Source organism: Medicago sativa, chromosome 2, assembly GCF_051527215.1.
Source record: "Medicago sativa cultivar Bolivia chromosome 2, Bolivia_mono, whole genome shotgun sequence".
In the NCBI taxonomy this organism is placed as follows: Eukaryota; Viridiplantae; Streptophyta; class Magnoliopsida; order Fabales; family Fabaceae; genus Medicago; species Medicago sativa.
In genome coordinates this window covers 67,422,218-67,490,860 of record NC_140750.1, presented here as the reverse complement: position 1 = coordinate 67,490,860, position 68,643 = coordinate 67,422,218, and the positions used below count along the sequence as shown (strand labels likewise).

Here is a 68,643-nt window from a genome sequence, read left to right as displayed (position 1 = left end):
ACTTCAGAAGCTGTCTCACTTAGCTTCTGATCAGTGTGTTCAGTTTTTAGGAGAAACGAAGAATTTTTCTAAAACACAATTCAACCCCCCTTCTTGTGTTTTTCTCACCTTCATATTTGCCACAATTCAAGGAGGTGTGGCTGGAAAATAGGAAGTGGACAAATAAATCATCCAATTAAAATTTGCCAACTGTGTCTTGAAAAATTCTTGAAGCTATTTTTCTTGAGAAGTAGCATTTTCCTTCAAATACTAGTTGTATATAGAAAAGAGCAGTGGCCAACAAAAACCAACTTAAATTTTTTTTTTTTAAGGAAAAAAATATATTTTTTAGATAGAAAGTTTATAAATATAAATTACTTAATTATTTACAAATTTAGTGGAAAATATGGCTAGTTTAAACTTGTTACTATTTGAAATGAATAAAAATCATACAATTATTATAATAGTACGAGCCTAAAAAGACCGAACGTGCAACAACCAAGGTTTTTCAAATTGAAATTCTATGAAAATATACTTTACACGATGGAATTAACTTGAATCCATTAAAGGTCTTAAAAAGGAAAAGGAAAAGGAACTTAAAATGATCGACATCCTTCATCTCTTATGTTAAGATAAGTTTTACAAATAAGTAAATCCAAATACATTTGGAGCTCCTTTTTATAAAACATAGAAGGTTTAACCCTTCATTAAGATACTTAAAATGAAAGTAAAATAAGTTTTACAAATAAGTAAATCCAAATATATTTGGAGGTCCTTTTTATAAAACATAGCATCATATTAATAGAAATATGAAGTAAAAAAAGAATTTAAGATATGTATAATCAATAAAATGGCTACCTTTGGATCAACCTTGCAATATGAACTACAAGTCAACAACTCTTCATTTAACTAACAACTGAGATAAGTGCAAAAATGTTACTACTCGCTTAACAGTAAAATATAATACTAATGGTCACTTACCGGTAATAAAATAACTACTACAACTCTCTAGCACTTAGTAAAATAACAACTCTCACTAAGCACTAAAAATAATCCTCAACGAAATTACTATATTACCCCTACTCTCAAAATGACCAAAATACCCCTAAGTCCAAAATGACTAAAATACCCTTCTAACACCGAATTCTACAATTCCCGACCAAAATACACACAGAGGCAAATAATCACATATGAGCACATACAAATGCACATAAAAGCAATTAAATAAATAATAAAATAAATCTAGCGAAAAATCGGGCTGTTACACATGATCCAACAGTTTCTTTTTAAATTAACGGGAAGGGACTAAATTGACTAACAGAAGCACATTTAAGGGACCAAAATGAAACCTGAAAATTAATTAAGGGACCAAATGTGTAATTAAGCCTAATAATAATAAATTAGGTCACAAATTTTAATCTCTCATGTGCCAACAATTGTTGTGTTAGGTTAGTCATAGATAACTTTGGTTTGACTTTAATTGATGCGCGCAAGTGAGCAGCGAGATTGATCCTTTGAATCAGTCGTCATTTGGTCGGATATCGAGTTTAAAAAAAAATACATTATTATAGTTACATATTTTGGTTGATCAATTATACTATATATTATTCCTTGTAAAAAAACAATAATACATACTATTCCTACAAAAAAAGAATATTATATACTTTTCCTTTAAGATAAACATTACTAGATACTACATTTATATTGTTTTTGTTTTTGTGGTGTTATTGCAGTAGTAAAAAAGAGTAAATATTCAAGAATAAAGAGTAGCCAATCACAATGCACTATTTTGTTGGAACAAAATGTGTTTAACAATAAACCTTAAAGAGTTTTGATGATAACAAGGTATTAAAAATTGTAAATTGGATTAGCTAATATTTGTTCAAGTGTACAGGACCATAATTATAAAGTTACATCATCATTGGTTCTGAATGAGCAAATAAAGAGCTATGGAAACAACAAAAATTTGAAGCTTGGACGCTCCTGAAGGCAACTTGCTCCTGAAGAAAAAGCGCTCCTGAAGTCAAGCTGCTCCTGAAGAAATAGCGCTCCTGAAGTAAGCTGCTCTTGAAGAATAGTGCTCCTGAAGACAAGAGGTCCAGAAGTCACATCATCAGAAGCTGCATCATCAGAAGCTGCAGAAGTCATCTCATCAGAAGCTGCATCATCAGAAGCTGCCTCATCAGAAGCCATTTCACCAGAAGCTGAATATCAACTGGATTTGCAAAGAATCAAGAATTGAAGAATTATCAATGCAAAAGCTGTCTATTGGATTCGAAAACACAAACAAAGGATTAGTGGAGTTTGCAACGGTCATTTCAAAGGTGTTTGAAGGCATGTGTTTGCAATTTGGACAAAAGCGTTGACATTGTACTTTGTACGAATTGTACAACCACGTTCTCCACTACTCTGTTTTGTGTCTGCACTTCAAGACAAGAAAACAGCTCCAGAATACGGTCTCGCCTGCATAGATGTTCCTTTGGATAAGGAATGGATTTCAAATTTGTTCTTCATAGGACAACAACCAAATCAGGCAAAAGATCATTGGTGAAAGATCAAGCTTCAACAACGACTCTTTGGTGTGCTGGCAATTTCACAACGTCTCTTTCACACCTCTATATAAAGGAGTGAAGACCTAGAGATTTGGCAATGCAAGAACGCTGAACGAAAGACTCACAAAGATTTTCACAAGTACCAAACCTCTGCTGAAATTGTTCTGCATTCACTTAGAATTTCTGTGTCTCAAAGTCATATCTTAGAAATTCTTAAGTCCATTGAGTCTGTATCTGATTTGTATTGTGAGCACCTCTGATTGTATATCAAGTGTTCAACCTTAAACAATTTTCTGTGTAATTTTGTTTAGTTAGGAAGTCTCTTGCAGTTGTGCTTGAGCAGGAAGTCTCTTGATTGTGTTCTTGAGCAAAGGAAGTCTCTTGCTTGTGTGCTTGAGCATTGGAAGTCTCTTGCTTGTGTGCTTGAGCATTTGTAATCAGATATTACTCATAGTGAAATCTCCTTGGAAGTGCAAGGGGGACTGGACTACTTCCGGATTGTGGAAGGAACCAGTATAATTGCTTTGTGTCGTTCTTCTTCTCTCTCTCTGTTTTATTCCGCTGCATTTAGATTCTGATTATCACTTCAGAAGCTGTCTCACTTAGCTTCTGATCAGTGTGTTCAGTTTTTAGGAGAAACGAAGAATTTTTCTAAAACACAATTCAACCCCCCTTCTTGTGTTTTTCTCACCTTCATATTTGCCACAATTCAAGGAGGTGTGGCTGGAAAATAGGAAGTGGACAAATAAATCATCCAATTAAAATTTGCCAACTGTGTCTTGAAAAATTCTTGAAGCTATTTTTCTTGAGAAGTAGCATTTTCCTTCAAATACTAGTTGTATATAGAAAAGAGCAGTGGCCAACAAAAACCAACTTAAATTTTTTTTTTTTAAGGAAAAAAATATATTTTTTAGATAGAAAGTTTATAAATATAAATTACTTAATTATTTACAAATTTAGTGGAAAATATGGCTAGTTTAAACTTGTTACTATTTGAAATGAATAAAAATCATACAATTATTATAATAGTACGAGCCTAAAAAGACCGAACGTGCAACAACCAAGGTTTTTCAAATTGAAATTCTATGAAAATATACTTTACACGATGGAATTAACTTGAATCCATTAAAGGTCTTAAAAAGGAAAAGGAAAAGGAACTTAAAATGATCGACATCCTTCATCTCTTATGTTAAGATAAGTTTTACAAATAAGTAAATCCAAATACATTTGGAGCTCCTTTTTATAAAACATAGAAGGTTTAACCCTTCATTAAGATACTTAAAATGAAAGTAAAATAAGTTTTACAAATAAGTAAATCCAAATATATTTGGAGGTCCTTTTTATAAAACATAGCATCATATTAATAGAAATATGAAGTAAAAAAAGAATTTAAGATATGTATAATCAATAAAATGGCTACCTTTGGATCAACCTTGCAATATGAACTACAAGTCAACAACTCTTCATTTAACTAACAACTGAGATAAGTGCAAAAATGTTACTACTCGCTTAACAGTAAAATATAATACTAATGGTCACTTACCGGTAATAAAATAACTACTACAACTCTCTAGCACTTAGTAAAATAACAACTCTCACTAAGCACTAAAAATAATCCTCAACGAAATTACTATATTACCCCTACTCTCAAAATGACCAAAATACCCCTAAGTCCAAAATGACTAAAATACCCTTCTAACACCGAATTCTACAATTCCCGACCAAAATACACACAGAGGCAAATAATCACATATGAGCACATACAAATGCACATAAAAGCAATTAAATAAATAATAAAATAAATCTAGCGAAAAATCGGGCTGTTACACATGATCCAACGGTTTCTTTTTAAATTAACGGGAAGGGACTAAATTGACTAACAGAAGCACATTTAAGGGACCAAAATGAAACCTGAAAATTAATTAAGGGACCAAATGTGTAATTAAGCCTAATAATAATAAATTAGGTCACAAATTTTAATCTCTCATGTGCCAACAATTGTTGTGTTAGGTTAGTCATAGATAACTTTGGTTTGACTTTAATTGATGCGCGCGAGTGAACAACGTGATTGATCCCTTGAATCAGTCGTCATTTGGTCAGATATTGAGTTTTAAAAAAAAAATACATTATTATAGTTACATATTTTGGTTGATCAATTATACTATATACTATTCCTTGTAAAAAAACAATAATACATACTATTCCTACAAAAAAAAGAATATTATATACTTTTCCTTTAAGATAAACATTACTAGATACTACATTTATATTATTTTTGTTTTTATGGTGTTATTGCATTAGTAAAAAAGAGTAAATACTAGTTGTATATAGAAAAGAGCAGTGGCCAACTTAAAAAAAAAAATTAAGGAAAAAATCTATTTTTTAGATAAAAATTTTATAAATATAAATCACATAATTATTTACAAATTTAGTGGAAAATATGGCTAGTTTAAACTTGTTACTATTTGAAATGAATAAAAATCATATAATGTTATTATAATAGTACGAGCCTAAAAAGACCGAACCTGCAACAACCAAGCTTTTTCAAAGTGAAATTCTACGAAAATATACTTTACACGATGGAATTAACTTGAATCCATTAAAGGTCTTAAAAAGGTAAAGGAAAAGGAACTTAAAATGATCGACATCCTTCATCAAGATAGTTAAAATGAAAGTAAAATAAGTTTTACAAATAACTAAATCCAAATATATTTGGAAGTCCTTTTTATAAAACATAGCATCATATTAATAGAAATATGAAGTAAAAAAAGAATTTAAGATATGTATAACCAATAAAATGGCTACCTTTGGATCAACCTTGCAATATGAACTACAAGTCGACAACTCCCCATTTAACTACCAACTGAGATAAGTGCAAAAATATTTAAAGAATTGGACCGACGAAAATATATTTAAAGTGAAAAAGATTTAGGGTCTGATATATGGCCTGAATATATGAGGGGCCTAAAGCCCTTGCTTTAGTACACCCCTCTGGAGCGACCCTAAAATAATTTTCGTTTACTTGTAACCAAGAACAGAACACGACAACAGGACTTAAATTACCCGTTGTAGGCTATTTTATTTAGAGTATAGAAATTGAGACATAGCATATCCACTATAACATAATTATGATCTAGTAACACTTGAAAATTGTAACTAAATCAAGAAAAATGTTACTAATTAAATTTAGTAACATTTGAACAATTGTTAGGTAAAGCCCCTGTTACTAAAGAGTTTTAGTTACATTTTATAGTATTATCTCTAACAATAAAAAAGGGTCACAAAATGTTACATTATTGTAACACTTTTTGTATCACCAGTAACAATAAAAAATGTTACATTTATAATTTTTGAGAAGTTGTAAAAAGTGTCGTAAAAGTGTGTAAACTAAAAAATTGTGAATCTACCAAATATCTTTTTGCTTCCATCATATTTGAATTAACCATTATTAAATCAAACTTTATTCAGATTTGCATCTCCAAATATGTTCTCATATAAACATTTGAAATTCGGTTTCATAATGAAAATAAACTATGCAACACAATTTGAATTACATACCAAAACGATTACAAGTTTTCATCAAATATAACATGTACTCTATAATGAAAATAAACTCGCATCCTCTTATAGTATTCAACTTTTTGTTCTTCCAATATAAACAACATATAACATGCTTAAGCAACAGTCGCATATAAACTATATCATAGTCACACAATTTTGTGTACACATGGGATGTAGCCATGATTAGGTTCTAGAAGACTTGAACTTAACAATGATAACATACAATGTAAGAACGGATACAAATGGGATCAGGGATATCATACTATACACATGCATTGTCTAACCGTGCCATATACAAGGATAATGTATTCTTTACTTCTGCATTAATTTAAAGTTTTACCATAATTGAATCCTCGTCAAATTTGACTTCCTAAATAAAAAACTAGAAATCCTCTTAAGGTTTTGTTTGCGAGTTTGGAGGGAAAGGGAGAGGAGGGTGTTGGAAAAAAGGAAGGAGTAAGTAGAAGAAATAGAGGATATTGGGAGGAGGGGTTTTGGGGAGCTTATTTTTCTTTAAAATAAACCCTCCTCATTTGATAAGATCTAACGCCTCATACATCAAAACACCCAAAAAAAAAACACCATCCAACTGATGTCTATCACCAAACACAATAGAAACTAACCACCAAAACCAACTCCACAAAATCAACGACAAACCTCATTCAACTGTATAACTCAAGTTGAGTCGAAAACTCGACCTCCAACGTGACTGCCCACCAAAACTAGTTCCAAACACCTGATGCCCGCTACTTGCATGACAACCTCCAAAAAAACTATCAAACATCTTTTCTTCCTACAGCTGAGCCCAAATAAACAACCTGAAAAAAAAATCCTTCGCTAATACAAATTTCACTACCAATCAACCATGATCTGCCAAAGAGGACACCATACACAGTCCAAATAACAAATTTCTAGAAATTGACTTTCGATTGCGAAGCAAAAGCAATCGGCCCCACCATAATCCAAATGACAAATTCTTAAGATTGTCAATAGATGGAACAATAGTGCAAAACATAATTAGGTTGGACAACACCCAAAATCAAGAACAACCCAAAATTGGCAAGAGCCAACGACCACAAAGATGGACCCAAATAAGATAATCACCATGAATATACAACAGAAAACTCACCACCACCTAAAACTTACCACCACGCAAGAAAACACGATAATTTCAACTCCAACTTAACACCAACAACCACCACCTTGTGATACCCATCACCAACAACCAATGAAATCATCATCAACCCAATAAAACATGATGCCACCTAACTTAATAACCCCAACTCTCCATAAAAAAGACAGATTTTTGCGCCGACACCGACAACCAAAACGAAATCCATGCCCACACATCTCTTCCATCACCACCAAACCACACTCTTCGCAAACTTATCTGAAAACTCTTTTGATTTGGGTTCCTGTACTTCCTGCTACTTTTCATCATCACCACATAAAATACCTCTACCACACCAATCCCAACTATCACACATTCACCAAAATATCCTTGTATGTCATGAAAAAAACATAAGGTCACCAATCTTTGAGAAAGGTAACGTGAACAGAACCTTACATCAGCAACGTGAACATACCCAAAATAGCTCTTTTGCGTTAGAAAGCATGAACAATCCCATAATAGAGCCCAAACCCGTGATCAAGAACCCCGATCCAACGAGCAATCACATGGAAAACTGAGGATTGGTGAAGAGGTAATCTGGTAGATTGAGGAGATGAATAGAAGGATTGTAAATCCAGCGACGGACAACCAAAACAACCCAAAACAACACTCAGAACCACCAGAAAAGAGCTCCACTAGCAGATCTGGCATTTAGAGGTGATGCGGAGGACATGTGTCACTCGTCGCACCACCACTTTGAACATCTACATCGTGATGGTGAATATGTTGGACATGGAGGGAAGCGGTTGTGAAGGGAGGTTAGAGAGAGGTCATCGAAAATAGTCTTTTAGAGAGAGAAAGTTTTTTAAGTATGGTTATTTAAAAATGAATTTTGTACTCTAAATTATAAAATTAATAACAAAATATTTAAATTTAATTATCATTGGCATTTAAATCTAAAAAAATGAATATATTTTTCTTAATTGGTGGTTCAAAATTAGTATATATCATAAAATAATTATTTATATTAAAATAAATTAAAGTGTAGTGCATATTTAATTATTATGGAAGGTGGTTTTAATTCAAGCATCTCATAGAAGAGAGGAATATAAATTTTACTTTTCAAAGAAGAGGGTGTATATTTCACCATATGAGGGAAGAAGAGTGTAATTTAAGATTCTATTGAGGGAGGGAAGTGTAATTTACTCAAAATAAAAAAGACAAGTCTACTTACAAAAGAAACACAAATCACCTCTAAAGAAACACAAATCACCTCTAAAAAAAAAAATCAGCCACGTTGGCAATCCTCAATACCACAAAACAACCAATAAGAAACATGCACATGGATCACAATTAATATTTCTAATTAAAAAATCATCATCACCGTTGAAGCATGAACGTCCAAGATCTCTCTAATTATCATATTCCACTCCTATATAAACACTTCCTTTCATTCACAATATTCATTAGAATTTCTTGGTTCAAAACCATTTGAACAACGAAAGTTTTCTTCTTCTATTTTTCAATTCAATGGCACGTACAAAGCAAACTGCTCGCAGATCCACCGGCGGTAAGATACCAAGGAAGCAACTTGCCACAAAGATGGCTAGAAAATCTGTTCCAGCAATCGGCGGAGTCAAAAAGCCTCATCGTTATCGTCCTGGAACAGTTGCTCTTCGTGAGATACGTAAGTATCAGAAGAGTACCGAACTTTTGATCCGTAAACTTCCATTCCAGCGTCTTGTTCGTGAAATTGCTCAGGATTTCAAGACAGATTTGAGATTCCAGAGCCATGCTGTTCTAGCACTTCAGGAAGCAGTGGAAGCTTATTTGGTTGGTTTGTTTGAGGATACCAATTTGTGTGCAATTCATGCTAAAAGGATCACCGTTATGGTTAAGGATATTCAACTTGCTCGCCGTATCCGTGGTGAACGTGCTTAGGGTTATAGACTCAGATAGTATTCTGGTATTGGAATGATTTCATGGTTTTGATTTAGGTTTTGTTTTATCAGTTTGTCTTTCTTTTATGCTTCCGTAACCGTGGTGAACATGTTTAGGGTTTTGGATTCTTACATCTGTTAATTCTTCCACTTCAATTTCTTACTGTGTTTTTCTTTCTCTGCAAATTATTTACTTATTTTTCTCTTCTTCTCTTTAAGAACCTTTTCTCTTCTAGCATTTTTAGTTTCTGTTTTTAGGCTCTTGTGCTCTCTCGTCAAAGCCATCATCTTTTTTTATATGCAACCTTCTTTATGCATCAAAGTAAAGAAGTCATTTGAAAATTAAACAGAGAAAAAGCTATTACATCGCTAATAATTATAACGTTTGAGAAAACTACACTCAAGAAGAGACAGTAGAGAATTAAATCCGACTTGCAATTCAATCACTAGATGGATAAGCTTCACCCATAAAAACATATACCTTTCTCACGAGATGAATAAAACTCATCATTTTCTTTCTATTCAATATTTTCATGTCAAAAAAATAACTGCTAACAAAAGAGGAAATCAATGAAAAACAAATATGAGAATCCTAAATTGATTTCATTTAATATATGAAACATCGTCGCAATTTAAGAGTACTCCAGACAATGCCTTTGCAAAATAGCAAGAATCAAAATTATTGTTTTTGCTTAACTTGACTCAAAGTTACACCATTTTGGACACATGATTGGGATTTTTTATATCTCTGGTATAGGGGAAAATCTGTATCATCACCATTCATTCATTCTTCAAAGCTATTACTACTGTCTTAATTCATCTTGAATATCAGAACTTGGTGCCTTTCAACACGTCAATTTTGAGAATGAGGCAAAATTTTCAAATTTTCATTATCTTGTTTTAGTATATTTACAGTAAATTTCTAGATCCGCAACTTCCACCAGGAATACACGACAAAAAAATATAAATCAAGCTTGAAAGCTCAATTTTTAAGCATAGAAAGAGATCTGTAAATGTCCATTTACTTTTAGCAGATGTTCTATTTTCATTTAATGTTTTCAATTTTTAATCACAAAATTGTCACCTTAATTTTCAATTTGTTTCCTATTTAAAAAGAGTTGTTCAGGAAACACTTTAAACTTCTAGCACATGTACATTTCATGCAGTTTACTTTCAACACTTTATATTTTGTTGCACGTTAATTAAGGATGACAATGAACGGAATCATATCGAAAATAGTTCGAGACTCGAATTGGTAATAATTTTTTTTAACTTGATTAATGAACCAAATGAATAGAACTTGACTTTAAAATTAAACACTCGTTAAATAAATGAATTGGACTTGAGTTGTATAGTTCAACTCATTTAGTTCATCCCAGTCACTGTGCAGTATGAGAAGCAGCCTATGTATTGTGCTCATTGCAAGAGGATAGGCCATAACCTCCAAAACTGCATGAGAATAAGCTCCCAAAATCTGAAAGAACCCACAATCAAGAGTGCTAGAAAGCAACAATCTGAGACACATGATTCAGGACACATTTCAATTGCTAAGGTAACAAATAAAAATTTCAAGCCAACACAAAAAACTCATCACACTGAAGAGTTTATTGCCGGGTCACTACATAACCCACAACTCAGCACTAGAAAGCATACACATTTGACTGAAGAGACACTGAATCAAGGAAAGCAAGTTGAAAAGGAAGGAGCTAAGGCTGATAAGACTGTTGTACCAGTAATCAGGGAGGATCCATCTCAGGATCGCAACTTGGTTCTTCAGAATTTTTTTACTTTATTGCAATCTGGCTGCGAACTCCCTATGGGGGAGACCTTACTAGCTGATAAGGAACCTCTGGTCCATGCATCTGACTTAGAGGCTTCCAAAGAGAATGTTTGTTTAGAGACAAGTTCTGAGACAGAGGAACCCTCTTCTTCGGATAAAAGGCCCTCCTTGAATCAGTCCTGTAGCAAGGTTTTGGATCCTAATATTTCTAATAGAGCTAGCTCATCTGTTTTACCTATTGTGACAATGGCTAGCCCCATTACCTCTATTGATGAAAATTTGAGTCTAGATAAGAGGCTAGTAGCAGGAAAGCATGCAACTAATGTACACTCTGAAGCTAGTCCTAAAAGTGTTCAAGTTAAGAAGAAATTCTGGGGGGATGATGATGTGGATGACCCTGCATCTTCTGGTTTGGACAGCACACTCATGCCTTGTGTTATGCCTCAACCTATCACCACTTACCACGCCTCTCTTTCAGCAGACAAGCTTCCTGTTTTGGAGCCTGTGCATACTGCGGTTGTTTGTTCTGCTGCAGCTCAAAGAAGTGTGGACATTTTACAAAAGTTTTGGGGGGATTTTACCAATGATGAGCATGAGTCTAGCCTTGTCTATCCATCAGCAGCTAGAAATAAAAAGCAAAAGAAGCAAACAAATAGACAAGTTTCGCCAAAAAGCACAAGTAGTGAGCACATACAAACTCGTTCCAAAAAGGGTGTAATAAAAAACAATCCCAAATGTTGTGATTAGAGGATTAGACAGGTTTGATACTGCATAATTGCTGCTATGTCTGATTAGACACCTTGTTTTCTGTTGCTAAAGGAATGCCTTAGGCTTCCTTTCTTTCTGATGTGTAAACAGGTTCAGGCCTTAATCCTGGTTTGCAATTTATTTTCATTGCTTTGATCAAAAAAAAAAAAACAGTCTTGAGAAAAAAGGATGAAGGCAAAAAATACACTAGTCAGTCACTTTAGCAATCCCCAACTCATAAAAGAACCAATAGGAAACAAGCACACGGATCACTGTTAATATTTCTAATTGAAAATTCATCATCACCGTTGAAACAATCTAATCCCAATTAAACCAACCTCATCATTATTCCAGTCCTATATAAAACGCTCCCTTTCATTCACAACCATCATTTGGAATTTCTTCTGTCTTTCAAAACACTTTGAAAACCTAATCATCGTTATTCGACTCCTAAATTTCGATTAAATGGCACGCACAAATCAAACCGCTCAAAGCTCCACAGACCCCAAGGCACCAACGAAACAACTCGCCACAAAGGCGGCAAGAATTTCAAAAATGTTAGGCCGGATGCCGTGATCCAAATTTGAACCCTATCAACTTTACTTGTGTGTATGAATTTTCAATGACTATTTTGGCTTCATCTATCTACAAAAACAAATATTAGGTCTCATTGTCAAATTAAATAATAATAATAATAATAATAATAATAATAATAATAATAATAATAATAATAATAATAATAATAATAATAATAATAATAATAATAATAATAAATTAGGTCACAAATTTTAATCTCTCATGTGCCAACAATTGTTGTGTTAGGTTAGTCATAGATAACTTTGGTCTGACTTTAATTGATGCGCGCGAGTGAACAACGTGATTGATCCCTTGAATCAGTCGCCATTTGGTCTGATATCGAGTTTAAAAAAATACACATTATTATAGTTACATATTTTGGTTGATCAATTATACTATATACTATTCCTTGTAAAAAAAAAATAATACATACTATTCCTACAAAAAAAGAATATTATATACTTTTCCTTTAAGATAAACATTACTAGATACTACATTTATATTATTTTTGTTTTTGTGGTGTTATTGCATTAGTAAAAAGAGTAAATACTAGTTGTATATAGAGAAGAGCAGTGGCCAACTAAAAGCAACTTAAAAAAAAATTAAGGAAAAAATATATTTTTTAGATAGAAATTTTATAAATATAAATTGCTTAATAATTTACAAATTTAGTGGAAAATATGGCTAGTTTAAACTTGTTACTATTTGAAATGAATAAAAATCATATAATGTTATTATAATAGTACGAGCCTAAAAAGACCGAACCTGCAACAACCAAAGGTTTTTCAAATTGAAATTCTATGAAAATATACTTTACACGATGGAATTAACTTGAATCCATTAAAGGTCTTAAAAAGGAAAAGGAACTTAAAATGATCGACATCCTTCATCAAGATACTTAAAATGAAAGTAAAATAAGTTTTACAAATAAGTAAATCCAAATATATTTGGAAGTCCTTTTTATAAAACATAGCATCATATTAATAGAAATATGAAGTAAAAAAAGAATTTAAGATATGTATAACCAATAAACTGGCTACCTTTGGATCAACCTTGCAATATAAACTATAAGTCGACAACTCTCCATTTAACTACCAACTGAGATAACTGCAAAAATATTTAAAGAATTGGACCGACGAAAATATATTTAAAAATGAAAAAGATTTGGGGTCAGATATATGGCCTGAATATATGAGGGGCCTAAAGCCCTTGCTTTAGTACACCCATTTGGAGCGACCCTAAAATAACCAAGAATATAGAACACGACAACAGGACTTAAATTACCCGTTGTAGGCTACTTTATTTAGAGTATAGAAATTGAGACATAGCATATCCACTACAACATAATCATGATCTAGTAACATTTGAAAATTGTAACTAAATCAAGAAAAATGTTACTAAATAAATTTAGTAACATTTGAACAATTGTTAGGTAAAGCCTCTGTTACTAAAGAGTTTTAGTTACATTTTATAGGATTATCTCTAACAATAAAAAAGTGTCACAAAATATTACATTATTGTAACACTTTTTGTATGACCAATAACAATAAAAAATGTTACATTTATAATTTTTGAGAAGTTGTAAAAAGTGTTGTAAATTGTCTAGACTAAAAAATTGTGAATCTACCAAATTTGTCTTTGCTTCCATCATATTTGAATTAACCAATATTAGATCAAACTTCATTTAGATTTGCAACTCCAAATATGTTCTCATACAAACATTTGAAATTGGATTTCATAATGAAAATAAACAATGCAACACAATTTGAATTACATACTAAAATGATTACAAGTTTTCTTCAAATATAACATGTACTATATAATGAAAATAAACTCGCATCCTCTTACAGTATTCAACTTTTTGTTCTTCCAATATAAACAACATATAACATGCTTAAGCAGCAGTCGCATATAAACTATAACATAGTCATGCAATTTTAAGTACAGATGGGATGTAGCCATAATTAAGTTCTTGAAGGCTTGAACTTAACAATGATAACATACAATGTAACAACGGATACAAGTGGGATCATGGATATCATACTATACACATGCATTGTATTATGTGTTAGACTCTATTAGGAACAAATGGTTGTCTAACAGTGCCATATACAAGGATAATGTATTCTTTACTTGTGCATTAATTTAAATTTTTACCATAATTGAATCCTCGTCAAATTTGACTTCCCAAATAAAAAACCGGAAATCCTCTTAAGGTTTTGTTTGCGAGTTTGGAGGGAAAGGGAGGGGAGGGTGTAGGAAAAAAAGGAAGGAGTAAGTAGAAGAAATAGAACATATTGGGAGGAGGGGTTTTGGGGGGCTTATTTTTCTTTAAAATATAAAACCCTCCTCATTTGATAAGATCTAACACCTCATACATCAAAACACCCAAAAAAACACCATCCAACTGATGTCTATCACCAAACACAATAGAAACTAACCACCAAAATCAACTCCAAAAAATCAACGACAAACCATGCTCATTCAACTGTATAACTTAAGTTGAGTCGAAAACTCGACCTCCAACGTGACTGCCCACCAAAACTAGTTCCAAACACCTGATGCCCGCTACTTGCATGACAACCTCCAAAAAAACTATCAAGCATTTTTTCTTCCTACAGCTGAGCCCAAATAAACAACCTGAAAAAAATCCTTCGCTAATACAGATTTCACCACCAATCAACCATGATCTGCCAAAGAGAACACCATACACAGTCCAAATAACAAATTTATAGAAATTGAATTTCAATTTCAAAGCAAAAGCAATCGGCCCACCATAATCCAAACAACAAATTCCTAAGATAGTCAACAGATGGAACAATAGTGCAAAACATAATCAGGTTGGACAACACCCAAAATCAAGAACAACCCAAAATTAGCAAGAGCCAACGGCCACAAAGATGAACCTAAATCAGATAATCACCATGAACATACAGCAGAAAACTCACCACCACCTAAAACTTACCACCACGCAAGAAAACACGATAATTTCAACTCAAACTCAACACCAACAACCGCCACCTTGTGATACCCATCACCAACAACCAATGAAATCATCATAAACCCAATAAAACATGATGCCGCCTAACTTATTAACCCCAACTCTCCATAAAAAGACAGATTTTTGCGCCGACACCGACAACCAAAACCAAATCCATGCCCACACATCTCTTCCATCACCACCAAACCACACTCTTCACAAACTTATTGTTTTATCTTGGTTTTCGGGTGTCAAACATTGATTACGTTTGAACCTTTTAACCTTTGATATCTCATTTTTTCTTGGGAAGGGAAAAAATAAGCAAAACCCTTGAGAATCGAGGTCCGGGAGTTGTTTTCGCTACGGGAAGGTGTTAGGCACCCATAACGACTATAGTATCCTATAGGAACCGTCTTTACTTTCTACGTGCGCGCTTTATTTTTAAATGCTATTTGAAAATGATATTTACACCTAAGAGTTTACTAAGTGAAGAATTGGAGGGAGGAGAAAGTGTTTGAATTTTTGTTTTATTTGAATTGAAGGAATTTTGATTCATTGCCTACGTACCCTTTTAAGGGATCAAATCCACCGTAGTTCTCTTCCAAAAAATGTTTTTGTTTTTGTTGGTTGATTTTAAGTTTTGGAAAATGGAATTTTTAAGAATGAGAGAGAGAGGCCTCAAGGGCATAAGATTGTGAAATTGTGAGGTTGAATTAGTTATTTTGCAAAAGAAAGTCAAGTATGATTAATTTTCATTTGAAATTTGATTAAGAAAATAAAGAGAAAATGCAAAGGAGTTTTGACTCCTATATTTTTTAGAAAAGGTTTTCAAGTGATGTTGTTCAAGTTTTTTTTGGGAAATTGATTTTTCTAAGTGTAAATCCTAAACATTCATCTAAACATACATCTAAACATGCATATCCTAAGCATATATCTAAAGTAACCATGTGGGGTGTGTGCTAGTGTCGGTGTGAGTGTCGGTGTACATATTTAGAGTCCATTGTCCATATTACATCATGCCCTAGTTTACATTCTATGGTCTTGCAAGAAATTAAAATTGCATAATAGTAAAGTACAAAAATTCCTAAGTTTTTACATTCTAATTTTTGCATGAACTTTAAAGTGTAAGAAAGATGAAAACCAAGGATATAAGATGATGAGATGAAGATGATGAAAGATGCTCATGAAACATGAAACAAAATGGTTAGTAATATAAGGCACAAAATGATAGAAGGGATAGGTAAGAAAATGTTAAGCAAATCGATGAGAATTAACACTAAAGTGGCAAAATATGCCTAAAATTTACCATGACATGAAAGCAAGATTATGACCTATAATTTTCATATCCTTTGCAAATTTCCAAAGAGTTTTATTTCAGCATATGATATGAAAGTTGCAAGGCAACATCAAGCTTCAAAAGTTTTGGCATACTTTAGACCTATTTTGCACCAATTTGCACATGGTAGTATTCAAACAATTTGCAACACAAGAAATCAATACCATACATATCAAACAGCACCAAATATTCCAAATCAATCAACAAACAATATCTCAAAGTTATTCATCAAGCACCAATTATCATGAGCCAAAATATTGGAACCGAAATATGCAAAAAGTTCCACAAAATTTGACGAAAAGTCACAAAAGTCCCAAACAAAACCCACATACATTTTTGATACGATTTTCAACATGTAAAACAAACATTACATGCTAATAATTGATCACAACAACTTCGCACAAAAGCTTTAGAAATTTTATCAAGATTCGAACAAAAATTAACACAAAGCATTAATCAAGAATCAAAATATTTTTTACATGTTGTGATCAAGTTTTGGCATGTAAGATACATCAAAAATCATCAAGAAGCATAAAAAGAACTACTAGAATTTTGGTGGAATTTTCAAGAAGCTTTGAACATGAACAGAGGTGTAAAAACTCATTTTGCAGTATACGAATAGCAAGGAAATTCACCAAAAACGAAATCAATGACACACAAGGGCCCAAGCCCATACCTAAGGGGAAAACTGGGTTAGGGTCATGGGTATGGATCAATTGGATCCATGGGTTGGTTAGTTAAAAGAATGAGTTTTTGTTGAGAAAGAAACACAATTTCTTCTTCATTCACAACAATATGCTTCCTTCTCTCTCTCTCTCTACCAATTCAAGCTTAAAATTCTCAAAATACATAGATCCAAACACTTTGATTCAACACTTTTGTGGACAAATTCTTGAACAAAAATCATGACCAAGAGGATTAGCATGGTTACCTTTTACACAAATTGGATAAGCTTTTTGCCTTGCCAATTCCTCCTTCTTCTTTGCTCACGTGACCTCAATCAATGGTGGATCCTTCCTCTTCCAATTCTTGACGGTTTGGATGATGATGATTACGAATCTGAGATTGGCGATGAGCTTATTGACAATTATCAATCTTGAACCGGTTTGTGTGCTTGTGAAGATTTGATGGTGAACCGATTGTGGTAGGCTTGATTTTTACGAATTTGTATGGATGAATCCGTGAATTGGAGGTTGATGATGATAGATATTAATGAATTGGTGAAGATTGAAGGTTGTTAAGGTGGTTGTGGAGGTTGAAGGTGGTGGTTATGGAGGTTGAGGTGAGGTTGAAGATGAAGTTGTGGTGGTTGTTAGAGAGAGAAAGTGGAAAAAAAAGTTAGTTAGGGTGGAGATTGTGGTGGTTGGAGGAGTTTGTTGTGGCGGTGGAAGAAGAGAAGGAGTTTGTTATGGTGGAGATTGTGGTGGTTGGAGAAGTTTGTTGTGGTGATAGAAGAAGAGAAGAAGAAGGCGGTTAGAGAGAGAGAGAGAGAAGAGGGAAAAAAGAAAAAAATGATTTTTTGTGATTTTTGTGTAAAAAATGATTAGTGAAAAAATGATTAATTCCTTGACTTTGACCAATGGGACCTATTATATAGGTGATGTGGGAATGTTTGGACCAATAGGAGTAGGACATGTGGCGTAACTAATTTCTTGGACAAAAAATGAATTAAAATGCAATTTTAATAACTTGAGGACTAAAATGCAAAATTAACTAAAGTTGTATTAAAAAAGTAATTTGAAAATTAACGTAAAGTGAAACGATTAAAAATAACAAAACGGACTAAAAATGAACCAATTACTAAATGAGGTACTTTAAAGTAACCTCTTTCCGTCAAAATTTTGTGTGAAATGACCAAAATGCCCCTAGGGACTAAATTGACTCAAAATGACTCCGATGCAATTTTAAAATGGTTTTTTAACGGGGAATTAAAGCAAGAATTTATACAAGCAATTTAAAAGACTCAGAGACATTTTTTAAAGATTAAACAGAATTTTAACACTGGAAATGACTAAAATGCCCCTAGGGGCTAAACTGACTCAAAATGACTCAAATGCAATATTTTTAAAAGGGATTTTGACATGGCATTAAACAAAAACTCATTCAAACCAATTGAAATGACCCAGGGACAATTTCTCAAGGATTGAAAGAAATTTTAACATGGGAAATGACCAAAATGCCCCTAGGGGCTAAATTGACTCAAAATGACTTCAAATGTAATTTTTGAAATGGGTTTTAACATGAGAGCGAAACAAGGACTTATACAAATCAAATGAAAAGACACAAACAATTTTCAAGGACTAAAATGAATTTGAATGCAGGAAATGACTAAAATACCCTTTTTCATGAATTTTTGCAAATAACATTGAAATAAGATGCAGAGAAAGATGCAATTGATCAGAGACAAATCAAATAACTTAAAATGCAAGAAAAACCCTTTGGGTGGTTTTAACATGCAAGAAAAGAAGAATTGAGTCAGTATTTTTAGGTCCAAAATTAGGGTATAACACTTATCTGAAAACTCTTTTGATTTGGGTTCCTGTACTTCCAGCTACTTTTCATCATCACCACATAAAGTACCCCTAACACACCAATCCCAACTATCACACATTCACCAAAATATCCTTGTATGTCATGAAAAAGACATAAGGTCACCAATCTTTGAGAAAGGTAACGTGAACAGACCCTTACATCAGCAACGTGAACAAACCCAAAATAGCTATTTTGCTTCAGAAGCATGAACAGTCCCTTAATAGAGCCCAAACCTGTGATCAAGAACCCAAATCCAACGAGCAATCACATGGAAAACTGATGATTGGTGAAGAGGTAATGTGGTAGATCGATTGAGGAGATGAATAGAAGGATTGTAAATCCAGTGACGAACAACCAAAACAACACTCAGAACCACCGGAAAAGAGCTCCACTAGCAGATCTGGCATTTAGAGGTGATGCGGAGGACATATGTCACTCGTTGCACCACCACTTTGAACATCTACATTCTGATGGTGAATATGTTGGACATGGAGGGAAGCGGATGTGAAGGGAGGTTAGAGAGAGGTCATAGAAAAGAGTCTTTTAGAGAGAGAGAAAGTTTTTTTAAGTATGGTTATTTAAAAATGAATTTTATACTCTAAATTATAAAATTAATAACAAAATATTTAAATTTATTTATCATTGGCATTTAGATCTAAAAAAATGAACATATTTTTCTTAATTGGTAGTTCAAAATTAGTATATATCATAAAATAATTATTTATATTATAATAAATTAAAGTGTAGTGCATATTTAATTATTATGGGAGGTGATTTTAATTCAAGCATCTCATTGAAGAGATGAATATAAATTTTACTTTTCAAAGGAGGGGGTGTATATTTCAACATAAGAGGAAAGATGAGTGTAATTTAAAATTAAAAAATTCTATTGAGGAAGGGAAGTATAATTTACTCAAATTAAAAAGACAAGTCTACTTACAAAAGAAACACATATCAACTATAAAAAAAACACAAATCACCTCTAAAAAAACAAATCAGTCACGTTGGCAATCCTCAATACCACTAAACAACCAATAAGAAACAAGCACATGGATCACAATTAATATTTCTAATTAAAAAATAATCAGAACCGTTGAAGCATGCAACGTCCAAGATCTCTCTAATCCCAATTAAACCGACCTAATCCTCATTTTTCCACTCCTATATAAACACTTCCTTTCATACACAATCTTCATCCCTTTCTTCTTTCAAAATATTATATTCTTCTTCTTTTTTCGATTCAATGGCACGTACAAAGCAAACTGCTCGCAGATCCACCCTTGTGAGGAGAAAAGTGTAATTTAAAATACCTTTTAAAGGAGGGAATTGTAATTTACTCAAAATAAAGAGATAAGTCTCCTCACAAAAGAAACACAAATCACGTAGAAAAACAAATCAGCCACGTTGGCAATCCTCAACACCACAAAACAACCAATAAGAAACAAGCACATGGATTACAATTAATATTTCTAATTAAAAAATAATCAAAACCGTTGAAGCAAGCAACGTCCAAGATCTCTCTCTAATCCCAATTAAACCGACATAATCCTCTTTTTACCATTCCTATATAAACACTTTCTTTCATACACAATCTTCATCAACTTTCTTCCTTCAAAATAGTTTCTTCTCTTTCCATTAATCAATGGCGCGTACAAAGCAAACTGCTCGCAGATCCACCGGCGGTAAGATACCAAGGAAGCAACTTGCCACAAAGATGGCTAGAAAATCTGTTCCAGCAATCGGCGGAGTCAAAAAGCCTCATCGTTATCGTCCTGGAACAGTTGCTCTTCGTGAGATACGTAAGTATCAGAAGAGTACCGAACTTTTGATCCGTAAACTTCCATTCCAGCGTCTTGTTCGTGAAATTGCTCAGGATTTCAAGACAGATTTGAGATTCCAGAGCCATGCAGTTCTCGCACTTCAGGAAGCAGTGGAAGCTTATTTGGTTGGTTTGTTTGAGGATACCAATTTGTGTGCAATTCATGCTAAGAGGATCACCGTTATGGTTAAGGATATTCAACTTGCTCGCCGTATCCGTGGTGAACGTGCTTAGGGTTATAGACTAGTTAGTATTCTGGTATTGAAATGATTTCATGGTTTTGATTTAGGTTTTGTTTTATCAGTTCGTGTTTCTTTTATGCGTTTACATCTGCTACTTCTTCCACTTCTATTTCTTACTGTGTTTTTCCTTTCTCTGCAAATAATTTACTTATTTTTCTCTTCTTCTCTTTTAGCATTTTCAGTTTCTGTTTTTAGGCTCTTTTGCTCTCTCGTCATAGCCATCATCTTTCTTTATGCAACCTTCCTAATATTGAACACCAACAATGCATCAATGTAAAGAAGTCATTTGGAAATTAAAAAAAGAAAAAGCTATTACGTAGCTAATAATTATAAAGTTTGAGAAAACTACAAACAAGAAGAGACAATAGAATTAAATCCGATTTGCTTGCAATTCAATCATGTCAAAAACATAATTGCTAACAAAAGAGGAAATCAATGAAAATCAAATATCAGAATCCTAAATTGATTTCATTTAATGTATGAAACATCGTCACCATTAAAGAGTCCAAACAACGCCTTTGCAAAATAGCAAGAATCAAAATTATTGTTTTTGCATAACTTGACTCAAAGTTACACAATTTTGGACACATGATTGTGATTTTTTATATCTCTGGTCTAGGGGAAAATCTGTATCATCACCGTTCATTCATTCTTCAAAGCTATTACTACTGTCTTCATCTTGAATATCAGAATTCGGTGCCTTTGAACACGTCAATTTTGAGAATGACGCAGAAATTTCAATTTTTCATCATCTTGTTTTAGTATATTTACAATCAATTTCTAGATCCTCAACTTCCGTCAACAGCACACAACAAAAAAAAGAAATCAAGCACCATGAAATCCAATTTTCTTGGCTTTTGGTTCCATTATCTATGGTAGCATTGGTAGGACAGATAATAAATGTTCTAAGAAACATATGGTGTAACAACCAGTCAAAATGAGAATTAACAGAAAAAATCAATGCATGAAAGCTCAATTTTTAAGCATAGAAAGAGATCTGTAATTGTCCATTTACTTTTAGAAGATGTGATCTATTTTCATTTAAAGTTTTCAATTGTTTGTAGACCCATTTAATAATATTAGGTCTCTTTAGTCTTAACGATAAAAATAGTGTGTAAGTTTTTGATGATCATTATCATTTCATCTACTAGGTCTCCTTGTCAAAATATAATAATAATATTAGCTCACAAATTTAAATTTCATGTGCCAGCAATTTTTGTGTTAGGTTTTTCATAGAAGCTACCTTCAATGTTGATGATCTTTCACCATACTTTGGCGATAAAGAAGACTTTCGACAAGAGGACGAGTCTTCTCCAACCCGGAGAGAATGATGAAGAATAATGTGGAAGTCTCTAGAACACTAAAGAATAATATTAAAGTCTCTAGAATACTAAAGAATAAGGAAAAAGAATAATGAGGAAGTTACTAGACACTCTACTAAATAAAATAAAATTACGCATTAGAGAAATATAAACTTTTCTAGATCCTTCTAGTCATATGAACTAGAGTATTCATGTCTCTAGACTTTTCTTTGTAATCAATGTTTCTAGATATTTCTAGTGTGTAATGTAGAGCCTTCCTAAGATTAGTATAAATAAGGCTCACCACCAAGTGTTTAGGCATTGAAGAATTAAAGCATTCAAATAATAACATCTTTCTTATTTTCTCTACCTTTCCTTTAATCCCTATGCCAACTTTGGTCTAACTTTAATTGTCCGCTAGTGCATGGTGCGATTGATCCTTTGAATATGTTGTCATTGGGTAGGATAGTTTTAAAATAATAATACATTATTAGATTTACAGTAGCTATTTATTCTTGTCAAACAAATTGTGAGTAGCTTTGAATTCCTCCAAAAAGATTTGCTATTAATTGTATAAAAAAATAAGGATTGGCTATTAAAAATCAATTTGATAATTATTTCTTAAGGAAAAAAATCAATTTTTCGGATAGAAATTTCAAAAATATAAATTACTTAACTATTGAGAAATTTAGTGGAAAATATGACTAGTTAAAACTTGTTACTATTTGAAATACATAAAAATCATGTAATCTTTCTTTGAGAGGAAAAATCATATAATGTTATTATAATGGTACGAGCTTAAGAGTGTTGAACCAAGATGGGTTTTAGAACAATATCTTTAAGGTTTTGATGATAATAATGTACAAATTGGACAAACCTTTGTGAAAGACAAAATGAATGCAAACGATCATTCCCAAAGAAGTAAAGGAATTTTAAAGTACTATTCAACGAAATTATCCTTAAGAGGCAAAGATTTGAAAACTGAAGAAAACTTCTCATGGAACCTGATGCGCTGACAGTCTCTTCAATCAACGACTTGATTATGATATCCTATAAAAGGATCTTGAGTGTTTGAAGAAATATATAGACCGACACTCTTTCAACTATGCCAAAACTGATAATTTTCTAGCGTAAAAACACTTAGAAAATTCATACAAACTCTTATCTTAGAATTTCTTGAATGTTTAGAAAAACTCTTTAGATACAAAATCATTTGTATTGTGCTTAAATTAGTTTACCACTCTTTGAGTTTGAAAAGTAAACAAACGACAAATTATTGTAAACACCTAATCTTATTGGATATTTGGATTGAAGGAAGTCCTCTAGGAGAGGTGTGAAATCTTCGACGGTGTGTCTATGAGATTTGTAATTAAAGTTTGATTATAGTGAAAAAATCTCTCAAAACTGAGAGGACTGGATGTGATATTGGATTGTGTGGTAAACTAGGATAAATCTCTCTCTCTCTCTCTCTCTCTCTCTCTCTCTCTCTCTCTCTCTCTCTCTCTCTCTCTCTCTCTCTCTCTCAACTACATGTTGCAGCACAAGCAAGGTGGCCACCCTCGCCAAACTACATGGTGCAAGACAAGATTCGACTTCCTGCACCAACGTGCATTCAAGAGAAGGCTTAAATATGTTATTCGTCCCTGCAAATAGGGGTCGCTTAAAATTTCGTCCCTGCAATCGCTAATCCTTTTTTTTTGCCCCTGTAAAGTTTAATCAGTTAAAAATTCGTCCTTTGACCCAATTAATCACTGCCACGTCAGCAATTTACCAAAAATGGCATGGGAATTGACGAAAATACCCCTGGCTTATTTTTTTTTTCCTTCAAAATTTTGTTTTTTCTAGATTTTTCCCGAATTTTTTTTTACAATTTTTTCTCCGAAAAATTTCAGTTTTAATTTTAACATTTTTTTGTCCGAAATTTTTTATGATTTTTAATTATTTTTTCAGATTTTTTTTAATTTAAAAAAAAATTTTGAAATTTTTTTTTAAGGAAAAAAATAAGCCAAGGGTATTTTCGTCAATTCCCATGCCATTTTTGGTAAATTGCTGACGTGGCAGTGATTAACTGGGTCAAAGGACGAATTTTTAACTGATTAAACTTTGCAGGGGCAAAAAAAAAGGATTAGCGATTGCAGGGACGAAATTTTAAGCGACCCCTATTTGCAGGGACGAATCACATATTTAAGCCTCAAGAGAACCACCGTTTTTCATTATATTATAGGAACCACTTGTTATGTTATTATTTTAACTTCTAAGAGTTAACTCTTTTTTTTGTCAAGTAGTCTATTAGTTAGAGTTCACACATTTTAATATGGAGAAGTAGGGTGTTTGGGGTTCGAACCTCGACCCCCACCTATAATATGCAATATCCCTACCAACTGAGCTAAGCTCGCGGGAATTTTAAGAGTTAACTCTTAAAATTATTGTATGTGTTTTTTGTTTAAATTTGTCGGAACTTATTATGGGAGGCTATTGTTCAAAAATTACACTTTATGTATTTGTGAAATTAAATGTATCTTTTTTGTTCTAGTTTAGACTATTCCCTGTTAATTTTCTCCACGTCTTATCATTAATCTTCTCCCTAGAAGTTTAAGGGATCGTTTGATGGTCAGGATAAGAAAAATGCAGGATAGGATATGAAACATGATAGCGATAGGATATGATATAGACAAGATAAACACTATTATATCATGTGTTTGATGCACACATGATAACAACCCATATAACATTATTTATATCATATTAAATGACAAAATTACCCTTGTAATCAATTACATTTTTAACTTTTTTCATATTGTACATATTACAAAAACATCAAACAAAGAGGAAAAATTGAAATCGATAGAAAAATAAAGAGATGAATCTATAAGAAAACAAAAAAAAAATCTAGAAATTTGTAAAACGGATTGGAAAAAAATTGAAATCACAAAAAAAAAAGAGGAATGCATAAAAAGAAAATGACGAAGAGGAACTGAAATCGGAAAAGAAAAAAAATGGATCTATAAAAAAATGATATGAACATAGTAAAAGAATATGTGGTGTTTGTACATCAATTAACCGTTTTGTACAATTGAAACAGGAAAATTAAAGGACGAAGAACACCATCTGCCAGATTTTATGAACAATTTATCCGTTTTGTTTCAACTTCGAAGAACACCATCTGCCAGATTTTGATGGTGTTTGTACATCAATTCTGTTGTTAGGACGAAGAGGAATTGAAAGAAAAATGATATGAATCCATACAAAAATAAATTGATATCAATAATAATGATGGATGAATTGAAATCGAAAATGATGGTATGAGCAATAGGAAGAAGACGATGAGTGGATGTTGTGGATGAATCAGGTAGGATTAGGGTGAGGGTAAATTTATGATTTCTCTTATCAAACTAGGTTAATTTTAACCCAGCTCAAACTCAGGATAGAAAATACAAAGGAGTGATAGGATAGGATAAATTAAAGGAATAATTTATCATATCCTATTGGTGCATCAAACGAAGGATTGAAACAGGATATGATATATCTTTCCTATCCTGACCATCAGACGCACCCTAAGTGTGGCGCCACCCCCTGCCGTTTTGTTTTATCCATCTTGCTCCAATTTCGTTTTACAATTCTACAGCTTTAAATTCAATGTCATTTCATTTTTTGCAAATTCATAATTTTTGTTATATTGTTCAAAAACTCAAAATATATGATTAAACTGTTAATGATATACACATAAAATGACAAACCAATCAATTGGATAAGTGACAAGTACATTGTTCAACTTTAATGTCTAAATAACACACAACTTCGACGTATCTTTTTTTTTTTGAAGTAAACATACTCATTACTTTTGATTTATAATAATTGTTTCAATACAAGAAGGGATATGATAATAAATTATGGGACTAGCTAGAAATGTAGCCTCTCTTGCGAGAGCATGAGCCGCTCCATTTGCTTGTCGCCTAGTGAACTCCACCCTGGAGTTGATGAAGAATGCGGAAAAGAGAGCTTTACAAGAAGCAATTACTGTTGAGGCAAAATCCCTAAATAATTTTAAAGATAATAAACCAATATGATTAAAGAATTAATGGACTTTGATTATTTCCTTGGTATTTAACTTGTGCTCTTGAGTGTTTTACTAAGACAGGAACAAGGCTTAAATCATACCAAGAATCAAGAAATCAAAGGACATTTTAATTCAAGATCTAACACTGAGATCAGAAAGTTAGATCAGAATGTTGCTCAGAGATCAGAATGTTCGCACAAGAGATCAGAAGGTTGCTTCTACACAAGCCCAGAATCTCAAGAACATGGATCAAGGTCATGCAAGACACATGTGACATAAATAAATGTCAAGAGAAGTACTTTTGCATGGATCAATCAAGCAATAAAGGCATATACAAGGATTATGTCAAAAAGGATACTTTATGTTCATTTAAGACTATGAACATTAAAGTCCTAGGAATATTCCACAAGGGAATATCATCCTAGATGTTATATTTACTGCTCTTCATTGTGTTTCACTATTAGGATTTGATTACATCAAATGGTAGTCTTACAAATCATCCTAAGTGAAACAAATGGAACATTCTGATGATCAGAATGTTCAGCTCAGCACAGGCCTACTTTATGAACAGTACAGTAGGTGAAAAGCAAAAGCAAAAGCAAAGCAAATCTATCTTGCTCAATCAGAGATAGACACGTATGAGAGTTGGTACAGAACAAGGACCACACAATCTCTCAAAGCCTGTGTATGAAGATGCAGAATCCCACTATATCCTCCTGCACCAAGTTCCAAGGCAGATCTGGCAACTGAACTTTCTGAAGTATGAAGCAAAGTCCATACTTTGGTTATTGCCCAGAAATTCATATGAAAAGCATATGACACGCCCAGAACTTCATATGTTCATTCATATATGATGAACCCAGATGAAGAACATGATGAACCCAGATGAAGATCATCATGAACGCAACAACATTCTGAAGTTCATCAGAGATCAGAATGTTTGCCCAGAATTTCAAGTAAAAGCTTGTGGGACCCAGGACACATGGCATAACACCATTGGACACCCCACAACGGCTATTTGAGCCCAAGGACTCTATAAATACAGTTCAAAGGCTCAGCATTACTTGCACCATTGCAAAGCATACAAGAAAACAACTTTGATTTTGTTTGAAGCTCTTGCAAACTGAAATTGATCAATCTCTAAGGCTTTCATTACTTAGTGCAAATCAATACTCTTTGTTATCTCTAAGATAACTCCTCTCTCTTCTTCCTCCTCTGTTTGATTCACAAACATTCAACTTCCATACAAATTGTAACTAAGTCTCATCTAGCTTTAGGGGTACTAAAGTGTTAGTTTGAGCAAAGGTTGTAAAAGTCTAAGTGGGTAACTTAGCAAGAAGGTGCAAGCCTGCTGAGGCTTAGAGAATACAGGATTGTAATTGTTCAGGTGAACAAAGATTGTAAGGTGCAGGACTTGAGAGGTTATCTCAAGCATCATAGTGGAAACTCTCACAAGATTGTGAGGAGAGGACTAGCCCACATTGGGTGAACCTCTATAAATCTCTGTGTGTTCTTTCTTTCTTCCTTATACTCTTTAATTTCAGTATACACAACACACACCAACACATTTACTTTATTAATCAGTTTCTGTGTATGAACTTCAGAACGTTCTGAGTTCAGAAAGTTAACTTAACCATTCCAAGTAAACTACTTGAGAATAACCTTTAAGTTTCAGGATAATTTTTAAAGGGTCACAATTCAAACCCCCCCTTTCTTGTGACTATTTTATCTACTTCAATTGGTATCAAGAGCCCGGTTCTAAGGGTTTGAACACTTTAACAAGTGTTAGAGAAAAGATTCAGGAAGCATGTCTAAAGTCAAGTACATAGCTGAAGGAGGATCATCAAACAGACCACCACTTTTTGATGGCTCAAACTATTACTTCTGGAAAGGCAAAATGGAACTCTTCCTCAGATCTCAAGACAATGATATGTGGCAAGTCATCACAGATGGAGATTTTGTCCCAACAACCAAAGAAGGAGCTGTCAAAGAAAAGAGTTCATGGTCAACAGATGAAAAGGCTCAGGTATTGTTAAACTCTAAAGCTAGACTCTTTTTATCATGTGCACTAACCATGGAAGAAAGTGAAAGAGTTGATGAATGTAAGAATGCTAAAGAGGTATGGGATACTCTGAAAATACATCATGAGGGTACATCTCATGTCAAAGAAACTAGAATTGACATAGGTGTCAGAAAGTTTGAAGTCTTTGAAATGAGTGAAAATGAAACCATTGATGAGATGTATGCTAGATTTACTACAATAGTAAATGAAATGAGATCTCTTGGAAAGGCATATTCTACTCATGATAGAATCAGAAAAATATTAAGATGTCTTCCAAGTGTGTGGAGACCTATGGTCACTGCAATCACTCAGGCCAAAGATTTGAAATCTATGAACCTGGAAGATCTCATTGGATCACTGAGAGCTCATGAAGTGGTACTTCAAGGAGACAAACCAGTGAAGAAGGTTAAAACACTTGCTTTAAAAGCATCTCAGCAAACCCCATCAGTTGCTGATGATGAGGTACAAGAACCACAAGAATTAGATGAAGTTCATGAAGAAGAAGCTGAAGATGAACTTGCACTAATCTCCAAAAGAATTCAAAGAATGATGTTGAGAAGAAATCAGATCAGAAAGAAGTTTCCAAACACCAACAATAGCACCAGAACTGAAGCTGACAAAAGCCAAGTCACTTGTTATGGCTGCAACAAAACTGGACACTACAAGAGTGAATGCCCTGACATCAAGAAGGTGCAAAGGAAACCTCCCTTCAAGAAGAAGGCAATGATCACTTGGGATGACTTAGAAGAGTCAGAACCTCAAGAAGATGAAGAAGCCAACATGGGATTGATGGCTCAGTCAGATGATGAAGAAGAGGTAATTGTCTATAAAACTGATTCTTTTTATAAAGATCTTGAAAGTAAAATAGATAGTCTCTTATATGACTCAAACTTCTTAACTAATAGATGTCATTCTTTAATCAAGGAACTTTCTGAAATAAAAGCAGAAAAAGAAACACTTCAAAACAAATATGATGAATCTAGAAAAACCATACAGATTTTGCAAGATTCCCATTTTGAAATGTCAGAAAAACAAAAAGAGTTAAACAAGAAACAAAAAGGCATTATTTCTATACCTTCTGAGATGAAAAAGGAAAACACACTTTTGAAAAAGGAAGTTGAAACTTTGAAAAATGATCTTACAGGTTTTATAAAATCTACAGAAACATTTCAAAATATCTTAGGATCTCAAAATGAAAGTGCAAAAAAAATCTGGCTTAGGCTTTAAGGATCCACACAAAATCATTGAAAGTTTTGTACCTAAAACTAAACCAAGAACTAAATGTTATTTTTGTGATAGGTATGGACATGATGAAAAAATATGCCATGTCAAGAAAAAACTTATCAAAGAAAATAAAATTAATCTTAGTTCAGAACGTTCTCATCTCAATAGATCAGAAAGTTCACAAAAGGCTGAGAAAGCTAAGAAGTCATGCTCCTACTGTAACAAATCTGATCACACAAGACAGAATGTTACAATAAGGAAGGATCTCTTAGAAGAACTAACCCTCAAGGACCCAACATTACATGGGTACCTAAAATTTTTATCTTGTCAAATGTAGGTCCTGCCTCAGGGTGCTAGAACAAAGCCATGGTACTTGGATAGTGGTTGTTCTAGGCACATGACAGGTGACAGGAACTGTTTTCTGACCTTTGAAAAGAAGGATGGAGGACTGGTGACATTTGGAAACAATGACAAAGGTAAGATCAGAGGTAAAGGTACTATAGGTAAACCTAACTCTGCTAAGATAGAAAAAGTTCAGTATGTAGAAGGTTTAAAACACAATCTACTTAGCATAAGTCAATTGTGTGATAGTGGATTTGAAGTGATCTTTAAACCTAACATATGTGAAATAAGACAAACCTCCTCTAACAAACTGTTTTTCACTGGATCAAGAAGAAAGAACTTGTATGTCTTAGAACTAAATGATATGCCTGCAGAATCCTGTTTCATGTCCCTTGAAAAGGACAAATGGATTTGGCACAAAAGGGCTGGTCATATAAGCATGAAAACCATTGCTAAACTTTCTCAACTTGATCTAGTTAGAGGTTTGCCTAAGATTAGCTTTGACAAGGATAAGATCTGTGAAGCATGTGTCAAAGGTAAACAAGTGAAAAGTAGTTTTAAAACCATTGAGTTTGTTTCAACTCAGAAACCTTTAGAACTTCTTCACATTGATCTATTTGGTCCAGTTCAAACTGCTAGTCTAACAGGCAAAAGATATGGGTTTGTTATTGTTGATGATTTTTCCAGATTTACATGGGTGCTGTTTTTAAAACACAAAGATGAATCTTTTGAAGCATTTCAACACTTTTGTAAAAGAGTTCAAAATGAAAAAGGTTCTAATATCATTACAGTAAGGAGTGATCATGGAGGAGAATTTGAAAATGCATCTTTCAAAACATTCTTTGATGAAAATGGTATTAAACATAATTTTTCTTGTGCAAGAACTCCACAACAAAATGGAGTTGTTGAAAGAAAAAATAGGACTTTACAAGAAATGGCTAGAACAATGTTAAATGAATCAAATGTTGAAGATTATTTTTGGGCAGAAGCCATTAACACATCTTGCTACATTTTGAATAGAGTTTCAATAAGAAAAGTTCTTAATAAAACTCCATATGAACTCTGGAAAAACATTAAACCTAGCATATCTTATTTTCACATATTTGGCTGTTATTGCTACATTCTGAACAATAAAGAAAAATTGGGTAAGTTTGATCCTAAATCAGATAAAGCTATCTTTTTAGGATACTCTACAACTTCTAAAGGTTATAGAGTGTACAATCTAAAAACCCAGACAGTTGAAATTAGTATGCATGTCATATTTGATGAATATGATGAACATTCTCAACCAAAAGAAAGTGAAGACACAGAAGTGCCAACACTTCAGAATGTTCCCAGTCAGAACATTGACACTTCAGTTGAGAAAGAAGATGATCAGAATGTTCAGGATCAAACCTTCCAAACTCCACCAAGAAGTTGGAGAATGGTAGGAGACCATCCTGTAGATCAAATCATTGGAAGCACAACTGATGGTGTAAGAACCAGATTGTCCTTTCAAGATACCAACATGGCAATGATCTCTCAAATGGAACCCAAGTCAATCAATGAAGCTATTATTGATGATTCCTGGATTGAGGCCATGAAGGAGGAACTTTCTCAGTTTGAAAGGAACAAAGTTTGGAACCTGGTTCCAAATAATCAAGAGAAAACCATCATTGGAACAAGATGGGTTTTCAGAAACAAGCTTGATGAAAATGGTAAGGTTGTCAGAAACAAAGCAAGGTTAGTTGCTCAAGGTTACAACCAACAAGAAGGTATTGACTATGATGAGACCTTTGCACCAGTGGCAAGGTTAGAAGCCATCAGAATTCTCCTTGCATATGCTGCACATAAAAGCATTAAACTTTTTCAAATGGATGTTAAAAGTGCATTTTTAAATGGTTTTCTAAATGAGGAAGTTTATGTAAGTCAACCTCCTGGTTTCATAAGTAAAGAAAAACCAGATCATGTTTTCAAACTCACTAAAGCACTCTATGGTCTTAAACAAGCTCCTAGAGCTTGGTATGACAGACTTAGCACATTTTTAATTGAAAATGGTTTTTCAAGAGGAAAAATTGATACCACACTTTTTAGAAAAACACATGACTCTGACTTACTTATTGTTCAAGTTTATGTGGATGATATTATTTTTGGTGCCACCAAAATGAAAATGTGTGAAGAATTTTCCAACCTTATGCAAAGTGAATTTGAGATGAGCATGATGGGTGAACTTGGTTTCTTCCTTGGTTTACAAATCAAACAACATCCAAATGGAATTTTCATAAGTCAAGAAAAATATGTCAAAGACATTCTTAAGAAATATAAAATGAATGAGGCAAAAATCATGGTCACCCCTATGCATCCATCTTCAAGTTTAGATAAGGATGAGAGTGGAAAATCTATTTCTGAAAAAGAATATAGAGGCATGATAGGCTCATTATTATATTTGACTGCTAGCAGACGTGACATTATGTTTGCAGTAGGTTTATGTGCTAGATTTCAAACTTGTGCAAAAGAATCCCATTTAACTGCAGTTAAAAGGATTTTTAGATATCTAGTAGGTACTACTGATCTTGGCCTTTGGTATAGAAAAGGTTCTAGTTTTGATCTTGTAGCATATTGTGATGCTGACTATGCTGGAGACAAAGTTGAGAGGAAGAGTACAAGTGGATCATGTCAATTCTTGGGACAAGCATTGATTGGATGGTCTTGCAGAAAGCAAAACACCATTGCTCTCTCCACAACTGAAGCTGAGTATGTATCTGCAGCTAGTTGTTGCTCTCAAATTTTATGGGTAAGAAATCAGTTGGAAGATTACTCATTAAGGTACACAAGTGTTCCTATTTTTTGTGATAATACAAGTGCAATTAATCTTTCTAAGAATCCTATTCAGCATTCTAGGTCTAAACATATTGAAATAAAGCATCATTTCATTAGAGACCATGTTCAGAAAAAGAATATTGCATTAAGCTTTGTTGATACTGAAAATCAACTAGCTGACATTTTCACAAAACCCCTTGTTGAGGATAGATTCAATTTTCTTAAAGAAAAATTGTCAATCATGAAAAATCCCAATAAAGATTGATTACAGATCACTAAGGGCCTTAGACTAAACCCCTTGATGTCATCTGATGCAAATCAGATAGATCTATCATAATCAGAACATTCATCAGAATGTTCCTGAGTTCAGAATGTTCCTAAGCTCAGAATGTTCTTGAGTTCAGAATGTTCATCAGGTCAGAATGTTCATATGATCAGAATGTTCATCCTAACATTCATTCAATCAACATTCACAAGTTTTTTCATCTGAGTTTCATCCTTTCAGGATGTCCACAAAACTTAGTTATATTCAAAACTTGATTTCTGGGTCAACTATCTCATGCGTAAGATTCTGTGTTGACTTTCTCCAAAAATCCTTTTATAATCTCAAGCATTTAATGTTTGGTTATAAGAAGATGAGTTTAAGGTTTAACCACCATGTAAAACCTGAACTATCAAATCAACTAATCCCTTCCATTTCCCACAAACGGCTACTTTTTTCTCTCTCTCCTCTGACCGTTACTTTTCTGCAGTTTCATCTTTTCCAATGCAAAACTGCCATCATTTCCTTTCTCTCTTTCTTTTCCTTCTGCACGTTTGGTCTATATAATCAGTAACCACCTCTGATTATTTCACAACTATCTCAATCCAAAACTTCTTTCTTCTCACTCTCAAAACTCACAAACCCTCTGTTTCTCTCTCTCGCTTACGAAGAAAATGGCAAGAACAAAAACCACTTCAAAACTCTCTGATAATGAAGTTCCACAAGTGGAACGTTCTCAATCACCACCACCAAACGCTGCTGCTGGTCAATCCTCTGATCAACAACCACTAAGTGAAACCCCTGTTCACACTGTTCTTCCAGATGTGGTCTATCCTGCTTTTGATCCACCCAAATCCTCAAAATCAAAAGCCTCTAAGAAACCCATCACCAAACCCAGACCTATTCCTACTAGAAGATCATCTAGGATGAAGCATTCATCAAAGGAACCTAAGGTCTCACATGTGAATCTTGTCTCTGACGAAGAGAAGAAGACAGAATCAAGTGATGATGAAAGAGAAGAAGATTCTGAAGAGGATCCAGAAGAAGAAATGGAAATTCCTGAAAAGGAAGAAAAATTGGAAGAAGACTCTGAGCAAACTCTCTCTGAAATAGTGAAATCCATGAGAGTACACTCAAAGAAAGGAAAGAAAGTTGCCACTCCCTCTCCATCAAAAGGAAGTTCATCATCTCAGGAAGATGATGATGAGAATGATGAGGAAGAGTCTGAAGAAAAGACTCCTGAAGAAGAGGAGAAAATTTCTCCTAAAAAGCATGGCAAAGGAAAAGACATTGCTAGAGTTGCTGCTGTTCTAAAAGCTCAGAGAGCAGAGAAGATTGCCCTCAGACCAATGAGCAGAACTAAGTGTTTTGAGTTTGATAGCTTAAAGACAAAAGGTTGGGATCTGAAGAAATTCACAGATCCACAAGGCTGGACTAACTTTGTGTCTCTACAAGAGCACACCTATGAAGGTTTGGTTAGAGAGTTCTACATTAACTTGATTGTGAAGCAGAACAAAAGGGAAAATGAGAACTTTCTCATCTCTTCTGTAAAAGGAGTACAGATCACTATCACTCAGGATTTCCTCTCTGAAGCCTTGAAAATTCCAAATGAAGGTAACAAACTATTTTCTTGTTCTTGGTTTGATGACCTCAGAGTTAGCAAAACTCAACTCATAGCCAATTACACCAAAGAAAATCTCACCTTTAACTCCACAAATCTAGTAGATGTCCCAAAAATCCTTCACAACATGATTAGGCACACTCTAATACCAAAATGTGGATCTTTTGATGTTGTCTCTGACATGGACCTATGCATCATCCACCATCTCATAAGCAAAACCAAAATTAACCTTTGCTTTCTCATCATTCAACACATGATTGACTCATGTCTGGCAATGAAACAAACTGTGGCTGGATTGCCCTATGCAATGCACCTTACACCTATATTTCAGAAGGCAAAAGTGCCACTTGAGGGAGAACCACGCAAGCTTGACTTCATGAAGTTCACATCAAAGACTTTAGGTCAACTACGCATCACCACCTCAAATATGCCTTCCTTCACAACCTCAGGCACTTCTGGATCTTCTAAAAGGACTTCTAATCAGAATGTTCAGAAAACCAGGAAGAAAAGAAAGGTAGAAGATATCAGAGATGAATCTCCTAAGAATGCAGAAGTCAGACCTCCCTCTCCACCAGCTTTGGAGTTGTTTTCTCAAGTTTCTCAACTTGCAAAGGAGATTGTTCAAGAAGGAAGCTCTCAGTTCAAGGCCTTGATTGGTGAATCAATGATTGAAGATGATGCTCAGAAGGATGATGATGCATCTCTTCAAAGGGAAGCTGAGAATGTTAAGCAAGCAACTGAGATTCATGAAGGTATATCTCAGATGGCTGGTAAGGAAAACTCTGTTGATCCAAATCAAAGAGTTGAAGAAAATACTGAGAAGATAGCTCAGAATGTTGATGAAGATACTCAGGAAGTGGCAGAAATTTTAGCTTCAAACATGTCCATGGAGAAAGATATTCAAGTTGAACAAATGGAGTTCACAACTGGATTTGATCTCAACATTGAAGATGTCAACACTGACTTCAACAATGATGTGTTCCAAGATGGTCAGGACACCACTCAACATGTTCAGGAACCAGCTGCAGGTCAGAATGTTGAAATCTCTGAAGCTCAGAATGTTGAAATTCCTGCTGAAGATGTTCCAGTCAGTCAGAATGTTCAAGTCTCTGCTGGTTTGAATGCATCAAATGAGCCTCTTCTTGCTCAAGTTAGCCAGCTGTCGACAGATCCAGTGCCTATGGCCTCAGGATCTTTGCCCTCTGTTGAGGTACAGCTCATGGCTCAAACTGGTCAGAATGTTAACCTCTCATCCTCCACAATGGGATCTGTTGCTGGTACAAGCAACTTTTTGGTTTCTAACCTTCCAACTCCAGACACCATTCCCTCATACACTCCACCACCACCACCAATGAAAACTACCACCACAAGCAAGCTTCCTAATAAGGCTGCTCTTTTTGACTCCCTCAATACCTTTGTGTCTGCCAACAAAGAGAAGGCTGAAGCTTCTGATGCTGTTCCACCTGCTGCACCTGCCAAGCCTTCAAGGGCTGAGAAGTTAGCCTCAAGGGCACTCAGGGTCTCCACCAAGACACACAAAATTGTCTGTGCTTTGGCTGATTGGACTGTCAAAGTCCATGCTCCTGGTCTGGCCATTGATCCACCAGTTTTTGATGATCCATCTGTGTTTGAGTCTGAACCATCCTCTGATTCTGGGGATTCTACTCCCTGAATCTTTCTGTATTGTCCTCCCTATCCTTTTTGCAGATGACTAAAGGGGGAGAAGCTTTAGGATTTAATTTAAGTCTTAAGTTTTTCTTAGTTTTAGGCCCTAAGTAGGTCTAGTGATCACTAGTTATTGGAGTTAGAAACTTCACTTTTTGTCTGATCACATGCTTTGAATTTCTTTTTGTTTTTGAACCATATATTCATGTAATTGTACTTCATGCTTTACATTAATGAATGATATTGAGTTTGGTTCAAATCTGCATATTTTTTATTTTATGCAATGAATTATGAAATTGAGGGGGAGCTTTTTAAAGTTCTTAAAAACTCTGCATAATGGATTATAAAAATGAGGGGGAGCATTAAAATAAATTTTCAAGCTCTGTTGTTCTTCATATATATAATCAAAATCCTTAATCCTAAATCATAGGTTTATCATCTTCAAAAAGGGGGAGATTGTTGAGGCAAAATCCCTAAATAATTTTAAAGATAATAAACCAATATGATTAAAGAATTAATGGACTTTGATTATTTCCTTGGTATTTAACTTGTGCTCTTGAGTGTTTTACTAAGACAGGAACAAGGCTTAAATCATACCAAGAATCAAGAAATCAAAGGACATTTGAATTCAAGATCTAACACTGAGATCAGAAAGTTAGATCAGAATGTTGCTCAGAGATCAGAATGTTCGCACAAGAGATCAGAAGGTTGCTTCTACACAAGCCCAGAATCTCAAGAACATGGATCAAGGTCATGCAAGACACATGTGACATAAATAAATGTCAAGAGAAGTACTTTTGCATGGATCAATCAAGCAATAAAGGCATATACAAGGATTATGTCAAAAAGGATACTTTATGTTCATTTAAGACTATGAACATTAAAGTCCTAGGAATATTCCACAAGGGAATATCATCCTAGATGTTATATTTACTGCTCTTCATTGTGTTTCACTATTAGGATTTGATTACATCAAATGGTAGTCTTACAAATCATCCTAAGTGAAACAAATGGAACATTCTGATGATCAGAATGTTCAGCTCAGCACAGGCCTACTTTATGAACAGTACAGTAGGTGAAAAGCAAAAGCAAAAGCAAAGCAAATCTATCTTGCTCAATCAGAGATAGACACGTATGAGAGTTGGTACAGAACAAGGACCACACAATCTCTCAAAGCCTGTGTATGAAGATGCAGAATCCCACTATATCCTCCTGCACCAAGTTCCAAGGCAGATCTGGCAACTGAACTTTCTGAAGTATGAAGCAAAGTCCATACTTTGGTTATTGCCCAGAAATTCATATGAAAAGCATATGACACGCCCAGAACTTCATATGTTCATTCATATATGATGAACCCAGATGAAGAACATGATGAACCCAGATGAAGATCATCATGAACGCAACAACATTCTGAAGTTCATCAGAGATCAGAATGTTTGCCCAGAATTTCAAGTAAAAGCTTGTGGGACCCAGGACACATGGCATAACACCATTGGACACCCCACAACGGCTATTTGAGCCCAAGGACTCTATAAATACAGTTCAAAGGCTCAGCATTACTTGCACCATTGCAAAGCATACAAGAAAACAACTTTGATTTTGTTTGAAGCTCTTGCAAACTGAAATTGATCAATCTCTAAGGCTTTCATTACTTAGTGCAAATCAATACTCTTTGTTATCTCTAAGATAACTCCTCTCTCTTCTTCCTCCTCTGTTTGATTCACAAACATTCAACTTCCATACAAATTGTAACTAAGTCTCATCTAGCTTTAGGGGTACTAAAGTGTTAGTTTGAGCAAAGGTTGTAAAAGTCTAAGTGGGTAACTTAGCAAGAAGGTGCAAGCCTGCTGAGGCTTAGAGAATACAGGATTGTAATTGTTCAGGTGAACAAAGATTGTAAGGTGCAGGACTTGAGAGGTTATCTCAAGCATCATAGTGGAAACTCTCACAAGATTGTGAGGAGAGGACTAGCCCACATTGGGTGAACCTCTATAAATCTCTGTGTGTTCTTTCTTTCTTCCTTATACTCTTTAATTTCAGTATACACAACACACACCAACACATTTACTTTATTAATCAGTTTCTGTGTATGAACTTCAGAACGTTCTGAGTTCAGAAAGTTAACTTAACCATTCCAAGTAAACTACTTGAGAATAACCTTTAAGTTTCAGGATAATTTTTAAAGGGTCACAATTCAAACCCCCCTTTCTTGTGACTATTTTATCTACTTCAATTACATGTCCGAACTCAGAGACATCATCTCTACGGGAGTGGAATGCATCACAAGTAATTTTAGAATCAAGCTCAAAGTCGATATTATCCAACAACATATCACTAAGCCATTGGAGAGCTTCAAATAAGCCCATGGCTTCACCAACCGTAACCTGATGCAGACAAGGGAAGCTTGTCATTTTTGCCAAAACGAAAGCCCCTTCCTCATCACGAATACAGATACCAATGCCCGTACGGTTGTTTGTTGAAGAAAATGCGGCATCGACATTACACTTGTACCGACCAGAAGTTGGTTTCTGCCACACTGCGAAGGCATCAGCTGCGGAATCAGCATCTGCAGATTGAGAATGCAGCTGCGTGTTTGGTGCTGCTACAGTAGCGCGGCTATCAACTAGTGTTCTAGAGTTAGCAATCTGCCATTCAGAAAGCAGCACACGCGCATGGTCAACAACAGCTGCTGCCACTTCCGCTACATCCTCCCAAATCTTTAAATTTCGGTGTTTCCAAAGGCTCCACACCGTAGCAGCAAAAATCACTTTCTGTTCTGCCGTAAGCGTATCAAGTAATGTAAACACAGTGCCTATATCAGAATTTGCACTCAAGTTTGCAGCACTAACATCAATCCAAAGCCCCGACAAGTTCCATACTTGTATAGCAAAAGGGCACGCAAAGAATAAGTGTGCCATATCCTCATGAGTGGATTCATAGCTCACACAATTCGTAGGACACTGTACTCCTTTATCATGGAGTCGAATTCGCGTTGGTAAACACCTTCTGCAGACTCTCCAAATCAAATTCTGAACCTTGGTGGGTACTTTAAGTTTCCAAATGCTTGACCACTTACCGGGACAACGAAGATGTGAAGTATCAATGAGTTCCTTTACACACAAACGGTAAGCACTCTTAACTGAATATTTCCCATTCCTTTCAGCTTTCCAAACCAGACGGTCAGATTGCACATGAGCAACAAGGGGTGTGCTCAGAATTTTATTCGCTAATTCAGCACTAAAAACCTTCCTGACAGTATTCTCATTCCATCTCTTGTCATTAGGCATCATCAGATTTTTAATAGACATCGCACGAACAAACTGTGCTCCCTCAATATTTGCATCAATACATTCCCCATTTAGGATCCATGGTTCTCCCAAAATACGAATAGTGTCACCCGCACCAATACTCCATTGTGCACCTCCTCGGACAATGAAACGAGCACGGTGAATGCTACGCCAGACATAGCTGGGATTATGTCCAACAGCAGCAGTGAGAAAAGAATTGTTAGGGAAATATCGAGCTTTAAACATCCGGGAAACAAGGGAGTCTGGTTCCGCCAAAAATTTCCATTCTTGTTTGCCCAACATCGCAAGGTTAAAAGCCGTAAGGTCCTTAAACCCCATGCCTCCATGGTTTTTGTGTACAGATAATTTTTCCCACCTTAACCAATTTATTCCTCTTTGAGTAGTATGTCCGTGTCCCCACCAGAAGGAGTTTATCATTTTTTCAATCGTATTAACAAGTGTAGCGGGGAGCTGAAAGATACTCATTACATACGAAGGAATTGCTTGCAAGACAGATTTTATCATTACTTCCCTACCTGCTTTAGATAAACATTTACTACTCCAAGAATTGATCTTTTGCCATACGCGATCCTTAATGTACACAAAGGTAGAATTTCTGTTTCTTCCAATCATTGAGGGTAGTCCTAAATACTTACCGGTACCTAGAACGGCCTGAACACCTAAAATAGCAGCAAGGTTATTTCTCAAAGGCTCCGACACATTACGACTGCAAAAGATTTCAGATTTTGGTAAACTAATTGCTTGTCCGGACGCCTTTTCATAAGTTGGTAAAATGTCTTTCATAACCTGTGCTTCACTTTCCTCTGCTTTGAAAAACAGGAAGCAATCGTCCGCAAATAAAAGATGGGATACAGCAGGAGCCTCTCTTCAAATCTTAGTTGTTGAGGCAAAATCCCTAAATAATTTTAAAGATAATAAACCAATATGATTAAAGAATTAATGGACTTTGATTATTTCCTTGGTATTTAACTTGTGCTCTTGAGTGTTTTACTAAGACAGGAACAAGGCTTAAATCATACCAAGAATCAAGAAATCAAAGGACATTTGAATTTAAGATCTAACACTGAGATCAGAAAGTTAGATCAGAATGTTGCTCAGAGATCAGAATGTTCGCACAAGAGATCAGAAGGTTGCTTCTACACAAGCCCAGAATCTCAAGAACATGGATCAAGGTCATGCAAGACACATGTGACATAAATAAATGTCAAGAGAAGTACTTTTGCATGGATCAATCAAGCAATAAAGGCATATACAAGGATTATGTCAAAAAGGATACTTTATGTTCATTTAAGACTATGAACATTAAAGTCCTAGGAATATTCCACAAGGGAATATCATCCTAGATGTTATATTTACTGCTCTTCATTGTGTTTCACTATTAGGATTTGATTACATCAAATGGTAGTCTTACAAATCATCATAAGTGAAACAAATGGAACATTCTGATGATCAGAATGTTCAGCTCAGCACAGGCCTACTTTATGAACAGTACAGTAGGTGAAAAGCAAAAGCAAAAGCAAAGCAAATCTATCTTGCTCAATCAGAGATAGACACGTATGAGAGTTGGTACAGAACAAGGACCACACAATCTCTCAAAGCCTGTGTATGAAGATGCAGAATCCCACTATATCCTCCTGCACCAAGTTCCAAGGCAGATCTGGCAACTGAACTTTCTGAAGTATGAAGCAAAATCCATACTTTGGTTATTGCCCAGAAATTCATATGAAAAGCATATGACACGCCCAGAACTTCATATGTTCATTCATATATGATGAACCCAGATGAAGAACATGATGAACCCAGATGAAGATCATCATGAACGCAACAACATTCTGAAGTTCATCAGAGATCAGAATGTTTGCCCAGAATTTCAAGTAAAAGCTTGTGGGACCCAGGACACATGGCATAACACCATTGGACACCCCACAACGGCTATTTGAGCCCAAGGACTCTATAAATACAGTTCAAAGGCTCAGCATTACTTGCACCATTGCAAAGCATACAAGAAAACAACTTTGATTTTGTTTGAAGCTCTTGCAAACTGAAATTGATCAATCTCTAAGGCTTTCATTACTTAGTGCAAATCAATACTCTTTGTTATCTCTAAGATAACTCCTCTCTCTTCTTCCTCCTCTGTTTGATTCACAAACATTCAACTTCCATACAAATTGTAACTAAGTCTCATCTAGCTTTAGGGGTACTAAAGTGTTAGTTTGAGCAAAGGTTGTAAAAGTCTAAGTGGGTAACTTAGCAAGAAGGTGCAAGCCTGCTGAGGCTTAGAGAATACAGGATTGTAATTGTTCAGGTGAACAAAGATTGTAAGGTGCAGGACTTGAGAGGTTATCTCAAGCATCATAGTGGAAACTCTCACAAGATTGTGAGGAGAGGACTAGCCCACATTGGGTGAACCTCTATAAATCTCTGTGTGTTCTTTCTTTCTTCCTTATACTCTTTAATTTCAGTATACACAACACACACCAACACATTTACTTTATTAATCAGTTTCTGTGTATGAACTTCAGAACGTTCTGAGTTCAGAAAGTTAACTTAACCATTCCAAGTAAACTACTTGAGAATAACCTTTAAGTTTCAGGATAATTTTTAAAGGGTCACAATTCAAACCCCCCCTTTCTTGTGACTATTTTATCTACTTCAATTGGTATCAAGAGCCCGGTTCTAAGGGTTTGAACACTTTAACAAGTGTTAGAGAAAAGATTCAGGAAGCATGTCTAAAGTCAAGTACATAGCTGAAGGAGGATCATCAAACAGACCACCACTTTTTGATGGCTCAAACTATTACTTCTGGAAAGGCAAAATGGAACTCTTCCTCAGATCTCAAGACAATGATATGTGGCAAGTCATCACAGATGGAGATTTTGTCCCAACAACCAAAGAAGGAGCTGTCAAAGAAAAGAGTTCATGGTCAACAGATGAAAAGGCTCAGGTATTGTTAAACTCTAAAGCTAGACTCTTTTTATCATGTGCACTAACCATGGAAGAAAGTGAAAGAGTTGATGAATGTAAGAATGCTAAAGAGGTATGGGATACTCTGAAAATACATCATGAGGGTACATCTCATGTCAAAGAAACTAGAATTGACATAGGTGTCAGAAAGTTTGAAGTCTTTGAAATGAGTGAAAATGAAACCATTGATGAGATGTATGCTAGATTTACTACAATAGTAAATGAAATGAGATCTCTTGGAAAGGCATATTCTACTCATGATAGAATCAGAAAAATATTAAGATGTCTTCCAAGTGTGTGGAGACCTATGGTCACTGCAATCACTCAGGCCAAAGATTTGAAATCTATGAACCTGGAAGATCTCATTGGATCACTGAGAGCTCATGAAGTGGTACTTCAAGGAGACAAACCAGTGAAGAAGGTTAAAACACTTGCTTTAAAAGCATCTCAGCAAACCCCATCAGTTGCTGATGATGAGGTACAAGAACCACAAGAATTAGATGAAGTTCATGAAGAAGAAGCTGAAGATGAACTTGCACTAATCTCCAAAAGAATTCAAAGAATGATGTTGAGAAGAAATCAGATCAGAAAGAAGTTTCCAAACACCAACAATAGCACCAGAACTGAAGCTGACAAAAGCCAAGTCACTTGTTATGGCTGCAACAAAACTGGACACTACAAGAGTGAATGCCCTGACATCAAGAAGGTGCAAAGGAAACCTCCCTTCAAGAAGAAGGCAATGATCACTTGGGATGACTTAGAAGAGTCAGAACCTCAAGAAGATGAAGAAGCCAACATGGGATTGATGGCTCAGTCAGATGATGAAGAAGAGGTAATTGTCTATAAAACTGATTCTTTTTATAAAGATCTTGAAAGTAAAATAGATAGTCTCTTATATGACTCAAACTTCTTAACTAATAGATGTCATTCTTTAATCAAGGAACTTTCTGAAATAAAAGCAGAAAAAGAAACACTTCAAAACAAATATGATGAATCTAGAAAAACCATACAGATTTTGCAAGATTCCCATTTTGAAATGTCAGAAAAACAAAAAGAGTTAAACAAGAAACAAAAAGGCATTATTTCTATACCTTCTGAGATGAAAAAGGAAAACACACTTTTGAAAAAGGAAGTTGAAACTTTGAAAAATGATCTTACAGGTTTTATAAAATCTACAGAAACATTTCAAAATATCTTAGGATCTCAAAATGAAAGTGCAAAAAAAATCTGGCTTAGGCTTTAAGGATCCACACAAAATCATTGAAAGTTTTGTACCTAAAACTAAACCAAGAACTAAATGTTATTTTTGTGATAGGTATGGACATGATGAAAAAATATGCCATGTCAAGAAAAAACTTATCAAAGAAAATAAAATTAATCTTAGTTCAGAACGTTCTCATCTCAATAGATCAGAAAGTTCACAAAAGGCTGAGAAAGCTAAGAAGTCATGCTCCTACTGTAACAAATCTGATCACACAAGACAGAATGTTACAATAAGGAAGGATCTCTTAGAAGAACTAACCCTCAAGGACCCAACATTACATGGGTACCTAAAATTTTTATCTTGTCAAATGTAGGTCCTGCCTCAGGGTGCTAGAACAAAGCCATGGTACTTGGATAGTGGTTGTTCTAGGCACATGACAGGTGACAGGAACTGTTTTCTGACCTTTGAAAAGAAGGATGGAGGACTGGTGACATTTGGAAACAATGACAAAGGTAAGATCAGAGGTAAAGGTACTATAGGTAAACCTAACTCTGCTAAGATAGAAAAAGTTCAGTATGTAGAAGGTTTAAAACACAATCTACTTAGCATAAGTCAATTGTGTGATAGTGGATTTGAAGTGATCTTTAAACCTAACATATGTGAAATAAGACAAACCTCCTCTAACAAACTGTTTTTCACTGGATCAAGAAGAAAGAACTTGTATGTCTTAGAACTAAATGATATGCCTGCAGAATCCTGTTTCATGTCCCTTGAAAAGGACAAATGGATTTGGCACAAAAGGGCTGGTCATATAAGCATGAAAACCATTGCTAAACTTTCTCAACTTGATCTAGTTAGAGGTTTGCCTAAGATTAGCTTTGACAAGGATAAGATCTGTGAAGCATGTGTCAAAGGTAAACAAGTGAAAAGTAGTTTTAAAACCATTGAGTTTGTTTCAACTCAGAAACCTTTAGAACTTCTTCACATTGATCTATTTGGTCCAGTTCAAACTGCTAGTCTAACAGGCAAAAGATATGGGTTTGTTATTGTTGATGATTTTTCCATATTTACATGGGTGCTGTTTTTAAAACACAAAGATGAATCTTTTGAAGCATTTCAACACTTTTGTAAAAGAGTTCAAAATGAAAAAGGTTCTAATATCATTACAGTAAGGAGTGATCATGGAGGAGAATTTGAAAATGCATCTTTCAAAACATTCTTTGATGAAAATGGTATTAAACATAATTTTTCTTGTGCAAGAACTCCACAACAAAATGGAGTTGTTGAAAGAAAAAATAGGACTTTACAAGAAATGGCTAGAACAATGTTAAATGAATCAAATGTTGAAGATTATTTTTGGGCAGAAGCCATTAACACATCTTGCTACATTTTGAATAGAGTTTCAATAAGAAAAGTTCTTAATAAAACTCCATATGAACTCTGGAAAAACATTAAACCTAGCATATCTTATTTTCACATATTTGGCTGTTATTGCTACATTCTGAACAATAAAGAAAAATTGGGTAAGTTTGATCCTAAATCAGATAAAGCTATCTTTTTAGGATACTCTACAACTTCTAAAGGTTATAGAGTGTACAATCTAAAAACCCAGACAGTTGAAATTAGTATGCATGTCATATTTGATGAATATGATGAACATTCTCAACCAAAAGAAAGTGAAGACACAGAAGTGCCAACACTTCAGAATGTTCCCAGTCAGAACATTGACACTTCAGTTGAGAAAGAAGATGATCAGAATGTTCAGGATCAAACCTTCCAAACTCCACCAAGAAGTTGGAGAATGGTAGGAGACCATCCTGTAGATCAAATCATTGGAAGCACAACTGATGGTGTAAGAACCAGATTGTCCTTTCAAGATACCAACATGGCAATGATCTCTCAAATGGAACCCAAGTCAATCAATGAAGCTATTATTGATGATTCCTGGATTGAGGCCATGAAGGAGGAACTTTCTCAGTTTGAAAGGAACAAAGTTTGGAACCTGGTTCCAAATAATCAAGAGAAAACCATCATTGGAACAAGATGGGTTTTCAGAAACAAGCTTGATGAAAATGGTAAGGTTGTCAGAAACAAAGCAAGGTTAGTTGCTCAAGGTTACAACCAACAAGAAGGTATTGACTATGATGAGACCTTTGCACCAGTGGCAAGGTTAGAAGCCATCAGAATTCTCCTTGCATATGCTGCACATAAAAGCATTAAACTTTTTCAAATGGATGTTAAAAGTGCATTTTTAAATGGTTTTCTAAATGAGGAAGTTTATGTAAGTCAACCTCCTGGTTTCATAAGTAAAGAAAAACCAGATCATGTTTTCAAACTCACTAAAGCACTCTATGGTCTTAAACAAGCTCCTAGAGCTTGGTATGACAGACTTAGCACATTTTTAATTGAAAATGGTTTTTCAAGAGGAAAAATTGATACCACACTTTTTAGAAAAACACATGACTCTGACTTACTTATTGTTCAAGTTTATGTGGATGATATTATTTTTGGTGCCACCAAAATGAAAATGTGTGAAGAATTTTCCAACCTTATGCAAAGTGAATTTGAGATGAGCATGATGGGTGAACTTGGTTTCTTCCTTGGTTTACAAATCAAACAACATCCAAATGGAATTTTCATAAGTCAAGAAAAATATGTCAAAGACATTCTTAAGAAATATAAAATGAATGAGGCAAAAATCATGGTCACCCCTATGCATCCATCTTCAAGTTTAGATAAGGATGAGAGTGGAAAATCTATTTCTGAAAAAGAATATAGAGGCATGATAGGCTCATTATTATATTTGACTGCTAGCAGACCTGACATTATGTTTGCAGTAGGTTTATGTGCTAGATTTCAAACTTGTGCAAAAGAATCCCATTTAACTGCAGTTAAAAGGATTTTTAGATATCTAGTAGGTACTACTGATCTTGGCCTTTGGTATAGAAAAGGTTCTAGTTTTGATCTTGTAGCATATTGTGATGCTGACTATGCTGGAGACAAAGTTGAGAGGAAGAGTACAAGTGGATCATGTCAATTCTTGGGACAAGCATTGATTGGATGGTCTTGCAGAAAGCAAAACACCATTGCTCTCTCCACAACTGAAGCTGAGTATGTATCTGCAGCTAGTTGTTGCTCTCAAATTTTATGGGTAAGAAATCAGTTGGAAGATTACTCATTAAGGTACACAAGTGTTCCTATTTTTTGTGATAATACAAGTGCAATTAATCTTTCTAAGAATCCTATTCAGCATTCTAGGTCTAAACATATTGAAATAAAGCATCATTTCATTAGAGACCATGTTCAGAAAAAGAATATTGCATTAAGCTTTGTTGATACTGAAAATCAACTAGCTGACATTTTCACAAAACCCCTTGTTGAGGATAGATTCAATTTTCTTAAAGAAAAATTGTCAATCATGAAAAATCCCAATAAAGATTGATTACAGATCACTAAGGGCCTTAGACTAAACCCCTTGATGTCATCTGATGCAAATCAGATAGATCTATCATAATCTGAACATTCATCAAAATGTTCCTGAGTTCAGAATGTTCCTAAGCTCAGAATGTTCTTGAGTTCAGAATGTTCATCAGGTCAGAATGTTCATATGATCAGAATGTTCATCCTAACATTCATTCAATCAACATTCACAAGTTTTTTCATCTGAGTTTCATCCTTTCAGGATGTCCACAAAACTCAGTTATATTCAAAACTTGATTTCTGGGTCAACTATCTCATGCGTAAGATTCTGTGTTGACTTTCTCCAAAAATCCTTCTATAATCTCAAGCATTTAATGTTTGGTTATAAGAAGATGAGTTTAAGGTTTAACCACCATGTAAAACCTGAACTATCAAATCAACCAATCCCTTCCATTTCCCACAAACGGCTACTTTTTTCTCTCTCTCCTCTGACCGTTACCTTTCTGCAGTTTCATCTTTTCCAATGCAAAACTGCCATCATTTCCTTTCTCTCTTTCTTTTCCTTCTGCACGTTTGGTCTATATAATCAGTAACCACCTCTGATTATTTCACAACTATCTCAATCCAAAACTTCTTTCTTCTCACTCTCAAAACTCACAAACCCTCTGTTTCTCTCTCTCGCTTACGAAGAAAATGGCAAGAACAAAAACCACTTCAAAACTCTCTGATAATGAAGTTCCACAAGTGGAACGTTCTCAATCACCACCACCAAACGCTGCTGCTGGTCAATCCTCTGATCAACAACCACTAAGTGAAACCCCTGTTCACACTGTTCTTCCAGATGTGGTCTATCCTGCTTTTGATCCACCCAAATCCTCAAAATCAAAAGCCTCTAAGAAACCCATCACCAAACCCAGACCTATTCCTACTAGAAGATCATCTAGGATGAAGCATTCATCAAAGGAACCTAAGGTCTCACATGTGAATCTTGTCTCTGACGAAGAGAAGAAGACAGAATCAAGTGATGATGAAAGAGAAGAAGATTCTGAAGAGGATCCAGAAGAAGAAATGGAAATTCCTGAAAAGGAAGAAAAATTGGAAGAAGACTCTGAGCAAACTCTCTCTGAAATAGTGAAATCCATGAGAGTACACTCAAAGAAAGGAAAGAAAGTTGCCACTCCCTCTCCATCAAAAGGAAGTTCATCATCTCAGGAAGATGATGATGAGAATGATGAGGAAGAGTCTGAAGAAAAGACTCCTGAAGAAGAGGATAAAATTTCTCCTAAAAAGCATGGCAAAGGAAAAGACATTGCTAGAGTTGCTGCTGTTCTAAAAGCTCAGAGAGCAGAGAAGATTGCCCTCAGACCAATGAGCAGAACTAAGTGTTTTGAGTTTGATAGCTTAAAGACAAAAGGTTGGGATCTGAAGAAATTCACAGATCCACAAGGCTGGACTAACTTTGTGTCTCTACAAGAGCACACCTATGAAGGTTTGGTTAGAGAGTTCTACATTAACTTGATTGTGAAGCAGAACAAAAGGGAAAATGAGAACTTTCTCATCTCTTCTGTAAAAGGAGTACAGATCACTATCACTCAGGATTTCCTCTCTGAAGCCTTGAAAATTCCAAATGAAGGTAACAAACTATTTTCTTGTTCTTGGTTTGATGACCTCAGAGTTAGCAAAACTCAACTCATAGCCAATTACACCAAAGAAAATCTCACCTTTAACTCCACAAATCTAGTAGATGTCCCAAAAATCCTTCACAACATGATTAGGCACACTCTAATACCAAAATATGGATCTTTTGGTGTTGTCTCTGACATGGACCTATGCATCATCCACCATCTCATAAGCAAAACCAAAATTAACCTTTGCTTTCTCATCATTCAACACATGATTGACTCATGTCTGGCAATGAAACAAACTGTGGCTGGATTGCCCTATGCAATGCACCTTACACCTATATTTCAGAAGGCAAAAGTGCCACTTGAGGGAGAACCACGCAAGCTTGACTTCATGAAGTTCACATCAAAGACTTTAGGTCAACTACGCATCACCACCTCAAATATGCCTTCCTTCACAACCTCAGGCACTTCTGGATCTTCTAAAAGGACTTATAATCAGAAAGTTCAGAAAACCAGGAAGAAAAGAAAGGTAGAAGATATCAGAGATGAATCTCCTAAGAATGCAGAAGTCAGACCTCCCTCTCCACCAGCTTTGGAGTTGTTTTCTCAAGTTTCTCAACTTGCAAAGGAGATTGTTCAAGAAGGAAGCTCTCAGTTCAAGGCCTTGATTGGTGAATCAATGATTGAAGATGATGCTCAGAAGGATGATGATGCATCTCTTCAAAGGGAAGCTGAGAATGTTAAGCAAGCAACTGAGATTCATGAAGGTATATCTCAGATGGCTGGTAAGGAAAACTCTGTTGATCCAAATCAAAGAGTTGAAGAAAATACTGAGAAGATAGCTCAGAATGTTGATGAAGATACTCAGGAAGTGGCAGAAATTTTAGCTTCAAACATGTCCATGGAGAAAGATATTCAAGTTGAACAAATGGAGTTCACAACTGGATTTGATCTCAACATTGAAGATGTCAACACTGACTTCAACAATGATGTGTTCCAAGATGGTCAGGACACCACTCAACATGTTCAGGAACCAGCTGCAGGTCAGAATGTTGAAATCTCTGAAGCTCAGAATGTTGAAATTCCTGCTGAAGATGTTCCAGTCAGTTAGAATGTTCAAGTCTCTGCTGGTTTGAATGCATCAAATGAGCCTCTTCTTGCTCAAGTTAGCCAGCTGTCGACAGATCCAGTGCCTATGGCCTCAGGATCTTTGCCCTCTGTTGAGGTACAGCTCATGGCTCAAACTGGTCAGAATGTTAACCTCTCATCCTCCACAATGGGATCTGTTGCTGGTACAAGCAACTTTTTGGTTTCTAACCTTCCAACTCCAGACAACATTCCCTCATACACTCCACCACCACCACCAATGAAAACTACCACCACAAGCAAGCTTCCTAATAAGGCTGCTCTTTTTGACTCCCTCAATACCTTTGTGTCTGCCAACAAAGAGAAGGCTGAAGCTTCTGATGCTGTTCCACCTGCTGCACCTGCCAAGCCTTCAAGGGCTGAGAAGTTAGCCTCAAGGGCACTCAGGGTCTCCACCAAGACACACAAAATTGTCTGTGCTTTGGCTGATTGGACTGTCAAAGTCCATGCTCCTGGTCTGGCCATTGATCCACCAGTTTTTGATGATCCATCTGTGTTTGAGTCTGAACCATCCTCTGATTCTGGGGATTCTACTCCCTGAATCTTTCTGTATTGTCCTCCCTATCCTTTTTGCAGATGACTAAAGGGGGAGAAGCTTTAGGATTTAATTTAAGTCTTAAGTTTTTCTTAGTTTTAGGCCCTAAGTAGGTCTAGTGATCACTAGTTATTGGAGTTAGAAACTTCACTTTTTGTCTGATCACATGCTTTGAATTTCTTTTTGTTTTTGAACCATATATTCATGTAATTGTACTTCATGCTTTACATTAATGAATGATATTGAGTTTGGTTCAAATCTGCATATTTTTTATTTTATGCAATGAATTATGAAATTGAGGGGGAGCTTTTTAAAGTTCTTAAAAACTCTGCATAATGGATTATAAAAATGAGGGGGAGCATTAAAATAAATTTTCAAGCTCTGTTGTTCTTCATATATATAATCAAAATCCTTAATCCTAAATCATAGGTTTATCATCTTCAAAAAGGGGGAGATTGTTGAGGCAAAATCCCTAAATAATTTTAAAGATAATAAACCAATATGATTAAAGAATTAATGGACTTTGATTATTTCCTTGGTATTTAACTTGTGCTCTTGAGTGTTTTACTAAGACAGGAACAAGGCTTAAATCATACCAAGAATCAAGAAATCAAAGGACATTTGAATTCAAGATCTAACACTGAGATCAGAAAGTTAGATCAGAATGTTGCTCAGAGATCAGAATGTTCGCACAAGAGATCAGAAGGTTGCTTCTACACAAGCCCAGAATCTCAAGAACATGGATCAAGGTCATGCAAGACACATGTGACATAAATAAATGTCAAGAGAAGTACTTTTGCATGGATCAATCAAGCAATAAAGGCATATACAAGGATTATGTCAAAAAGGATACTTTATGTTCATTTAAGACTATGAACATTAAAGTCCTAGGAATATTCCACAAGGGAATATCATCCTAGATGTTATATTTACTGCTCTTCATTGTGTTTCACTATTAGGATTTGATTACATCAAATGGTAGTCTTACAAATCATCCTAAGTGAAACAAATGGAACATTCTGATGATCAGAATGTTCAGCTCAGCACAGGCCTACTTTATGAACAGTACAGTAGGTGAAAAGCAAAAGCAAAAGCAAAGCAAATCTATCTTGCTCAATCAGAGATAGACACGTATGAGAGTTGGTACAGAACAAGGACCACACAATCTCTCAAAGCCTGTGTATGAAGATGCAGAATCCCACTATATCCTCCTGCACCAAGTTCCAAGGCAGATCTGGCAACTGAACTTTCTGAAGTATGAAGCAAAGTCCATACTTTGGTTATTGCCCAGAAATTCATATGAAAAGCATATGACACGCCCAGAACTTCATATGTTCATTCATATATGATGAACCCAGATGAAGAACATGATGAACCCAGATGAAGATCATCATGAACGCAACAACATTCTGAAGTTCATCAGAGATCAGAATGTTTGCCCAGAATTTCAAGTAAAAGCTTGTGGGACCCAGGACACATGGCATAACACCATTGGACACCCCACAACGGCTATTTGAGCCCAAGGACTCTATAAATACAGTTCAAAGGCTCAGCATTACTTGCACCATTGCAAAGCATACAAGAAAACAACTTTGATTTTGTTTGAAGCTCTTGCAAACTGAAATTGATCAATCTCTAAGGCTTTCATTACTTAGTGCAAATCAATACTCTTTGTTATCTCTAAGATAACTCCTCTCTCTTCTTCCTCCTCTGTTTGATTCACAAACATTCAACTTCCATACAAATTGTAACTAAGTCTCATCTAGCTTTAGGGGTACTAAAGTGTTAGTTTGAGCAAAGGTTGTAAAAGTCTAAGTGGGTAACTTAGCAAGAAGGTGCAAGCCTGCTGAGGCTTAGAGAATACAGGATTGTAATTGTTCAGGTGAACAAAGATTGTAAGGTGCAGGACTTGAGAGGTTATCTCAAGCATCATAGTGGAAACTCTCACAAGATTGTGAGGAGAGGACTAGCCCACATTGGGTGAACCTCTATAAATCTCTGTGTGTTCTTTCTTTCTTCCTTATACTCTTTAATTTCAGTATACACAACACACACCAACACATTTACTTTATTAATCAGTTTCTGTGTATGAACTTCAGAACGTTCTGAGTTCAGAAAGTTAACTTAACCATTCCAAGTAAACTACTTGAGAATAACCTTTAAGTTTCAGGATAATTTTTAAAGGGTCACAATTCAAACCCCCCCTTTCTTGTGACTATTTTATCTACTTCATTAGTACCAGTAATAGTGCCTCTATTTTCCGCATCGCTAATAAGTGAAGAAAGACCTTCTGCGCATAAAATAAAAAGATACGGGGAAAGAGGATCCCCTTGTCGGAGTCCGCGACCCGGGATAAAAGGACCATCTGGTTCATTGTTAACAAGAACTGAATAGTCAACTGATTCGATGCACATACTAATCCAATGGATCCATTTGTTATTAAAACCCATTTTAACCATTACCTCGCGGAGATAATCCCAATCCATTCTATCGTAGGCCTTGCTTATATCAAGTTTTAGCGCAACATATCTATCATTTCCTCGAGATTTAGTTTGCATAAAATGAATTACCTCTATGGCTGCCATTGCATTATCAAGAATAAAGCGTCCCGGCACGAACGCATATTGATTATCAGAGATACACTGAGACAAAATACCCTTCAGCCTATTAGCTAGAACCTTGGATATCATTTTGTAGAGCACATTACAAAGAGCAATCGGGCGCCAATCTCGCATAGATGTTTGTATGCTACCTTTGGGAATGAGAGCAATGTTGGTCATATTTAAATCAGGGGGAATTGACCGGAGTCAAGCCAGGCAACACACTCTTTGAATATATCATCACTGCATAAATTCCAAAAGTGTTGATAAAATCCCGGGTTAAAGCCATCAGGCCCCGGACATTTATCTGGATGCATAGAGAACAAAGCATCACGAAATTCAGCCTTAGTAAAAGGCGCCGTAATCCTCTGCAGATATAGAATGGCAGATAACACTAATAACTGGTGCTGAATTATTATTTTGTTTTTTAAACAGATCAACAAAATAATTTTTTGCTACATCCTTCATACCTTGAGTATCTGTAACTTTGTTGTCAATACTATCATCAATAGATACAATGCGATTTACCTTTTTTCTCACCGATGCAGAAGCATGAAAAAACTTCGTGTTCCTATCACCATCCTTATACCAAAACGTTTTAGCCCTCTGTTTCCAATATGCATCATCTTGAGCTAATAATCGCTGCATCTTTTTTCTCACCTCCAACACTTGAGTTTGAGCAGCACCTGCATTATTATCACGCAGAAGCTTCAATTGACGGGAACAATCCTCAATATCATTTTTTAGCTTTTTACAATGATGTCTGCTCCACAAAGATATGTCTTCTGCGCATGCTGCAAGCTTAGGAATAATAGGACAAGATAACTGCATGTTCCAAGAGTCAGTAACCATTTCATGAAAGCCCGGTTCGAGCTGCCATGCATTTTCATATCTGAATTTGCGTTGTGAAAGAGTAACACAGGGTATATAACATCTGTGCAAAAGCATAGGATAATGGTCTGAAGCCGGGACAGCAAGGTTTTCTAACAAGGCATTTGGAAATAGATTAAACCAATCATTATTAGCAAGAGCTCGGTCTAACCTTTCCTCAACAGCACATGGTGTGCCCAGACTTTTAAACCATGTAAAAGGATATCCTTCAAGTGATAGACCAGAATCTAACACAGCTTGACGGAAGCTGTTAATTAACCACCGTGGTCGTGTAGCACGTCCTCTCTTTTCACTGTCGTCCATAATATCATTGAAGTCGCCAATAATACACCAAGGACCTGCATACTGTTCAGACAAATTACGAAGGAAGTTCCACGCGGCTTGCCTACGTTCCCCATTGGGGTACCCGTAATAACCTGTAAGCCTCCAAGTACCAAGGATAGGATCAACAATTTCAACAGAAATATGATTGCTAGAATAATTAACAAGGCTGCAATTAGAAGTAGAACGCCAAAAAATAGCAAGACCCCCGCTATTTGAGTGACTTTCATTTAGGTTTTCTCTTTTTTCATATCTTACTAATATAAATTATTTTCCTTTAATCTGAGGTGTAAGGTAACACTTTGAATCTAACAAAGAATTGTAACATAAACTTGAACCTTCCTAGTTACTTCTATTGTGAATAATTTTGATTTGAACTTATCTTGTATTACTAGTGTGATGAACAAAATAATGAGTTATTGTTGGTGAAAAAAAATAACTTCAAAATTTGTAACAAAAAATTGTTTAAAAAAAATTAAACTTTAATAGATGGATCAGATGAATATATGTACATCCATTGAAAATATAATAATGGATTCTTTTTCAAAAAAAATTAATTGATAGATTTCATGGAATTTATATTTAATTTATGGATTGGATTTTTTATTTATTTTTATATATTTTTTAGTGGATTGGTAATTGATTGTTTTGATCAATCTATTATCATTCAAATTGAAACTCATCTATTCTAATCCATCCATTTTGTCACCTCTAGTTAAATGTCATCTTGATAACTTGGCACTATTTTTTTTTTTTTTCTAAAAAGAAGACGAAAACATTTTTCCCAAAAAATATAAAGAGGAAGAGAAACTAATGCAAAAAATTAAAGATGTAAAAAGAGGAACACAAGCGTAAAGTCTACTCACAAAAGAAACACAATTCGCCTCTAAAAAAACACAAATCACCTCTAAAAAAACAAATCAGCCACGTTGGCAATCCTTAATACCAAAAAACAACCAATAAGAAACAAGCACATGGATCACAATTAATATTTCTAATTAAAAAATCATCATCATCGTTGAAGCATGAACGTCCAAGATCTCTCTAGCTAGTTATCATATTCCACTCCTATATAAACACTTCCTTTCATTCACAATATTCATTAGAATTTCTTGGTTCAAAATCATTTGAACAACGAAAGTTTTCTTCTTCTATTTTACAATTCAATGGCACGTACAAAGCAAACTGCTCGCAGATCCACCGGCGGTAAGATACCAAGGAAGCAACTTGCCACAAAGATGGCTAGAAAATCTGTTCCAGCAATCGGCGGAGTCAAAAAGCCTCATCGTTATCGTCCTGGAACAGTTGCTCTTCGTGAGATACGTAAGTATCAGAAGAGTACCGAACTTTTGATCCGAAAACTTCCATTCCAGCGTCTGGTTCGTGAAATTGCTCAGGATTTCAAGACGGATTTGCGATTCCAGAGCCATGCAGTTCTAGCACTTCAGGAAGCAGTGGAAGCTTATTTGGTTGGTTTGTTTGAGGATACCAATTTGTGTGCAATTCATGCCAAGAGGATCACCATTATGCGTAAGGATATACAACTTGCTCGCCGAATCCGTGGTGAACGTGCTTAGGGTTATTGATTAGTTAGTATTCTGGTATTTGAATGATTTAGGGTTTTCTTTATCAGTTCTTCTTTCTTCGATGCTTTTTAGGGATTTCCATTTAGGTTTTTTTTATTATTAATTTACCTTTCTTTTATGCTAGCCGTATCCGTCTGTGGCGAACGTGCTTAGGGTTACTGATTAATATCCTACCATTTCTCTTCATCGCTACACCTGCTAATTTCAAAACAAAAATCAGAATCGTAAAATGATTTAATTTAATATATGAAACAGTTCAAATAATGCATGCCTTTGCAGATGGCAAGACTCAAAATCATTGTTTTTGCATAACTTTACTCAAAGTTACACCATTTTGGACACAAGATTGTGATATTTTATATAAATATCTCTGGTCTTGGGGAAAATCTGTATCATCACCGTTCATTCATTACGCAAAGCTATTACTACTGTCTTCGCCACTACCTAAAATTTTTGCATCACTGTTATGTTTATGAATTTTTCTTCTCACCATTACCTAAATTTTAAGATCCGCAACATCACTCAATAAAACACACCAAAAAAAAAGAAATAAAAAATCAAGCACCGTGTAATCCAATTTTCTTGGCTTTTGGTTCCATTAGCTATGGTGGACAGAGGATAAATGTTCAAGTAACATCAATATGAGAATTAAATGAAAAAAAAATCAATGCATCAAAACTCAATCTTTAAGCATAGAAAGATATCTGTAATTGTCCATTTACTTTGAGAAGATGTTCTATTTTCATTTAATGTTTTCAATTTTTAATCACAAAATTATCACCTTAATTGTCCAGGAAACACATAAAGACCTCTTGATTCATAGTTTTTTTCAGTGAACAAATATTTGAATATAGAAAACAGATTAGAACCTCTACCTACTTTTCATCAAATGCTTCAAATGTAGGAAACACATATAAACCTTGTTTCAAAGATTTTTTTGGAAGTATGACCCACACGGTGGATATAATCTCGTGTAAACCTGTAGGTGAATAGTTGAAATCCATTTCATCAAATGCTTCAAAAGTGAGTGAACCAATAAAATAGAAATAATGAAAAAGTAACGGTAGGTCTTGGTTAGGTCGTGGGTTATGGCGTCTTTTTTGTGTTTCTTTTGGGTGTTGTGCCTATATACTGCGCCTCTGTCTTATAGTTTCTGGATTACTGGTCTCTGTTCATCTTATGCGGTGACCGAGTTTTTTAATAAAATTTTCTGATAAAAAAAAAACCTTGGAAAATCATAATTGATAACAAGGTCAGATGTAGGAATATTTGTTTCTAGTAATATAGAAATTTTTCCTGATTTAAGTTCATGAATTGCTTCAAGCTTATAAGTCTGTAATCTAATATAGAGCTGCAGCTTTTTGATCAAGCATTTTCGAAATTACTTCTCACATTAAATTTAAACGATGATAAATACAGAACCAAATTTATATCGATTCCTCGCAATAAATTTGATGGATGAAGAATATTGTTACTAAAAATATAAAAGATTTGTTTCAAATATATTTTGTGCTGAAAATATATTTGTGGACAATAAATATAAGGAAGATTTGATGCAAATATATTTTGAAAGAGAATATTTGATGCAAATATTCTTTCACTAAAGGAGAGAAAAAAAGTATCTTTAGCGTAATATATGTTCCAAATTTATGAGTTATATTTCTTTGTAAATACAAATCTTGTATCAGATGAAATATTGAGAGAGAGTAGGAAAACAAGGGTTTAGAAGCCAACACTAAAACTAGGGTTTGTAGAGTTTTTCTCTAGGAAAACGGGAAGAGATTCGGGACTTTGGGTAGAATTAGGTTTGTAGACTAATTGTTGTAACCTTTTGATATCTCTTTGTAAAGTTGCTCATCATTATAGTGGAACAGAGAGCTGCTATCTCCCCCAGACTAGGTCAGCATTGGACCGAACTGGGTAAACAAATTTTTGGGTGTTCTCTCTATTTCTCCTTTGTTGTTCTATCTTTTGCTTGTGTTTATAACTGTCACCCACGTTGTTTTGGTTGCTTGATTAATTTTCTCCACACATCAAGTATTTTATTGGTGTGATTTTTAACAAATTCACAACAATTGGCACCCACCGTGGGGGCAAGGATCAAATTGATAATTAGATACAATGGGTTCAAAGTGGGATATTGAGAAGTTCACCAGAAGTAACGATTTTGGATTACGGAATGTCAAGATGGAAGCGGTTTTGATTCAGCAAAAGTGTGCACAAGTTTTGAAGGGTGAAGGTGTGTTATCGGTCACCATGTCACAAGTGGAGAAGACCCGGATGGTGGAAAACGCCAGGAGTGCAATTGTCTTGTGCCTCAGGGATAAAATGTTGAGAGATGGAGCGAAGGAACCAACTGCGGCATCGATGTGGTCAAAGTTAGAGTCTTTGTATATGACAAAGTCTTTGGCTCATAGGCAATTCCTAAAGCAACATCTCTCATTTAAGATGGCAGAGTCAAAGGCCATCATGCAACAACTTACGGATTTCAACAAAATCTTTGATGACTTGGCGAACATTGAGGTGCATCTTGAGGATGAAGATAAATCTATACTCTTGTTGTGTTCTCTACCGAGATCTTTTGAATCTTTCAAGGATACCATGCTCTATGGGAAAGAAGGCACTGTCAGCTTGGAAGAAGTTCAAGCGGCTTTGAGAACCAAGAAGTTGACCAAGTCCAAGGACTTGAGAACTGATGAAAATGGCGAAGGCCTAATTAAGTGTTTCAAGAGGGAGTGGTGGAGGTAAAGGTAACCGAGGCAAGAGTAGTAACAAGTTAAAGTTTAAGTGTTTTAATTGTCACAAGATGGGTCACTTCAAGAAGGATTGTTCGGAGAACAATGGTAACTCCGCACAAATTGTCTCCGAGGGTTATGAGGATGCAGGTGCTTTGGTGGTGTCTCATTGGGGTGATGAAGAAGGTGGGAGTGATGCCTTATAGAGCGGTGGTCGTCTGAAGATATGTTAAACACTTAACATCAGCCTGGAGAGGCGGTGAATAGAATACTCATGGTCAGTCTGAAGAGGCGAAGGTAAGAATACTCGTGATCAACCTTTGAGGTGGAGATGCAAGGTAAAATTCATAGTGTGAGTACGCATTTGAAAGTTGAGGTAGAGAAAGCTCAGCTTGAGTTGGAGTTGATGACACCATATATAAATGGTACAACTATGGAGACCTTGGATGTTAGACTCTAGTTGTGAGCAAGAGAATTCTTCAAGAAGACGAAAGACATTCCAGAGTTCAGAGAATGTATGGCATGACTTGTGTGATTACCTAAAAGACTAAAGGCGGTTGGATGCAAGGAGATCTTCAAGGAAGCGGGAGACGTTTCGTGGTTGAAGAGGGTTCGGTGTAGACTTGTGGAACTACAAAAAAAATTCCTAGTGTAGTATGCAAGAAACTTCAAGAAGGCGGAAGGCATTCCGATGGTTGAAGAGGCAAGGGTGGAAGCTTGTGGAGCTACATGGTGTAGTTGGAAGCAAGGGAAGATGAAGCATGGAGAGAGCAGCAAAGTGATTGATGGTTAAATTGACATCATCACAAATTTAGAGTCAAGGTGGAGAATGTTGTAGTATGACTCAAAATTTGATGGATAAAGATATTGTTGCTAAAAATATAAAAGATTTGTTTCAAATATATTTTGCGTTGAAAATGTATTTATGGACAATAAATATATTTTTGTACCGTATGAAGGAAGATCATATACAAATATATTTTGAAAGGGAATATTTGATGCAAATATTCTTTCATTGAAGGAGAAAAAAAAATGTATCTTCAGTGTGATATATGTTCCAAATTTATGAGTTATATTTCTCTATAAATACAAATCTTGTATCAAATGAAATAGTGAGAGAGAGAGAGAGAGAGAGAGAGAGAGAGAGAGAGAGAGAGAGTAGAAAAACAAGGTTAAGAAGCCAACACTAAAACTAGGGTTTGTAGAGTTTTTCTCTTGGCACCAAACACTATGGTTGGGATTGAATCACCATTGATTCACCTTGGATAAACACTATTAGGATATAGTCTCTTGGTCACGAGAAAAGATTCGGGACTTTGGGTAGAATTAGGTTTGAAGACTAATTCTTGTAACCTTTTGATATCTCTTTTGTAAAGTTACTCATCATTATAGTGGAATGGAGAGCTGCTCTCTCCCCCAGACTAGGTCAACATTGGACCGAAATAGGTAAACAAATTTTCGTGTGTTCTCTTTCTATTTCTCCTTTGTTGTTCTATCTTTTGCTTGTGTTTGTAACTATCACTCACGTTGTTTTGGTTTTTTGATTAATTTGCTCCACGCATCAAGTATTTTATTGGTGTGATTTTTAACGAATTCACAACATCTACACCGATAATAACTTGAGAAAATAACATTATTTGATGTAATCACATGTGTCGGTGTTAGACACTACGACATGTTGTTGAGATCATATATATCCAAAGTGTAACATCCCCAATGACTTTATGTAATGCCGACTGAAATGGATATGAGAATGGTTTAATGAAAATATTTGATGGATAAAAAATGGCAGTTTGTGTTGATGATAGTGATGATGAAAAAATTGCAGTAGTTTATGGAGAACTAGAGGCGACGTTCCTCAGCAAGTCTCTACATTTTTTCTTTCTTTTATATATGTTCCGTCCCCCCTTTTTTGTGGCAGATGAATTTGAAAAGATTAAGTTAATTTTGGTTCGATGAATTTGTTTATAATGGGTTTGTGATTTTTGTCCCCGTGATCTTGGCTCAGTTGGTAAGGACAATGCATAATATATGTAAGGTCGTAAGATCTGAGGTTCAAACCCCGGACACCACAAAAAAAAATGGGTTTGTGATTTTTATAAATGGGTTTGTGATTTTTATGGATTTTAATTGGGTTTGTGATTTTTATGGATTTTAATTGGGTTTGTGATTTTTATGGATTTTAATTTTTTGGGGTCAGATGAATTGGATGAAGTTATGAATGTGAAGAGAAAGATGACGGTGAGGAAGATGAAGGAGAAATGATGGTACTAGTTTTGATGAAGATTTGGTAAAGGGGAAGAAAAATAATTTAATTTTCTTGCTTTGGTAAAAAAAATTATTTATTTTACTATGTTTAACTATTTAAAAAAAAGTAGTTAAAAATGCTGACTCAACACGCCACCTTATTAATTAATATACAGTAGCATGCCACAAAAGCATACTTGCACAATCATATATTCTAAGGATCTAAAATCAAAGAATCTTTAAATTACAGGAGGAAATCTTAAAAAAAAAAAAAAAAATTACGTACAGAGAGAAAAAAAAACCAAAGTTTGCACAAATGGCAAGGATAAAACCCAAGTAACCATTTTATTTAACAACAAAAAAATTCTTGTGAAAGAATGCTATATCCCGCTAGTCGTCAATCGAAATCTTGTAAAATGATAATATAAATAATAATCTTAACTCTTCTTTCTAAGTGATATAGTTCTCGAAGAATTACAAGATTATTGAAGGCCTTTGAAAAGCTAATGTATTGTTCACAGAGGAATAAAGTTACACATTAAAATTGTATTATATTCCTCTAAGTCTCATAAAAATTTACTTAATTTTAAGATATTCATCTTCTGTCAAAAAAAAAAAAAAAGATATTCATCTAAATAGATATCATTTTGAAGAAAAAAAAATGAGATGTTAAATATATCGAGACATACTCCCGAGAAAATAAATGTAGTGGAAAAGTTACTTTTTTTTTTTTTCCCTCTAATTTATACTACACTTATATTAGTGTAATTGAAGCACACATTGTTGTAAACCAAAAGTTTGTATATTTTATTAAATTTTTCGTTGGCAAGACCGGTTGGGTTATCTTGAATATATTATGATGCATAAGTAGCTAAAATTTTCTATTGTCTAGTATGTAAGAACAGTAAGATTCTTCAAACTATTAATATGTGTGTATTATTAGTTCTCAACAAAAGTTCATAATTTGAAGGAAATGAGTCTCTCACATTGCTAAAACTTATATAAGGTAGTATTTATAAATAAATACACCGATTATGTGTATCACTTAAATATTTTATGACTTTATCGATGCTTAACAAAATGATCACAAGTATCTTCATTGTCAACTCACAACCAAAAGTTTGTTAGATGATTTTCTCAACTAAGTTGATTAAGATTAATTTTTTTTTTTTGAAGGAAGTTGATTAAGATTTTATTTGCTGATCATTTAAAAAAAACATTTCATAAGTATCATTTTTCAATTGAAAATGATATTGAACATATTTTAACATATGCACATAAAATGAACTTGAAGATTACAATTGCTCAAGGATACAACCAAGAGATTTTCTATGCTCAAGCACACAAGCAAGAGACTTCCAAATGTTCAATCACAACTGAAAGATACTTCTAAGACTTTACAAATAAAAGAGTATTTTTATACTTGATATACAATCAAAGGTGTAAGCGATTACAAAATAAAACATACTCTTAAGACTTAGGATTTCTAAGATATGAACTTAGTACGAAATTCTTAAGTGTTTTATGCGCTTTTGAATTTGACAGAGTAAGGGAACAATTAAATTAGCAGTGACTTGTTATTAATTCTTCATGTCTTTAGCTCATTATACATGCAAGGATTTGAGAGACGTTGGAGAGGTGTCAACGCATTAAGAGTCGTTGAGAAGCATCAAATCAAAATGTTGAAATGTTGCCATATATGGTTAATGTCATTTAAAAAGACATTTGAAATCCATTGCTGCAAATAGAATTATTCGTTTCATTCCTTTTGTCCTTGAATTTGACTAAGTGCGTGATTCAGAAGAAGGAAAATTGTACTTTCTCAAAAGAAGACAAAGATGACTTGCCTTCTGGATCCCTCAGAGTCTGGATAACTCTCAATCTGAGTGACTTAGAGCCTTATGATCTATACTCTGGCCTTCACTAGCTTCTGGGTGACTTCTTCTCTTCTAATCCATAGTGTTAACTTCTTGTTGACCATTCTTATGATCTTTTACCAAGTCTTTTAGCTTCTCTCGTTCTTATGATGCTCTTGTATATGTTCATACCTTGTTAAATTTTAATCTAAGGCCCGACACACTTAAACATATATTAGCATATCCAATTGTTCCTTAATACTTTGTTATCCTAAAAACTTTAAAGGCATTGTACAAATCCAATTTTGTTCCAACATCATGCATGTTGAGATATTTATTCGTATCATGACAAAATGTTACTATATGTTAGCCCTCCTCTTAATTTATAATTGATTTTAGGTTAACTACTTAATATTTTCCATTTAAGTGAATTATTGGATGTGTTGTGCATATGACTATTGCTCCAATATAATGAAATAAGATAAATCTTGAAAGAATATTGGGAAAATACATTTGATATTAATCTTCATATCTATTATAAATTGTATTTAGTCAACTTGTTCACTTCCCAGTATGTTGATTATCGATTAAAGAATTAAATATTAGGGTGAGAGAATAAGCAGCTGAAAATATGAACCGGGAGTTCAAATAAATAATTCAAAATAAAATTTTATTGTCCCATCTTGATTCTCAAATAAACCAAATATCAGCTGCTAATTATTGGTCCAAACAAAATGGATGTCCTTGTTGGATAATTTAATATTTAAAGTGAGTCCCAAATGTGCATGAAGCATGGTAGACAATTACAATAAAACAATCCTCAAATAAGAAAATGTGCTAAAAGGAAATATGACCTAAATCAGAATATAGAAACTCTAAAAGAGTCATCGGACATAAGTGATTTTTTAGTTACAGAAGAATTGATCAAGTGTGTAGAATTTATGAAAATAAAGAGATCTAGATAAATAATGTCATGATTGATAGATCCCAATAAATTGAAATGAAATGAATTTAACTTTGACGATGTTTTTGCATATAATATATAGCGCTATAATGAGGATCATGAATTAAAGGCTATAAAAGACTATAGATAAAGAAAATATCTGCAAATGAAAAGCAACAATTCCAGTGAAATCAAACTCGCTTTGTAAAACATAAACTTTTGGATTTGTAGTCTGCACACTTGAAGAAGTAAAGTTTTTCAGATATTTATGATTTTATGTGTGAAAAGAAAATTCGAATGATAATATATATATATATATATATATATATATATATATGTATGTATATAGTTTGATATATTCAATGGAAGTGAATTTGTAAGTGTGTACCATTTATTTTTAAGAGACGTATTCACTTGAAGTGATTTCAAGAATCTTTTCTTGCTTGATTATGTTTAGAAGCACATGAAAGACTCAATTTATATGAAAGATGTGTTACAATGTATTTGTACGACTCACTTAATAGTGATGATTATATGAAACTCCTTGATGAATTTTGTTTTTTGTTAGACATACTATTAAACTTTTGAAGAGATGACATAGTTTCCCCCATTTTAAGGATTTGGAAAAGAATTTTTTATAATCGATCTTATGATGACGGTATAAATTATATTAGAACTCCTAAAGAGATTCTAAAATATGTTGATGATAGAAATCTTTGAAATGGAATACGATAGATTCACGAAGATCGTTTGGATTTACAAAATTATTATTTAAATGAGATTTTGTGCATTAAGAAATTCATATAGGAAATGTGTTAAAATATTGTGATATGAGCGAATCTAGTTGATTATGTACTAGAATGATTGTGATGTCATTTGATGTGACTAAAGATCATGTCCTCAAGAAAATGATGAACAACTTGAATTGGTCCTGAAGCATCTAATTTTAGTTCAAATGAGGACACTAATGTATTTTGATAATTATATATATCGTGCTCTTTTATTTTTGTCAATATTACTAAACACAAATATTCAAACAAAATCAAGCATACGGCTTGTATCTTAGAGAAACAACAATATCATCCGATCATTTATAAATGTTAGCACTACATCAAGGAAGTAAAGAATGTTCTTTTATTAAGGATTATGATTTTACACGTACAAGGTTTTCTTAAAGGGATCTCGCACTATCTCAAGCACAACTAATTTGCAGAAGAGTATGGAGATAAACCAAATATTTCTAAAAAGTCACCGCCAAGTAAAGTCTTTGAGTAACTAGTACAAAAGATTAATTGACATTCTTCATCTTGTATATAATTGTCTTTATCATGTGCTCTACACTTTTTTCCCTTAACCATAGTTTTATCCCATTGAGTTTTTCTTGTAAGGTTTTTAACAAGGTTGATTATCACAGAAAAGGATGTTGTACCCTTTTTCCTTCAATAGAAATTTTTTTCCACTTCGTTTTTTCTAGTAACGTTTTAATAGGGCATATTCTTCTATGTACATCCAAAAGAGGGTGTTATGAATATTGTAAATAAGTGAATGTCCATTAGTTACTGGGTTATTGGGCCAACTATTAACATATATCACATCATTGTATTTCTCTATAAATAAAACTCATGTATAACATAAATGTACATTCAAGAGAATGATAGAATCATCTATGTTCTCTCTTTCTCTCTTCTTCTCTATTTCTCTCTATTCATGTTCTTATTTAAAGAGTTTTATAACAATTTATATTATGACTAGTAATTTTGTGGACAATTTTTGGATGTCACTGATCGATTACAACTGGAAAAAAAAATGGGGACTATGGTTTACCATTAATAATAATTTTAAAAAGAATTATCAAAGATGCATAGCTATGAGAACGGTATGGGTATGAAATATCAAAAATTGGGAATGTGCTGAGGAAAAAATTAATTATAATAAAAATATTATAATAATATTTGTATTTTAACTATGTACTTAACAACACTTCGATCATCACTCCCTCAAAAAAAAAAAAAACTTCGATCATCACGTTTAATATATTTACATTTTTTGTCTACCATCTCCACTATTTTGATCAAAAGCTACTCTTATTGATGTTGATTTTGATTTAGGTGTTGATTTTAATTTTGATGGTTAGATTTCTTATTGGTGTTAGGGGTGTTTACGATGCATATTGGTTTGATTTTCAGACTAAAATTCATCCTAACAGTAAGATAAAAAAAACATGTTATTTTATTTGGTATGGTTGGCTTTTATAATAAAAATCAAACCAAATCAAATCAATGCGGTATTAGTTTGGATTGATTCGTTTATTGTGTTTTATTGCAGTTTTGTATAACACAATACAATTTTTTTTGTTTACAAAATTAAAATAAAGTTAAAAACAATTTCTTTCCAGCAACGTTTCAAATTTCATCCAACATGCAATTTCATTATCAATATAGATCAAAATCAAAAAAAAAACCAAAAAGTAACCCCGATAAGAAATACAAAAGACTAAGATTTTATCAATTTCTATAAGTTCTTAATGAAATTATATGATTTAATATATCTCTAACATAAACATATCTCTAAAAGTGCAACTAGCATCAAACTAAAGCAAATAAATACATTTTTGAAATAAAAACAAAGAAGAAACTTAACAAGAGCAAAAAATGTCATTCTATAAAGTTCTCATTGAGTTTCTACAAGTATTGAATTGGGTTACATAAGTTTAATTAATATTTCACTTTTTTTTTTGAGGGAATTAATATTTCACTTATGTTGCAGTTTAATCCGGTTGATAAAATAAAAACCGCAAACATAACCAAACCGTGCTATTGAGTCAAAAAGTTATCTAAATACATGCAAATCAAATGCGGTTTTGATTGATTCGGTTTACGGTTTTTTTATTAAATTGATTCGGTTTTGAATACCCCTAGTGTTGGTGATAGCCTTCAATTTAGGTGGTGTTTGTATTAGTGTTGTTATGGTTTTCTTTTGGGTGTTCCGTCCATATAACACGTCTTTTTTTGTAGTTTCTGTTTGTCGTTCCTGTTCATATTATGCCCCGGACTTAGGTAATTAATAAATTTTGATGTTTAAAAAAACATGTCTTTTTATGTTGTTTTGCAATACTAAACTAAAGAAGGTGCTGTAACCAAAAAAAAAAACTAAAAAGGTGTAAACTGCCAGAGAAGGAAAAAAAAATGCAAAAAAATTAAAGATGGGTTAATCAACACAAATAATTAGAACACGATATCAGCAATCCACGTTGAAACATAAAACCGTTGAAGCATGCAACTTCCACGTACACGATATCTCAAATTCAAATAAAACTGCCTATAACCGTCATCATTCCATTTCTATATAAATGCTTCATTTCATTCACAATTCTTATTACAATTTTTTCCTTTCAAGACACTTTCAAAACCAAAGCAGTTTTCTTCTATTTTCGATTCAATGGCGCGTACAAAGCAAACTGCTCGCAAATCCACCGGTGGCAAGGCACCAAGGAAGGAACTTGCCACAAAAGTGGCTCGTAATTCTTCAAGAGCAAAAGGCAGCGGAAAATCTATGCGAAAAATGAGGGAAGGCCACATCAAGAAGCCTCATCGTTTTCGTTGTGGAACAGTTGCTCTTCGCGAGATACGTAAGTACCAGAAGAGTACTGATCTTTTGATCCGTAAGCTTCCATTCCAGCGTCTTGTTCGTGAAATTGCTCAGGATTTCAAGACAGATTTGCGATTCCAGAGCCATGCGGTTCTCGCACTTCAGGAAGCAGCGGAAGCTTATTTGGTTGGTTTGTTTGAGGATACCAATTTGTGTGCAATTCATGCTAAGAGGGTTACCATTATGCCTAAGGATGTTCAACTTGCTCGCCGTATCCGTGGTGAACGTGCTTAGGGTTATGGATTAGTTAGTTAGTATCCTAGTATTGGAATGATTTAGGGTTTTCTTTTATCAATTCAAGTTTCTTTTATGTGTTGTATTGTTCTGATTTAGGGTTCTTTTCTTTATCATTAGTAGTTTCTTTTATGCATTGTTCATGTTAATTATGAAAAAGTTTGGTATGTAATTGATCAATTACAATTGAACAAAAAAAATGCTTGTTGTTTTCACGTTCTCTCTATCGACTGAATTACTCTGGTTCTGCACTTTCTAAATAGGGGAATAGAAACTTTCAAATCTACATTGGTCAAAAGACTTTCATAAATGACAACTGCTTTTAATTTTCATTTATGTTCGCTATAAATATAATTAGAAAGTAGAATGATTTAGGGATTTTAGTGTTTTAAACCATATATAATTTTCATTTCTAGCAATAGAAAATTTTAATGATGACTAGTTTTTTGTAGACAAGTTTGGTATGTAAATGATCAATTACAACTGGAAAAAAAAATGTGGAATATGATTGACCGTTAATAATATTTGGAAAGCTGTTTTTTTATCATTAGTAGTTTCTTTTATGCGTTGTTCATCTTTTGGCAAAAGACAGTTTTAATTCTGACACAAGTTTTTGGTATGTAATTCATAAAATGGAAATTTATTTTGCAAAATTTCACGACTTGACTCGGTCTTTGTTTTTGTTATAATAACGTGGATCTCTTTTATAAAATCATGGAAAATTAGTTGTGTATAATTTCCATTGATGAAGCACATGTTCAGTTTCCTTATGGAAATTGTTGTGGGTTGTGTACAATTCCATCACCACCTTCTTATAAGGAGGAAAACAAAGAACTGTCAAGATTGTATAAAATACCACCACACAAAGCACACTGCAGTATATGGTAAGATT

At 34.4% G+C, this 68,643-nt stretch overlaps 8 protein-coding genes and 1 pseudogene across 9 annotated transcripts; 8 read left to right on the top strand and 1 right to left on the bottom strand.

The window, feature by feature from the left end:
- Nucleotides 1-8,689: 8,689 nt before the first annotated feature.
- On the top strand, nt 8,690-9,348 carry LOC146949965 (histone H3.3-like). The gene has a single exon (XM_085745954.1). It carries the CDS (start codon nt 8,734-8,736, stop codon nt 9,142-9,144), a length of 411 nt encoding a protein of 136 aa, XP_085602080.1. The 5' UTR covers nt 8,690-8,733; the 3' UTR covers nt 9,145-9,348.
- Nucleotides 9,349-20,696: 11,348 nt separating this feature from the next.
- Nucleotides 20,697-21,317, top strand: LOC146949964 (histone H3.3-like). The gene has a single exon (XM_085745953.1). It carries the CDS (start codon nt 20,737-20,739, stop codon nt 21,145-21,147), a length of 411 nt encoding a protein of 136 aa, XP_085602079.1. The 5' UTR covers nt 20,697-20,736; the 3' UTR covers nt 21,148-21,317.
- A 5,345-nt stretch (nt 21,318-26,662) lies between these two features.
- Nucleotides 26,663-33,277, top strand: LOC146949963 (uncharacterized). Its single transcript, XM_085748597.1, has 6 exons — nt 26,663-29,773; nt 29,875-30,017; nt 30,137-30,838; nt 31,292-31,932; nt 32,836-32,914; nt 33,212-33,277. Exons 1-6 carry the CDS (start codon nt 28,321-28,323, stop codon nt 33,275-33,277), a joined length of 3,084 nt encoding a protein of 1,027 aa, XP_085604723.1. The 5' UTR covers nt 26,663-28,320.
- A 479-nt stretch (nt 33,278-33,756) lies between these two features.
- On the top strand, nt 33,757-36,529 carry LOC146949962 (uncharacterized). The gene has a single exon (XM_085745952.1). The coding sequence runs from the start codon at nt 33,877-33,879 to the stop codon at nt 36,493-36,495; it is 2,619 nt and encodes an 872-aa protein (XP_085602078.1). The 5' UTR covers nt 33,757-33,876; the 3' UTR covers nt 36,496-36,529.
- A 4,970-nt stretch (nt 36,530-41,499) lies between these two features.
- Nucleotides 41,500-47,721, top strand: LOC146949961 (uncharacterized; annotated as a pseudogene). The gene is made up of 5 exons (XR_015028081.1): nt 41,500-44,247; nt 44,338-44,989; nt 45,479-46,133; nt 47,037-47,115; nt 47,647-47,721. The product of XR_015028081.1 is annotated as an uncharacterized LOC146949961 (transcript).
- A 356-nt stretch (nt 47,722-48,077) lies between these two features.
- Nucleotides 48,078-50,120, top strand: LOC146949960 (uncharacterized). Its single transcript, XM_085748596.1, has one exon. The coding sequence runs from the start codon at nt 48,078-48,080 to the stop codon at nt 50,118-50,120; it is 2,043 nt and encodes a 680-aa protein (XP_085604722.1).
- A 3,352-nt stretch (nt 50,121-53,472) lies between these two features.
- On the bottom strand, nt 53,473-55,478 carry LOC146949959 (uncharacterized). The gene is made up of 3 exons (XM_085748595.1): nt 55,471-55,478; nt 53,819-54,671; nt 53,473-53,658 (listed from the first exon to the last, which is right to left on the bottom strand). The coding sequence occupies exons 1-3, from the start codon at nt 55,476-55,478 to the stop codon at nt 53,473-53,475; spliced, it is 1,047 nt and encodes a 348-aa protein (XP_085604721.1).
- Nucleotides 55,479-55,626: 148 nt separating this feature from the next.
- LOC146949958 (histone H3.3-like) lies at nt 55,627-56,333 on the top strand. Its single transcript, XM_085745951.1, has one exon. The coding sequence runs from the start codon at nt 55,669-55,671 to the stop codon at nt 56,077-56,079; it is 411 nt and encodes a 136-aa protein (XP_085602077.1). The 5' UTR covers nt 55,627-55,668; the 3' UTR covers nt 56,080-56,333.
- Nucleotides 56,334-67,254: 10,921 nt separating this feature from the next.
- LOC146949957 (histone H3.3-like) lies at nt 67,255-67,966 on the top strand. Its single transcript, XM_085745948.1, has one exon. It carries the CDS (start codon nt 67,308-67,310, stop codon nt 67,749-67,751), a length of 444 nt encoding a protein of 147 aa, XP_085602074.1. The 5' UTR covers nt 67,255-67,307; the 3' UTR covers nt 67,752-67,966.
- Nucleotides 67,967-68,643: the final 677 nt, after the last annotated feature.

Coding starts and splice junctions, on each gene's coding strand:
- LOC146949965 (XM_085745954.1), top strand. CDS start 8,734: ATGGCACGTACAAAGCAAACTGCTCGCAGATCCACCGGCGGTAAGATA.
- LOC146949957 (XM_085745948.1), top strand. CDS start 67,308: ATGGCGCGTACAAAGCAAACTGCTCGCAAATCCACCGGTGGCAAGGCA.
- LOC146949964 (XM_085745953.1), top strand. CDS start 20,737: ATGGCGCGTACAAAGCAAACTGCTCGCAGATCCACCGGCGGTAAGATA.
- LOC146949958 (XM_085745951.1), top strand. CDS start 55,669: ATGGCACGTACAAAGCAAACTGCTCGCAGATCCACCGGCGGTAAGATA.
- LOC146949960 (XM_085748596.1), top strand. CDS start 48,078: ATGGCAAGAACAAAAACCACTTCAAAACTCTCTGATAATGAAGTTCCA.
- LOC146949962 (XM_085745952.1), top strand. CDS start 33,877: ATGGCAAGAACAAAAACCACTTCAAAACTCTCTGATAATGAAGTTCCA.
- LOC146949959 (XM_085748595.1), bottom strand. Junction 53,659..53,818: donor CTGCATCGGTGAGAAAAAAG/GTAAATCGCATT, acceptor CTATATCTGCAG/AGGATTACGGCGCCTTTTAC.
- LOC146949963 (XM_085748597.1), top strand. CDS start 28,321: ATGTCTAAAGTCAAGTACATAGCTGAAGGAGGATCATCAAACAGACCA. Junction 31,933..32,835: donor ACCTTTGCACCAGTGGCAAG/GTTAGAAGCCAT, acceptor ATGGTCTTGCAG/AAAGCAAAACACCATTGCTC. Junction 32,915..33,211: donor GTTGCTCTCAAATTTTATGG/GTAAGAAATCAG, acceptor GATTGATTACAG/ATCACTAAGGGCCTTAGACT.